Genomic DNA, 72,089 nt, shown 5'->3' with positions numbered 1-72,089 from the left:
CGTGCCGCACGGGCGACGAGCTCCCTTGCTCGTCGTCGCATGCCCGCATTATACAACACCCCTTAAGGGTAACACGAAGCGTCCATTGCTTCGTGCGTGCAAGTTATTTGAACGAATCGCATAAAATTTAAAATTTATATTTAAAATTAATGACAAATTAATAAATAATATTAATTTCATAATTTTAGGGCGAAAAAATCGAAAATTTATTATCCAATTGATTTCCGATTGATATGGATTCAAGTCTAGGTCATAAAAATTTAAAATTTATCGTAAATTTACAATTTTTATGGTGGTTTTTAATCATAGGTTTCTAATTAAATTACAATTAATTATGAAAATCAAATTAATTCTAAATTATTCTAATTTTCAACAAATTAATCATAATTACAAATTAGATTGCATAATTAACAAGACTAGGCATTCAAACTTGTTAAACATATGCAGTAGGTCAATCAAAAATTCAAGATTTATCAACAGGAATCGCAAATATTTAATTTAACATCTTAAATTTACGAAATTTTGCATTCGAAAAACTAAAACCTTCGAAAAGTCATAGTTAGGCTTCGAATTTGAGAATTCTGGGTTCGGCAGAAAAATACTATTTTTGTCAAAATTTTAGAATGCCTTTTACATGCGGAATTGACACAAAAATCACTCAATTCGGATGAGTAATGAAGAAACTGCCGAAAAACTGCGTACGTATAATTAAATAAACGCAATTTGCAACTAATTAACAATTACGAAAATTAATCACCCCTTTTAATTCTTGCAAATTTGTAATATTTAACCATGTTCATGCAATTTAGATTATGAAAATAATAAGGGGCTCGTGATACCACTGTTAGGTTATGATACATATGACATTTACATAGATCATGCGGAAACAACCATTAACCCAGGAAACATATTATTTACACATAATCATTTAGCATAGTTTAGATGCATACTCTTTGTTGCGTGCCTTCCCTAGCTGCGCCCGAACCGAACAAGAACAAGTCTTTTAGGACTCCAAGTGTCGTCCCTCCGTAGAAAGTCCACAGCACGTCCGGATCCGCCTTAAGATTGACCAACTAGAATCGCCCTTAAGGTACTCAGAAAATTCGGCACTTTTGGGGCAAGATGGGTGTTTGAATTTTCTCTCAAAAACCTCACTTTTGAATACTTTGAAACTTGTGTATAAATTATGACCCCTAGGCCTTTATTTATAGAGTTATGGAAAAGGAATCGTAATCCTAGTAGGATGCGAATTAATTGGAATTAGAATTCTACATGAATTCTACTTAATCAATTTATCCAATAGGAATAGACATTTAATCATACACTGACTCTTGCAGATTCAGGAATCTCGCATGAGCTCAAACTCACACACACACGGCAGCCACAAGGGCTGCCCACGCATGCGAGCAGCAGCCCACGCAGCGCGGCCCACGCATGCGTGGCCTTGTGCGCGCTGGGCTGTGGCGTGCGTGCTTGCTGGGCGACGGCCTGGCTTCGTGCTGGGCCTTCGTCCGGCAGGCCTCGTCCGATGCTAATTCGTACGATACGCTTCCGATTAAATTTCCATTTCCGGAATCTATTTCCGATACGAACAATATTTAATATTTCCGATTCCGGAATTAATTTCCGTTTCGAACAAATATTTAATATTTCCGTTTTCGGAATTATTTTCCGATTCCGGCAATATTTCCGATTCTGACAATATTTCCGTTTCCGGCAATATTTCCGATTCTGGTAATATTTCCATTTCCAATAATATTTTCCGATACGTACCATGTTTCCGTTTCCGGCAACATCTACGACTTGGATAATATTCATATTTCCGATACGATCCATATTTCCGTTTCCGGCAATATCATCGTTTCCGGAGTATTCATTTCTTGCCTGTGACGATCTTAGCTCCCACTGAAACCAAGATCCGTCGGTTCCGAATATTCATAGATGGAGTATTTAATGCCATTAAATACTTGATCCGTTTACGTACTATTTGTGTGACCCTACGGGTTCAGTCAAGAGTAAGCTGTGGATTAATATCATTAATTCCACTTGAACTGAAGCGGCCTCTAGCTAGGCATTCAGCTCACTTGATCTCACTGAATTATTAACTTGTTAATTAATACTGAACCGCATTTATTAGACTTAACATAGAATGCATACTTGGACCAAGGGCATTATTTCCTTCACTATGACATGTGCTTTATTGATATCACTCCATCACAATGGTGTTCAGCATTTTCTCCCGTAAAGAGCTTCGTATGGGGCTATGCCAATAGTGGCCTGGTAACTATTGTTGTATGAGAATTCCACCGGGGGTAAGAATTTTTCCCACGTTCCTTGAAAATCGAAAACACATGCTCTGAACACATCTTCAATAATTTGATTAGTGTGTTCCGCTTGTCCATCAGTCGTTGGATGAAATGTAGTACTGAAGTTAAGATTCGTTCAAAGATCTTTATGCAATTCTTTCCAATAGGTAGTTTGATACCTCGAATCACGATCAGAAATAATTGAGCTTAGTACTCCATGTAATCGCACACTGGTGTTCACATATAATTCAGCGAGTTGTCTGAACTCTAATTGTTCTTCATTACCAACAAATGTGATGAGTTTGTTAATCAATCCACAATGACCCAAATAGCATTCATTCCCTTGGTTGACCTTGGTAGGCCTATGATAAAATCCATAGACACTGAATCCCATTTCCATTCTAGTACATCATGAGGTTGCAACAAACCTATTGGTCTTTGATGCTCTATCTTGATTCGCTGACAAGTCAAACATTTAGCCACATATTTTGCCACCTCTTGCTTAATGTTGCTCCACCAATACATTTGTCTCAAATCTGTATACATCTTGTTTCCTCCAGGGTGAATCGAGCACTGTGAAGTATAAGCTTCCTCTAAGATTCTCCTTTTCATCATTTGGTGCACATAATCTTCCTTGAAATTTCAACATGCCATCTGTAGACACCTACTTTTGTCCCCATTCCCGCAAGGGAAAGGTTCGATGATGAAAGCATAAAAACTCCACTTGACAACGCATCTCCTATAAAATAAACGAATCTCGATTCCCCATTTTATTTCACCCGGAACCTGCTATTTATGGAAACCTGCTAAAAATAGTAACTGCCGTAAAAGGTAGCGTCTAAAAGTGGCAAATCATAAAAGATAGAAACCTGTCAGAATTAGGTGTTGCATTCCAACATAAATCCTAAATAAGATAGAAAACCGCGAGAATCCCATTCCTAATAGGATTCGGAAATAGGAGTTACGTATTAATTAAAATCCTAACGAACCTAGCGTTCGTAACGGGCCCAGACGCATTCCGTCATAAAATTGATACGCGCTAAAAGACTCGAATTAATCTCAAACTCTACGGATTTTAGGAATCCGAATCTGACTAAACGAAACTGCCCAGACCCTATTTTCAACGCCTGGCTCTGGGCGCACTACTACAAAAATGGGCAAAGAGACCCTTATGAAAAGACCCATTAGTCGACATAACGGGTCTCTTTAACATAAGAGATCTAATATTATAGATAAAGGGTCTCTTATAAGTCAAAGGGCCCACTTAAAATTAGACAGAGAAAAATAAGAGACCCGTTATCTTATTTAACAGGTCTCCAGTGTATGAATAGAGCTATTTTTTTCCCGTGGAAAATAAAATAGGAGAAACATGAGATCCTATATTTAACTACACGGGTCTCTTAGGTATCGTAGGACCCACCACTCCTTCGTACAAAATAAATTAAAATAAAGCAAGACCCGTCGTTTTACCTAACGGGTCTCTACTTTTCATCATTTGTCACCTTTGCGAAACCAGAATTTTCTTTGCCCTTTCTTCTTCCCTCGACTCAGATTCAAGGTTTCTTTGCCCTTTCTTCTTCCCTTGACTCACATTCAAGGTGAACCAGATTTTTTTTTCCGGGAAAGGCGAACTCATTGGCGAACTCACCACCACCGGAGAATTGCACCATCACCAAAGAACTACACTACCATCGGTGACTTCACTACCACCCGCAACCTCACCATCATCGCTAGCTAACTTCAAATCTAGGTTTTTTTTCCTAACAACACTCTTTTCATTCTTCTTCTCTTTAATTTTTGTTTCGAACATCTGAATTTCTTGTGGGTTTATTTGATTTTCGATTTCAATTTGTAATTTCTTCTACAAGTTAGGGTTTTTTTCCCCTAATCTTTCAACTTCAATTTCTAAGAAGTTAGTATTCCCACCATGAATTTCTGAAATTTCAATTTGCAATTTCGGGTTAGGTTTTCCAGTTTCATGTCATGTTTTGTTTCGAATGAGTTTCAATATCCATTAATTTTTGTTATGAATGAGTTTCAATTTCCTTGTCATGTTTGCAAACTTGCAATTTCTGAAATGACAAATTCCATCAATATGAAACAAAAGAACCCAAACATAGACAAATTCCATCATAACTTGGGAAGGTTTGGGTTCTTTGTTTCATATTGATGGAATTTTTCATTTTGGATGCTAAGTATGATTATACAAGTACGAGTTTGTGTTTATTACACTTTTTGTTTTGTTCTTTAAGTATGCGGATATAGAAGTTGGTCGGATATCCGGAAAGACCAGAACTTTGGGCTGAATGACACTCGAAAACTGAAGATACTTTTAGTTGATAATGTTGTAGTTTTATTTGTTTTAGCCTCTAGGCCTCTTAGTCTCTTATAGTAGGAGAAATTTTTGGTAGATCATAGACTTAGTAATGCTTGTGCAGGTGAAAGATGTTGATGCAACCACAGAGGATAACAAGAAATTACGGACATAAGCAAGGTAAAAAATGTTTGTTTTGAATTATATAATATATAGGCCTGTGTAGCATGATAAGAGAAGAAATGAAAATTGATTGTATGTGTGGTTGTATAAGGGAATCAGAATCTGAGATGAAAAGCAATAGACTCAAATTCGGAACAAATTTAGTTGAGCAGTTATAAATGTATGAATTCTTCTATCAAAAATTTTAAGCCTTGCTCATTCATTGATGTAAGTATGCACCAGCATTGTAATATAAAGGGAGGTCCTGAATTCCTGATATTAACTTACATTGCTTACAGTAATTATTGTTTGCACTCAAATCTTTATTTTTGTACAAGACATCCTGCAATATGTTGCAAACTCGAGCTATCTCTCCTTAATCCTTTTCCACACAGATTTCCTATAAAAAGCCCTTCATTGCAATCGTCGTTTGTAGTATCTTGATCCCTTGTTAACAATCTTATACACGAACAAGTCTTAGAAAATGTGCAAATCCCATAAGAAGAACAAGCCAGAGGAAGATCACAAGTAGTATTTAGGACTTGAAATGATGCCTTGAACTTATCCTTGTAGGGAGAGTAGTCGTACAGACCGAGGTTTCCTGTGTCATTATCTAGGGATAAAAAACGTACTGGTTCTTGGTATGGCGACAAAATTTGTGTGAAGTTTTCGTATTTGTCATAAAAAAACTCCAAACCCTTGGAAGCTAGCTCGATGTAGGTGATATTTCTGGTCTGGGAAGAATAGAATTCCCAGTATGAGTACTTGTAGTAGTTGTCATTGTTTCTACCTGAATTCAAGTAGAGAGCAACCTTGTCATGGTGAATCTCAAATGAAAAGAATGAGGTGGAGTAGTTGTTAGTAGGAAATGCGGTCAGGTGAGTAGCTACACTTAGTCTCTGCCCCATTAGTAAGATGTTTGTTGGGAAATTGAATGTTTGCCACTTTATTCATTCTTGTACATCAACCAGGACTAAATTTCCACTGTCAGTTGCAATTGATTGTATGTGTGGTTGTTTAAGGGAATCAGAATCTGAGATTCTGAGATGAAAAGCAATAGCTCTGTTGGTGTATCTGATTAACTGATCTAGTACACTAAGCTAAGCAATCTAGTGTATCTGATTAACTGATCTAGTATACTAAGATAAGCAATCTAGTGTTGGTGTATGAAAGAATACAACTTATGTTGAGTTCGCGCGTTCCTCTGTGGAATCTATCTCAGATTCTCACATACTTTAATTTCCATATAGTCCATATCGTTTTCCATCTTTAACTGTCAACAGGGTTTAAAGGTCGTAGGTTCGACTCTTAAGATGATGTTTTACTTCTTACTCTCAGGTTCCTTGGGTTATTGCATAGGTCATTTAAGAGATACTTATTTTATTTCAAAAACTAATTTTAATCTTGTAAAACAATTGGATTACTACTTATGTGAATAGGATTTGTGGTTCTAGCATAGATTTATGTATTACCAAGGTCTGAATTTGAGCTTTTATGTGTGTGTTCAATTGATTAATACAAACCACATCCTATGCACGACGACATTTCATAGTTTAAAGTAATTAAACATATAAGAGGGCCTAAGTAGAGAGAGGTTTGTGTTTGATGTTTTCTTATTGGTGTCTATATTTTATCACATTAATTTTTCAAAATGAATGACATATGATGGTTAGTAGTAGTATATTTTTTTTTACGGGAAACAATAGGCTTATGTCATTCAATTAAGGTGTTGTCCTTAAGAACATACGGAACAGTTTCAGAGGGAAATTCTTCCATCCATATCAAGACCTCATCCCAGCGTAGGGAAGACTTAGCTATAGAATGTGCTTCCTTAGTACAGGTTCGCTTGGCAAAATTAAAGGTACAAAAATCAAATAAACTAGTAAGAGCAATAATATCATTAACAAACAGCTACGAGTCTGAGTTCTCCTTCCTTCTCCCTGCCAACTGGTCCACCAAAGTACTGTAGTCACTCTCCAATTCTATCTTCCTGTAACCTGCGTCAAATGCATACCTCATTCTAAAGAGGATAGCTCGAGCTTCTACTTCTTGTGATGTGATTGATAGTAGTAGTATATTAACCTACTTTATTTTGTGCCAAAACCTTTTTTTTTTTTTTGCATGTGTATCTTCTCTGGTTTTTCTGCCGGAACTTGTTATTATTCAAATTAATGAGGCTCATTCAGTTTCCTCTCGAGGTGTGTATGTGTGTTTGTGTGTGTTGATGTTATCATATTTTTTGGTTTGGAATTTCTTTTCGATTCTACTTGGCAGATTATTTTGCTGCTTTCGATTAATGTTATCAAAATGCTTGTTAAATGGATTATTTATCTTTTTGGTTTGTGTTTTATATAACGGTCAAATGAAATATACTTGGATCAACAAGGCTTTAACATTGTTGGTTATGGTTGCAGTACACACCATGTATGGAAAACTCGGGTGATCTTGATGAATCTCTGTCTACAGCTCCTGGGTGCTCGTGCCCGTGTTGGTCTTACTGTATATTAGTCGTGACAGGTGTTGATCACTACCAGGATACCAAGGGAAAATGTGCTCCTTTCTACCATCAAAGTATGAGAAGGTGTTCGAACCCGCGTTGGTCACTATGAGTAGTCGTGAGTTCTGAGTCCTTCTGTGATACCGAAGGACAAGATGCTAGTATTAACAACGTTTTAAGACACATGCTTGTGCCTGCATTGTGAATAGTTGTTATTGTCAATTTGTTTAATATTGTAACAATTATGTATACTTTTGACCCTTATTTTATTTTGTTATTTTTAAATGTTTGGAGATAATTGATGTAAAGTGTAATATTTATTTTAGTAATTGTAAGAACTATTTTGGAATTACCAAATTGGTAAAATGCTGATTTTTAGGCCGATTATTGGTGTATGCTGATTTTTTTTTTTAATAAAAATTAATGAGAAGAGACCCGTTAGGTATAAAAAGGGGTTTCTCGAGTATAATATTAAAATATTTAAAGAGACCCCTTATCTAACATATGGGGTTTGAGTTTGTTAATTACAAAAATATTAAAAAACTCAAAGAGACCCCTTATCTTACCTAAGGGGTCTGAGTTTGTTGGAATAAATAATATTAAAAAATTCAAAGAGACCTTCTATGTTAAATATGAGGTCTGATTTTTTTTTAAAACAGACTAATGTAAGAGACCCCTTTTCTTAAATAAGGGGTCTCTTGTTTTTAACAAACAGACCCCTCTAGATGAGGGGGTCTCTTTTAAAAAGAGACCCCCCCATCTAGAGACCCCCTAACATGGGGTCTCTTAGGCTATTTTGGACGGGTCTCTTTGCCCATTTTTGTAGTAGTGGCGCCGAAATCTTCGGCGCCCAGGCCTGGGCGCTGAAAATACCTGGGTACGTCTCTTTTCCTAATTCTTTGTGGATTAGAACTCTGTAATTCTATCTTTCCACAAACTCTTCCCTATAAATAAACCCCTAGTTTCGACGTGAAACAACACAACAACACATAATATATTCTGAGTATTGACTCTAAACCCCTTAGCCTAAGCCTCTCGCTGCGAAACTGTTCACGCGTTCTGTCGCAATCGATCCATAAATCGAACAGAACGTATCATGTCCCATAATCGAGATTCGTTAAATAAAAAGGAGAAATAGCAAAGTCAAAGTGGTTAATTTTGTGAGAACCGTGACGCACCTCTCAAGGGTGCGTCGTAATGTGTCCCTTTTCGATAATTTAACCGCTTTCCTCGCCCTTTTTATGAACTGCTAAACTAACCTAATTTGAATGTTCTATCACGCCTAACAAATATAATATTTTTGGGAAATCGGATTATCATGCTCGGTCCCTTAATACTACTTAAATCAGATAATCACGATCGAATTAGTATTATATGTTGCATATTGCTAAAATCAATTCAGATTAGTTTAATAGTTAACGCATGTCCCTTCAATTATTTATGCTGAGCTAGTAAGGATATCCTGCCTCTGGAGTTATCGACGAGCGAATTACTCCTCTCGGTAGTTACAGTCCCCCGAACCCTCAATCTCTACCTTGTGGGTGTATATTGAGAGATCCCCACACCAGGGATCACAAGGGAACCTACGGCCGTCGTGGTCAAACATAATTGCACTCCCTTTATGTCACGATAACCGGGTTTTGTCAGTTTTTCTCATTGTCGTTAAAAACTGAATGGCGACTCCTATATTAATAGTCAATTGGGTGTATACTCACAGGAAATCCAATTACACTTGATTGAATAAAAAGAATCGTCACACACACGAGGGACAAGGTCACGCATTAGCCTCGCGCTTGGGAATATGGTAAGATTGAATTTAGGTGAGATTTTCTACTCAATGTATCTGCAACAACGTTAGCCTTTCCAGGATGGTATTGTATATCAAGATCGTAATGTTCAAGGAGTTTTAGCCACCTACGTTGTCTCATGTTAAGTTCTTTTAGGATAAAAATGTATTTAAGACTTTTATAGTCAGTGAAAATTTGACACGAACCACCATATAAATAATGTGTCCAGAATTTGAGGGCAGTGGTGAGACGCTTCTTAAGTTCTTCATTTGCATATTCACAATCATCATTCCACACAGATGGAAGGGTGAGAATAAGGGCAGTGGTGAGACGCTTCTTAAGTTCTTGATTTGCATATTCACAATGATCATTCCACACAAATTTGATATTCTTTCTAACTAATCGGGTTATAGGTAAGGAAACCCTAGAAAAGTCTTGAAAAAACCTTCGATTATATCCAGATAAACCCATAAAGCTTCGTACTTCAGGGACATTGGTTGGTCTAGGTCATTCCACAATTTCTTTTATTTTCTCAGAATCAACTAATACACCTTTCTCATAAATAATATGACCCAAAAATGATATTTCCTTAAGCCATAACTCACATTTTGAAAACTTGGCATATGATTGGTTTTCGATCAATGTTTCTAACACTTTTCTCAAATGAACCTTGTGTACCTCATTACTCTCGGAGTACACCAAAATATTATCAATAAAAACAACCACAAACCTATCAAGGTATGGTTTGAAAATGCGGTTCATTATGTCCATAAATACAGTTGGTGCATTGGGTAACCCAAAAGGCATTACAACAAACTCATAGTGACCATATCTGGTTCTAAAGGCTGTTTTTTGAATATCCTCAAGTTTAATTCGAAGTTGATCGATGGTATCCAGACCTTAAATAAATTTTTAAAAATACTTTTGTACCTCGAATTGAAGTTGGTCGAACAAATCATAAATACGGGGTAAAGGATATCTATTCTTGATAGTAATCTTGTTTAACTCTCTATAGTCTATGCATAACCTAAAAGTTCCATATTTTTTCTTCACAAATAAAATAGGGGCTCCCCAAGGTAAGACACTTGGTCGAATATACCCTTTTTCAAGTAACTCATCCAATTGTTTCTTTAATTCTTGTAACTCAACTGGTGCCATTCTATACGGTGCCTTAGAAATAGCGGTGGATCTTGGAGTTAATTCAATGCTAAAGTCTAGTTCCCTAGGTGGAGGCCTACCAGGTATTTCTTTTGGAAAAACATGTGGGTAGTCACAAATAATAGGTATGTCGGTGATGGATGACTTAGAATTATTTAGGTCAACAACAATACTACAAAGATAACCAGAAAAACTACTCTCAACCATTTTACGAGCTTTCAAAGTAGAGACAATTTGAATCATTGGTTTTCTCACTAACTTTTGGAATGAAATCCTATCCTCAATTGGCGTTTTAAAGGTCACACTCTGCTTTGAACAATTAAGGTTAGCTTCATACTTAGTCAACTAGTTCATTCCCAAAATAATATCAAATTCAGATAGGTCAAAACCTATTAGGTTAGCTAGAAACTCAATTTTCACTATTATAGTAGGGCAATTTCTATACATGGTTATACATTTCATAATTTCTCTACTAGGAATGGCAACACTCATAGGATGAAAGTCACAACATGATTTCAAATTTAAACGTTTCGCAAATAATTGAGAAATAAAAGAATGTGAAGCTCCAAAATCAATGAAAACATGGGTAGGTAAAGAATGGATAAAGAAGGTATCATTGATGATGTTATCATCCTGATTTGCCTCTTCTTGCCTCATTATGAAGACTCTTTCAGTCGTCGGTGGTCAAGGTGGGTTCCGGTTCATGCCTCCTTTGTTGTTATTGTTGTTGTTGTTCTGACCACGATCATTGTTAGTTGAAACTGGTCCTCTTGTGATTGGTGTTACTTGCTTTGGACAATCTCTGGTGTAGTGATCATGACTCCTGATGTGGGTAAAAATACCCAGCCAGCATGGCCCAATCACACCGTGCCACATGGCACATCCCAGTAAGTAGAACGCCTACTTGGCAGCCACTGTGGGTGGGTAAATGATGATGTATGGCTGAGATAAGTATACAAACACCTCTTTAAAGCCCATGGCCCAATGCAGAGAACATTATGATAAAGACACTTGTCATGTCATGGTGACCTAGCCAATCATGTGATTTCTTCCTAGGGTTTCCCCCAAAAGGGGGAGGTTATAAATACACTCAATTCCCAAGGAATTAACACAAGTTCCTAGATAGAGAAACACCCTTCAATTTCAGATAGTAAATACTTTCATATTACTAAGCACTTCTTTCTAAGACCCTAATCTTACTTGAGCATTGGAGGGAATATTCCTACGGGAATATTCTTCTTTTGCAGGAAAGCCGCCCGACGTGGACTGGACTCGACTCTACGTGGAACCGGATACCTCCTCGTCATCAACCATTGGAAAAACTCCCACAACATTTGGCGCCGTCTGTGGGGAGGTAAGGTAACATGGTAGACGTCCAGCACTTCGGAGTTGCGCCCATCAATCGCAACGAAATGAATTAGACCACAGCTATTGGTGATCGTCCTCCTCGAGGGAGGGACGAGAGAAGAAACCACTCTGCGGGGCAGGACGATCGTCCTGATCCACCTCCTGAACAACAATCTGAGCAAGTGCTAGTGGAAGATGAGACGGGTCAACCTTTTTTTCCCCCGGGGGGTCACTTGAGGACTGACGCTGATACCGTCATGGAGGAGAATCCAGATTTGCCAGTATCAGCGGGCCAACTTAAAGATATTCTGGCCGGATTTAAGGCGCAGATGGACACACTTCAAGATGAGATCAAGAACATCCGTTCTCAGTCTCATGGGACGTGGATGCCATTCTTTAATGGACTCACTCGGTCTAATGTCTGGCGGCAAGACCAAGCTCGAAATGACGAGAGTGAAAGACATTTTGACAGACCTAGAACCTCCTTTCAGCCTATGGCTCTGCATCGAATTTTAACAACTAATCAGCCCAAACCAGGACCGTCCAGGAGAGTACCAGTGATTCAGCTAGATAGGCCCCAAGAAACCGAGCTGTCTGACACTGGCTCCACTCCTGTTATGGAAGATTCACCCCTCTCTGATCCTTCGCGCCGTGCCACCAGAACCAATTTCAGTCGCGCTGTAGGGGTTTTTTTTGTGTGTCAAAACTTGTTTCCCTTTCTACAAGAGGGGCGGTTCTTTAGAAAACCGTAGAATTTTTGTACCTCGAAGGAGCCGCCACCAAACATTTTTTTAAAGTCTCGTTTGGAAAGACCGTAAGTGACTCTATGTTGGATAAGGCCTTGAATCCTTGAAACGGATGGGTGAGATCCGGGCACGGGAAAAAAATGCTTATTCGGCGAGCTTTAGAAATATTCAAGTACGTTGGCACAACATTGTTTTCGAAAATAAACCCTAGATTAGACTATGTGGGTTTGCATTAAGAGAAAATTGAATCTCTAATTGTATGGTGGTCACTTTGCTTTAAAGATTGATTTAAGAAACCTAATGCCGGTTTGTCCAAAAATATCTTTGTTAAGCGTGATGTAACCTTTGTATTTTGTTGTATTTAGCATGTTGGTGATGAAAGCGGCAAAGCAAATAAAGCAACATCACAATACTAAATAAAGTGCGGAATTAGTAAATACAAGACCCTCTAGAAAAGGACTAGGGAGTAGGTCCACATTTCTCAGAAATGGACTAGGCAAGTAAAGATGCGGAATTGAAAGTGCGGTATTGAAATTGCGGTATTGAAATTGCGGTATTGAATATGCGGTATTGAAATTGCGGTATTGAAAGTGCGATATTGAAATTGCGGTATTGAAAGGTGCGATATTGAAATTGCAATATTGAAAGGTGCATAATTGAATTTTGTACTTGGGCACATAAGATTTGAACGCCAAGCGGCTCCTTAAAAATAAGTGCGCCCGACACGAATTAAAAGCCAAAAATCTCAACTTGGGAGAGGTTGCTCAACCCAAATATCCTAGATTTTGCATGTTAAACATGAACTTGAAAGCTTGAATATTGAAGTTTTGAACTTGAATTAATTGAAGTTTGAACTTGAAATGATCCTAGTTTAGGGAAATAACTATGAATAACCCTAAACATGGTAAGATCTTTGAAAATTAAAAACTTGAACTTGTATATTGAAAATGGAGTTTTAAATCTCAAAAGAGTAAACCTTTAAATGTTAAAAGGTGTTATCTTTGATTACCCCATGTTTGATGGTGATCCTAGTCCAAGAGGTGATTGTAAACAACTTGGACATCCTTGAATCTTTGAAAATTGTATTTTGTATTTTGGAAAAGTTTGTATTTTTTGAAAACATGTGTGATTGTTGCAAGTGGTGTTTTTTTTATGATTAAAAACACCAACTTGCTAATCATTTAGAAATCAAAGAAACATAGTAGATTTATAATGGGATTCGGAATTACCTAGTTAGATTTAGGCAAGAGCTCCCAATTACTTTTTTGAATTTAGGAATTTTGTATGTGTTTTTGAGGAGTTTTTGAGTTGTATTTTGAGGCGTAATGTCGAAATTACGACGTTGTATTGTTGTTCTCTTCCTCATTATGCTGGAAATGAGGGGTATTTATAGAAGGAATTGGTGCAAGGCACCAGCACACGTCAGCGCAGGGCGCTGGTGACGTGGCTTGAATGCCGCAAAAGCAAGGACAAGGAATCCGTCCTTGTTTCGTCTTGTAGTGTTGTACCTGTTGTACGAATAGTACTGGGGTTGGCGTTTTGTATTTGCTTGGAGGTTAAGGCATCGTTTAGCGTCTAAAAATAAGCCTCTCCCGGGTTTTTGAATTTCGGTTTTACGGGACGGGGCCCGGCATGCTCGGTTTTGTGGGTCGGCGCCAGAATTTGACTTGCCTTATATGATTTTTAGTAGAAAAGGCCTAGTAAAACCAATGGGATGGTCTAATAGATGAGATTGTACTTGGATTTTGAAATTAATTTTGGAAGTTGTATTTTGTACCGAGTTACGGGAGGGGAACGGTCTCGGGGGTTGGATTTTGAATCTTGAATTTGGAAATATTCTTAGCAATTGGGATTTCCGCCTGGAGTTACTCCAATCACCTAACAAGGATAATGGTATCGTCATCATTCCAAAGGGGAGACAAAAATTAGGTGTCTACACGCGCGCCCAGCGAGCGGCCTATAACCTCCCACGGTAGGAGGCAAGACCTAATATGTTATATTCAACAAGGAGTAGCTGGCCTCATTCTTGACTACACCACTCCGTTTTGTGCTGATATTATTAATACGCCTAAGGAGCCTAAAGTTAAGCCGCCAGCCATGGAGGAGTTATGTGAAGGAGAAGAAGGGAAGAGGAAGAAACTGACTTTGGTTTCTTATGGCAATTTAGTAATTTTAGTTTGTTAAATAAATTTCAGAAATTAATTCCCTCCTTTGGGCTTTAAAAATCATAAACAATCAGAATTTAAATTCTAAAATACATTTCCCAATACTAAAAAATCTGAAAATAATTAAAATATTTAAGATTTCCAAGTTAAATAAAATTCATGTTAATCGAATTCAAATCTACAATTAGGATTAAAAACGATTTTAAGCTAATAAAAATAATTAAACTTAATTAATCAAGTTTTGAAATTATGGGGTATTACATCCTTACCCTCTAAAAAAAAGTTTCTTCCTCGAAACTGGAGCTCAGGTGAACCTTGGATTGATTCGCATTGAAAACATACAAGTCATAACAAATCATTTAATTCGACACATAAGCATGATTGAGACAACTATGTAATCATTCATATAAGACATACAGATTCATACATCGTTTAATTTTAAGCGAATAACTGGGGATATTTAGATTTCATCTGCGCTTCGACTTCCCACATGGCCTCAGATGTGAAGTGATTGGTCCACAAGACTTTAACCATTGAAATCACCTTGTTTCTAAGTCGTTTCTCTCTACGATCAAGGATTTCAATTGGTTTCTCCTCAAATGTAAGATCGCTTCGCAAAAATAAGGGTTCGTGCGTGATAACATGACTTGGATCAGGAACATATTTCCTTAACATTGACACGTGGAACACATTATGCACCTTTTCCAAGTCGTTCGGTAAAGCTAGTCGATAAGCTACAATTTCTAATATCTCGTATGTCCCGATGTATCTTGAGCTCAGTTTCCCAGATTAACCAAATCTCATTATTCCTTTTGTCTGTGAAATATTTAGGAACACGTGATCTCCAAATTCAAACTCTAATGGTCTTCTTCGTTGGTTTGCATAACCCTTTTGCCTACTTTGCGCTGCCTGCATTCTCGACCAGATTAGACGGTTTTTGTCAGTAGTTTCTTGAATCAATTCTGGTCCTATGACATGTGCTTTATTGATATCACTCCATCACAATGGTGTTCAGCATTTTCTCCCGTAAAGAGCTTCGTATGGGGCCATGCCAATAGTGGCCTGGTAACTATTGTTGTATGAGAATTCCACCGGGGGTAAGAATTTTTCCCACGTTCCTTGAAAATCGAAAACACATGCTCTGAACACATCTTCAATAATTTGATTAGTGTGTTCCGCTTGTCCATCAGTCGTTGGATGAAATGTAGTACTGAAGTTAAGATTCGTTCAAAGAGCTTTATGCAATTCTTTCCAATAGGTAGTTTGATACCTCGAATCACGATCAGAAATAATTGAGCTTAGTACTCCATGTAATCGCACACTGGTGTTCACATATAATTCAGCGAGTTGTCTAAACTCTAATTGTTCTTCATTACCAACAAATGTGCTGAGTTTGTTAATCGATCCACAATGACCCAAATAGCATTCATTCCCTTGGTTTACCTTGGTAGGCCTATGATAAAATCCATAGAAACTGAATCCCATTTCCATTCTAGTACATCATGAGGTTGCAACAAACCTATTGGTCTTTGATGCTCTATCTTGATTCGCTGACAAGTCAAACATTTAGCCACATATTTTGCCACCTCTTGCTTAATGTTGCTCCACCAATACATTTGTCTCAAATCTGTATACATCTTGTTTCCTCCAGGGTGAATCGAGCACTGTGAAGTATAAGCTTCCTCTAAGATTCTCCTTTTCATCATTTGGTACACATAATCTTCCTTGAAATCTCAACATGCCATCTTCCTAAATTATAATCCCAGGTGACCTCCCATTTCTCACTTCCCTTCTTAGTTGTTCTAATTACGAATCCTTACTTTGTGCTTCCTTAATCTCATCAATCAATGTTGGTGGTCTCATTACTAACATATTTAAACAACATTTCCTTCCTTGATGAACTCAATTCCCATCTTTTGCAACTCATCTTGGTTGGCTTAGGAAAATGGTAAGATTGAATTTAGGTGAGATTTTCTACTCAATGTATCTGCAACAACGTTAGCCTTTCCAGGATGGTATTGTATATCAAGATCGTAATGTTCAAGGAGTTCTAGCCACCTACATTGTCTCATGTTAAGTTCTTTTAGGATAAAAATGTATTTAAGACTTTTATAGTCAGTGAAAATTTGACACGAACCACCATATAAATAATGTGTCCAGAATTTGAGGGCAGTGGTGAGACGCTTCTTAAGTTCTTGATATGCATATTCACAATCATCATTCCACACAGATGGAAGGGTGAGAATAAGGGCAGTGGTGAGACGCTTCCTAAGTTCTTGATTTGCATATTCACAATGATCATTCCACACAAATTTGATATTCTTTCTAACTAATCGGGTTATAGGTAAGGAAACCCTAGAAAAGTCTTGAAAAAACCTTCGATAATATCCAGATAAACCCATAAAGCTTCGTACTTCAGGGACATTGGTTGGTCTAGGTCATTCCACAATTTCTTTTATTTTCTCAGAATCAACTAATACACCTTTCTCATAAATAATATGACCCAAAAATGATATTTCCTTAAGCCATAACTCACATTTTGAAAACTTGGCATATGATTGGTTTTCGATCAATGTTTCTAACACTTTTCTCAAATGAACCTTGTGTACCTCATTACTCTCGGAGTACACCAAAATATTATCAATAAAAACAACCACAAACCTATCAAGGTATGGTTTGAAAATGCGGTTCATTATGTCCATAAATACAGTTGGTGCATTGGGTAACCCAAAAGGCATTACAACAAACTCATAGTGACCATATCTGGTTCTAAAGGCTGTTTTTTGAATATCCTCAAGTTTAATTCGAAGTTGATCGATGGTATCCAGACCTTAAATAAATTTTTAAAAATACTTTTGTACCTCGAATTGAAGTTGGTCGAACAAATCATAAATACGGGGTAAAGGATATCTATTCTTGATAGTAATCTTGTTTAACTCTCTATAGTCTATGCATAACCTAAAAGTTCCATATTTTTTCTTCACAAATAAAATAGGGGCTCCCCAAGGTAAGACACTTGGTCGAATATACCCTTTTTCAAGTAACTCATCTAATTGTTTCTTTAATTCTTGTAACTCAACTGGTGCCATTCTATACGGTGCCTTAGAAATAGCGGTGGATCTTGGAGTTAATTCAATGCTAAAGTCTAGTTCCCTAGGTGGAGGCCTACCAGGTATTTCTTTTGGAAAAACATGTGGGTAGTCACAAATAATAGGTATGTCGGTGATGGATGACTTAGAATTATTTAGGTCAACAACAATACTACAAAGATAACCAGAAAAACTACTCTCAACCATTTTACGAGCTTTCAAAGTAGAGACAATTTGAATCATTGGTTTTCTCACTAACTTTTGGAATGAAATCCTATCCTCAATTGGCGTTTTAAAGGTCACACTCTGCTTTGAACAATTAAGGTTAGCTTCATACTTAGTCAACTAGTTCATTCCCAAAATAATATCAAATTCAGATAGGTCAAAACCTATTAGGTTAGCTAGAAACTCAATTTTCACTATTATAGTAGGGCAATTTCTATACATGGTTATACATTTCATAATTTCTCTACTAGGAATGGCAACACTCATAGGATGAAAGTCACAACATGATTTCAAATTTAAACGTTTCGCAAATAATTGAGAAATAAAAGAATGTGAAGCTCCAAAATCAATGAAAACATGGGCAGGTAAAGAATGGATAAAGAAGGTATCATTGATGATGTTATCATCCTCATTTGCCTCTTCTTGCCTCATTATGAAGACTCTTTCAGCCGTCGGTGGTCAAGGTGGGTTCCGGTTCATGCCTCCTTTGTTGTTATTGTTGTTGTTGTTCAGACCACGATCATTGTTAGTTGAAACTAGTCCTCTTGTGATTGGTGTTACTTGCTTTGGACAATCTCTGGTGTAGTGATCATGACTCCTGATGTGGGTAAAAATACCCAGCCAACATGGGCCAATCACACCGTGCCACGTGGCACATCCCAGTAAGTAGAACGCCTACTTGGCAGCCACTGTGGGTGGGTAAATGATGATGTATGGCTGAGATAAGTATACAAACACCACTTTAAAGCCCATGGCCCAATGCAGAGAACATTATGATAAAGACACTTGTCATGTCATGGTGACCTAGCCAATCATGTGATTTCTTCCTAGGGTTTCCCCCAAAAGGGGGAGGTTATAAATACACTCAATTCCCAAGGAATTAACACAAGTTCCTAGATAGAGAAACACCCTTCAATTTCAGATAGTAAATACTTTCATATTACTAAGCACTTCTTTCTAAGACCCTAATCTTACTTAAGCATTGGAGGGAATATTCCTACGGGAATATTCTTGTTTTGCAGGAAAGCCGCCCGACGTGGACTGGACTCGACTCTACGTGGAACCGGATACCTCCTCGTCATCAACCATTGGAAAAACTCCCACAACATTTGGCGCCGTCTGTGGGGAGGTAAGGTAACATGGTAGACGTCCAGCACTTCGGAGACGCGCCCATCAATCGCAACGAAATGAACTAGACCACAGCTATTGGTGATCGTCCTCCTCGATGGAAGGACGAGAGAAGAAACCACTCTGCGGGGCAGGACGGTCGTCCTGATCCACCTCCTGAACAACAATCTGAGAAAGTGCTAGTGGAAGATGAGACGGGTCAACCTTTATTTCCCCCGGGGGGTCACTTGAGGACTGACGCTGATACCGTCATGGAGGAGAATCCAGATTTGTCGGTATCAGCGGGCCAGCTTAAAGATATTCTGTCCGGATTTAAGGCGCAGATGGACACACTTCAAGATGAGATCAAGAACATCCGTTCTCAGTCTCATGGGACGTGGATACCATTCTTTAATGGACTCACTCGGTCTAATGTCTGGCGGCAAGACCAAGCTCGAAATGACGAGAGTGAAAGATATTTTAACAGACCTAGAACCTCCTTTCAGCCTATGGCTCCGCATCGAATTTTAACAACTACTCGGCCCGAACCAGGACCGTCCAGGAGAGTACCAGTGATTCAGCTAGATAGGCCCCAAGAAATCGAGCTGTCTGACACTGGCTCCACTCCTGTTATGGAAGATTCACCCCTCTCTGATCCTTCGCGCCGTCCCACCAAAACCAATTTGAGTCGCGTTGTAGGGGTTTTTTTTGTGTATCAAAACTTGTTTCCCGTTCTACAAGAGGGGCGGTTCTTTAGAAAACCGTAGAATTTTTGTACCTCGAGGGAGTCGCCACCAAACATTTTTTTAAAGTCTCGTTTGGAAAGACCGCAAGTGACTCTATGTTGGATAAGGCCTTGAATCCTTGAAACGGATGGGTGAGATCCGGGCACGGGAACAAAATGCTTATTCGGCGAGCTTTAGAAATATTCATGTACGTTGGCACAACATTGTTTTCGAAAATAAACCCTAGATTAGACTATGTGGGTTTGCATTAAGAGAAAATTGAATCTCTAATTGTATGGTGGTCACTTTGCTTTAAAGATTTATTTAAGGAACCTAATGCCGGTTTGTCCAAAAATATCTTTGTTAAGCGTGATGTAACATTTGTATTTTTTTGTATTTAGCATGTTGGTGATGAAAGCGATAAAGCAAATAATGCAACATCACAATACTAAATAAAGTGCGGAATTCGTAAATACAAGACCCCCTAGAAAAGGACTAGGGAGTAGGTCCACATTTCTTAGAAATGGACTAGGCAAGTAAAGATGCGGAATTGAAAGTGCGGTATTGAAATTGCGGTATTGAAATTGCGGTGTTGAAATTGTGGTATTGAAAGTGCGATATTGAAATTGCGGTATTGAAAGGTGCGATATTGAAATTGCAATATTGAAAGGTGCATAATTGAAATTTGTACTTGGGCACATGAGATTCGAACACCAAGCGGCTCCTTAAAAATAAGTGCGCCCGACACGAATTCAAAGCCAAAAATCTCAACTTGGGAGAGGTTGCTCAACCCAAATATCCTAGATTTTGCATGTTAAACATGAACTTGAAAGCTTGAATATTGAAGTTTTGAACTTGAATTAATTGAAGTTTGAACTTGAAATGATCCTAGTTTAGGGAAATAACTATGAATAACCCTATACATGGTTAGATCTTTGAAAATTGAAAACTTGAACTTGTATATTGAAAATGGAGTTTTGAATCTCAAAAGACTAAACCTTTAAATGTTAAAAGGTGTTATCTTTGATTACCCCATGTTTGATGGTGATTCTAGTCCAAGAGGTGATTGTAAACAACTTGGACATCCTTGAATCTTTGAAAATTGTGTTTTGTATTTTGGAAAAGTTTGTATTTTTGGAAAACATGTGTGATTGTTGCAAGTGGTGTTGTTTTATGATTAAAAACACCAACTTGCTAATCATTTAGAAATCAAAGCAACATAGTAGATTAGAATGGGATTCGGATTTACCTAGTTAGATTTAGGCAAGAGCTCCCAATTACTTTTTTGAATTTAGGAATTTTGTATGTGTTTTTGAGGAGTTTTTGAGTTGTATTTTGAGGCGTAATGTCGAAATTACGACGTTGTATTGTTGTTCTCTTCCTCATTATGCTGGAAATCAGGGGTATTTATAGAAGCAATTGGTGCAAGGCACCAGCACACGTCAGCACAGGGCGCTGGACCAGCGCTGGGCGCTGGTGACGTGGCTTGAATGCCGCAAAAGCAAGGACGAGGAATCCGTCCCTGTTTCGTCTTGTAGTGTTGTACCTGTTGTACGAATAGTATTGGGGTTGGCGTTTTGTATTTTCTTGGAGGTTAAGGCATCGTTTAGCGTATAAAAATAAGCCTTTCTCGGGTTTTTTAATTTCGGTTTTATGGGACGGGGCCCGGCATGCTCGGTTTTGTGGGTCGGCGCCAGAATTTGACTTGCCTTATATGATTTTTAGTGTAAAAGGCCTAGTAAAACCAATGGGATGGTCTAATAGATGAGATTGTACTTGGATTTTGAAATTAATTTTGGAAGTTGTATTTTGTACCGAGTTCCGGGAGGGGAACGGTCTCGGGGGTTGGATTTTTTGAATCTTGAATTTGGAAATGTTCTTAGCAATTGGGATTTCCGCCTGGAGTTACTCCAATCACCTAACAAGGATAATGGTATCGTCATCATTCCAAAGGGGAGACACAAATTAGGTGTCTACACGCGCGGACAGCGAGCGGCGTAGAACCTCCCACGGTAGGAGGCAAGACCCAATATGTTATATTCAACAAGGAGTAGCTGGCGTCATTCTTGACTACACCACTCCGTTTTGTGCTGATATTATGAATACGCCTAAGGAGCTTAAAGTTAAGCCGTCAGCCATTGATGCCTATGACGGCACCTCTGATCCTGATGTACATACACCTCTTGGCCTATCGTCACCACATGTATGTCCAGGGTACCACTGATGCAACATGGTGCAAATACTTCCCGGCTACTTTGAAAGGTGTCGCCTCAAAATGGTTTGAGAAATTTCCTGCTGGAACAATTAACACTTATGTAGAGCTAGATATGTTTTTTTCTGCAAGGTTTATAGCCTATAAAGAAGAAAAAAAGACGAGCATGCATTTGGGTCGTATACAGCAAGGAAAATACGAGTCCTTGCGAAGTTATGTGCGACGCTTCAAATTGAAATCAGGGCAAATTCCGAATCTGCCTGATGGGGTGGCCTTCGATAACTTTTTTAGAGGACTTAAGAAAGGTTCCTTTAAGTTTGACTTGGTGAAAAAGAGTGTGAGAACCATGGCTGACGCCCTGGATGAAGCCGGATCCTTTATCCATGCCACAAAAATCTATTCGGTCCCAAAAGAGTCAAAGGGAACTGAGACTGCAGACCACCCTCAGTGCAAGGATAGGGCAGATAAAAAGACCAACCGTCCAAATGGGACGTGGGCCATTGAGAAGAAGGGATATCATGCTAACTCCTCACAGGGGCAGAAGAGAGGACGACCCTATGACAATGAGAAATTTGAGTACAATACCGACTTGTACACTATATTACTGGACGTCAACGATAAATATGAGATTGATCGCCCGTTCCCTATGAAGTCGCCGATGGAAACCCGGGACAGCTCACTTTATTGCAAGTTCCATTGTGACGTAGGCCATGATACGAAGGATTGCAAGAGTTTGCGAAGTGCTCTTGATGGATTAGCCGCCAAAGGTTTTCTGAAATCATACCTCAGCATGAATACAGGGGGAAATGGTAAGAAGTTCTATAAGAAAAGTAAGTCACCGTCATACCGGCGTGATGACAATGACACTGACCCAGAATGTGTAGCAGCTATCTCAGGTGGCCTAGCCACTGGGGGCCCAACAATGAGAGGGAAAAAGGATTATGCAAGCCGGTTGGGTCAGGTGATTTTGTTAGGAAAGCCTCAATGGATCACTTCCCGAAGTGGAAATTTGTGACGCTGACAGAGGTAAGATAGCCACCCCCCATGACGATCCCTTGGTTATTGAGCTGAAAGTGGCAAACCTCAAAGTGAGACGTATCTTAGTAGACACGGGGATTTTGTCAGATATTATCAGTACAGCTTGTCTGAACCGTCTTGAGCACGACCCTAAGACGATTGAGAAGATTCATTACCCCATCATTGGTTTCGGAGGCGACATAATTCACCCCCAAGGAATCATTACTCTACCCCTTCGAGTGGGAGGGCGGCATCAGAGTAGGAACTTGAACGTCCATTTTTTGATAGTAAAGGACCTCACTGCCTTACAATATCATCTTGGGGTGTCCCACTCTAAATCAGACCAAGGTAGTAGTCGTCACTCATCTAATGCTTATGAAGTATGTCTGTGATAAAGGTCAAGTCGGCACTATTCATGGTGATCAGCAGCTAGCTAGAGATTGTTATCTTACCACGCTGAGTCCCGAGGCTTGGGGAGGCCGCAAGGCTGATGAGGCCAGAGCTGGTTCGAAAAGAAAACTGGACGAGACAGAGGATAAAGTTAAGAAATAAACCTTTACCATTTCCACGTCCCACATGGAGACTAGGCGGCCTGAGCAAATAGGCGGCCATTATGAGATCATCCTTGACGAAGCACGTCCCGATAGGACGGTGCCAGTAGGGGTCTCTCCTGACGATCAGCTTGGGGCATAGTTGGTCACCCTCTTGAGAGAGTTTCAGGACATCTTTGCTTTCAATGTGGAAGAGATGCCGGGCATTGATCCAAGTGTAGTCGTCCACAAACTCAATGTAGATGAATCTTTAAAACCTGTTCGTCAGAAGAAGAGAAGTCATGGGGAAGCTAGAAACAGAGCCGCAGCTGAAGAAGTACAGAAGTTTTTAGATGCCGGGTTCATACGGCCAAGTCAATATCCAGATTGGTTAGCAAATGTAGTGTTAGTGCCAAAGCCTAATGGATCTTGGAGAATGTGTGTGGACTACACGGATCTAAACAAGGCATAAACAAGGCATGCCCAAAAGGCAACTTTCCTCTGCCTAAAGTAGACCGATTGGTAGACTCAACGGCTGGTCATGCCATGATATCCTTTATGGACGCCTACTTTGGGTTTCACCAAACCCCCTTATGGCCGGATGATCAAGAGAAAACGTCATTTGTTACCGAGCAAGGCTTGTACTGTTATAAAGTAATATCGTTTGGCTTAAAAAATGCACCGGCCACCCTCCAGCGCCTGGTTAACACAGTTTTCTCCAACCAGTTATGTAATAACCCGTATTAATTACCTAATATCTTATTTTATCTATGGAAATATTTTATAAAAAAAAAAAAACGTATTTACCTTATTTCGAATTCACATAACCAACTCCTAAAGATCACACAAACTAACCGTCATTGACTAAGTCCTTCTGACTTTGTTCTCATCATTCAAATTACGAAGTTGTAATCTCCATCATTATCTTTTCTTGATTTTGAAAAGTCCAGCAAGTATTATCCAAAGAAAAAAAAAGAGATAGTTCTTCTCTTCATGTAAAACAAACTCCATACTTATCACCTCTCGTAACCTATTAGTCTAGGATTTGCTACTAACAAAAAGATAAACATCATCATCCCTAAATTTACGCTAGTAATCGTAACCGTATTCTGAACAGCCTTATCATCCTCCTTCCATATAAATAATAGTACAAAACCCTAATACAACATTTTTTTTCAAAACCCTCGCACACTCACAAAACACCACCAGGAGCCGTGCATAAGAAACCGCAGGAAAACCTCGAGCGCCGAATTGAAGTGGATTTCTACCTACTTTCGGTTACACCGAAACACCATTAAACATCACCGGATTCTACCGTAAGGACTACCGTCTTCAAGCCCTCGCCTTCCTCTTTACACCCGGTCTGTTAGCACTAGGAGCCGAGCTTGAACAAAGGTAATGTGTCGTCTCAAACAGAGTATAGTTTTCCTTATTATTCGACCTTGTCATTCCCGTATAATCGGATTTCAAAAATAAAAGGAACCTTACTTCATTTAGCCTTGATTATTTGATTGGAATATCACGTGGACTTCCAAGAGCTACTACATCATTGCCCTCAATTCCTTATTTCCTCCATTAATAATATAAAAGAGGAATGTGAAGTAAATGCACCATCTTTCTTGTTTTATTTGACCCATACACTTAAACGATAATATAAATGGTAACCATGCTAAGTTGACATACTAATAGAGCTTAGTTTTGGAGAATCCTTAAACCTCTATACTCGTATTATATATATATATATATATATATATATATATATATATATATATATATATATATATATATATATATATATATACATAGAGTTCTTATAGGTGTAGCTACACCCAGATTGTATATATATTGACGTTAATTATGTCATTCTTGTATGTAAAGTGCGTAGAGCGTGAGGATACGTACTAGTGTTTACGTGTGCTGTTGGTGATACTAAGCTTGTTAAGGTAAGTTACTATGTTCACTACCTTAACCCTATGAAAATATTATTTTAACGTGACTATGTGTAATATGTATATGTGGGTTATATGACTTTTGCAAATTCATTAAGATCAGTAATGTCATAATAGATTCTTTCTTCTTATGTAATTGATTTCCATGTTCAAAATGCTTTTGGGTATATATATACACTACCAGTAGCTATTTTATCAAGTTCATGTGCATGACCCGTGTGTTTGATCATTAAACTTAGTCACAAGGCAGGTCATGTAGTTTAGCGTAAGGTTATTACTTTGTCTTGGACAATTTATGGTGAGTTTATGGTTTTATCAACCTGACATGCATAATCAGAATAAAGTGGTACTCATGAATTTGGATTGTTGCAATTAGAAGTGTACGTAATAGTTAGTCAATTTCTGGAAATGTGCAAGAGTATGTGATTTTGATATCCATTAATTACTTTGTGTATGTGACCACGCCAGTGCTACGTATAGAACAACATTTACGTAAAGATAAACATATTCTTAGTTGGTAAGACATCTTAGGCAGGATCCCCTAAGGTGATGAACACATTGGTGGTATGACACATCGTGTCTCAATATTTTAGTCGGAGCTAACTAGCACGACCTAGGCTTATTCTACTCCTTTGAGTTAAAAACACTCACTGGGGGGTGTGCACACTTAAGGACTAAGACCTATTTTGGTGGTTACACCCATTAGGGTGGTAGTCTCGAACTACATTTATGGTGGAATTATCTTGTTCTCTTACCTCTAAGTAATTAATTAACTGTTAATTATGGACTGAGTGCGTGTGCTTGTTACGTGCTAGTTGTGCATGAAATGTTTTTAAGATAAAATGTTTTCCAAAGTAAGAAAAAGGTTTTCGAAAATTGTTTTACAGGGTGAAGTAGTACTTACTCAATTTCCACTGATTTGTGGTTTCTTTTCTGTATATGTTTTTTTTTCAATTTACAGGTATGCATGGCACATCATGAGCGACCGTTTCACCACATTAGTAGCAAGTTATTAGTAACGTAGATCAACTAAAGACAATCAGTTGGGTTTTATTTAATTCAGTTTGTAACGACATTTTTGGGTAGTTGGTTTAAGTTATCTAATTGTGACAATGTGGGTTTAATTATAAAGGTTGGATTATTGATAGATAACATAGCCTTACATTTGGGTTGTAGCCTAAATGTGGCGGTAATACCCTTAATTCATTATTTTATGCTTCCGCTATAAGTCTTAAACAGGTATGGAAATTGGGGGTGTTACAAGTTAGGGCGAAACATTGAGGCCTACATTGACGATATGATAGTAAAAAGAAAGCAGCGTGGAGAACACCTGGCTGATTTGAGAGAAACCTTTGAGACGCTCCGAAAATACCAGATGAGGCTGAATCTGAAGAAATGCGTCTTTGGTGTAACGCCGGAAAGTTCTTAGGATTCCTCATTGATGAAAGGGAAATTGAGGCCAATCCTGACAAAGTGCAAGCAGTGATAAACATGAGGTCTCCAAAATAAATAAAAGAGGTCCAACTCTTGACTGGATGTCTAGCGGCTCTGGGACGGTTCTTATCAAGAGCAGGTAACAAGTGTTATTATTTCTTTGGCACAATCAAGAAAAAGAGCAAGTTTGAATGGACCGAATCGCCAGAAATTGCCTTCGTCCGATTAAGGAACATCTCCACACCGTGCCACGACTTGTTAGTCCTCTTCAAGAAGAAATTTTGTACGTATATTTGGCCATCTCTAAGTGGTCCTTGAGAGTTGTGCTGTTGACGGAGAGGGGGGGAGTGCAACTCCCCGTCTACTTTGTAAGCCATGTCCTGCAAAATACAGAATCAAGATATCCTCCAATAGAGAAATTTGCACTTGCACTTTTCATGGCAAGTAAGAAGCTGCGTCCTTACTTCATGGCATACAAATTGGTGGTATACATAGACCAGCCTCTGAAACAGCCGCTCACTAAATTATACGCTGCAGGGCGCATGCTCCAATGGGCAATTGAGCTGAATGCATTTGATATCTCGTATGAACCTCGAAAAGCTATCAAGGGGCAAGAATTTGCTAATTACATTGCAGAAATGACGAGGCCGATCTTTGAAAAGAATGAGTTGACTCGTTGGACGGTGTATGTTGATGGGTCGTCCACTCAGAATGGGTGTGGAGGCGGAATAATATGTCAATCTCCTGAAGGAGACAAGTACGAATGCGCCATGCGATTCAACTTCCAAACATCCAACAACGTGACTGAATATGAATCCCTGCTAGCCGGCATTAAAATATGTAAGGCTGCCGAAGCCCAAAAAATACTGGCTTTGTCGAACTCACAGCTCATTGTAAGCCAAGTAAATGGAGACTATGAGGCAAGGGACCCCAATATGATTAAATACATGCAAGCTATGCGTCAAGAAATAGAACATTTGAAGAGTTTCGAGGCTAAGCAGATTCCCAGAACAGAGAACAATCAGGCCGACACCCTGTCAAAGCTAGCCGATTCAGCCTCTTGTGACACTCCACGTCATGTGTTTTGGGAAGTGAAAGAAAAAAGAAGCATTCAACAGGAGCTCTGCGCTCCCGTCCTAGCCATTCCCGATCGATCTTCGACTTGGATGGACGCTATCATTGCTTATAAGATAGACGGCACGCTTCCAAACGACTCCAGTCTAGCAGCCAAAATCAAGAAGAAAATCTCTTGGTTTGAATGGTGGAATGGAGTTCTGTATAAGAAATCGTTCTCCCGACCTCTTTTACGATGTGTCACTCCTGAGAAAGGGAAGGGAATTCTGGACGACCTGCATCAGGGGCTATGTAGCTCACATATAGGAGGACGAGCCCTAGCTGAGAAAGCCCTAAGAACTGGTTATTACTGGCCCACTCTGAGAGAAGACGCCCTGTCCATGGTTCAGAAATGCGACAAGTGCCAACGATTTGCTCACCTCATTCACAGGCCGGCTCACCCACTCACTCCCATTTTGAGCCCCGTTCCATTTGCTAAATGGGGGATGAACCTGTTAGGACCATACACTGCAGCCCCTGGAGGTCGGCGTTATGTGATCGTAGTTGTTGACTACTTCACCAAGTGGGTAGAGGCGGAAGCACTCAAGAATATAAGAACTTGTGATGTAAGGTTATTTATTTGGAAAAATATCATGACTCGCTTTGGAATACCACAAGCTATCGTCTTTGATAATGGGCCTCCGTTTGAGACACCTAAGCTGAAGGAATGGTTAGCAAATCACGGCATACACCGCTGTTTTGCTTCTGTAGGACGACCCCAAGCCAATGGCCAGGTCGAGGCGTTCAACAAAATAATCTCTGAGGGGAATAAGAAGAAACTGGACGAAGATAAGGGTCTATGGGCTGATGAACTGCCAAATGTCTTATGGTCAATCCGCACCACGGCTAAGAACTCCACCGGCGAAACCCCATTCTTGCTAGCCTATGGTGCCTAGGCCGTACTTCCTATAGAGATGTGTGAACCTACACTGAGTGTCATGCTATATGACGAGAATGCCAATTGGGAAATGATGAAGTTGGCCTTGGACTTTTTGCCTGAAGTTATAGGAAATGCGGCACTAAGGAAACAGCTGTACAAGATAAGGATGGCGAGGGAATACAAAAAGAAAGTCTCTAAAAGAATGCTCAAAGTGGGAGATTTAGTTCTCCGGAAAATGGAGTCTGTAGGACGAGCCAATGAGCAGGGTAAGCTGACGCCCACCTGGGAAGTACCCTATGAGATCTATGATGAAGTCAGGGAAGGAACCTACCGCATCCAAGACATGCAAGGCCGACCTATCCTACGCACCTGAAATGCAGACAATCTCAAGAAATATTTCTTCTAGAAGAATTTTGTCTTCGTCTTTAATAGAAGGATCTGTTGCTTAAAAACGACCTATGACGGTCCTGATAGGGTAGTAATCTCTCTTGTAACCGGCTAAATTCGCCTTACAAAGTTATAAATAATACTACTCTACTTGTTTCGTACTATTTATTACTTGTACGCCAAAGCCTAATCGAATAAAGGCCTAAGAAGTGGCCCAGATTAGCAAACATTTCCAAGCCTAATTGATTGAAGCCTAAGAAGTGGCCCAGATTAGCATAAGTATAGGCTGATCACCTATCAAAATTCTGAAAATCGTTCTCCAAAAACGAACGTTTCTTTCTAAGGCACCTAGGATTAATCCTATCTGTCGCGGCATAAATCACGCCGCTACCAATTTTAAGACGGGGGAAAACCCCCAAAATAATCATCGTTTTCTTAAAACGGACGTCATCATTATCTTAAAACAAATGTCTATTTTTCTAAGGCACCTAGGATTACTCCTATCTGCGGCGGCATAAATCATGGCGCTACTAACATAAGACGGGGGAAAACCCCGAAACCAACCATTGTTTTCTTGAAACGAACGTCATCGTTCTCTTCAAACGAATGTGTATTCTTCTAAGGCACCTAGGATTACTCCTATCTGCCGCGACATAAATTACGCCGCTACCAATTTTAAGACGGGGGAAAACCACCAAAACAACCATTGTTTTCTTGAAACGAACGTCATCTTTCTCTTTAAACGAGTTTCTATTCTTCTAAGGCACCTAGGATTACTCCTATCTGCCGCGGCATAACTCATGCCGCTACCAACTTAAGACGAGGGTAAACCCCCAAAACAATCATCGTTTTCTTAAAACGGAAGTCATCGTTCTCTTAAAATAAATGTCTATTTTTCTAAGGCACCTAGGATTACTCCTATCTGCCGCGGCATAAGTCATGCTGCTACCAACTTAAGACTGGGGCAAACCCCCAAGCCAACCATTGTTTTCTTGAAACGAACGTCATCGTTCTCTTCAAACGAATGTCTATTCTTCTAAGGTACCTAGGATTACTCCAATCTGCAGCGGCATAAATCACGCCGCCACCAATATTAAGAAGGGGGCAAACCCCCAAAACAATCATTGTTTTCTTGAAATGAACGTCATCGTCCTCTTCAAACAAATGTCTATTCTTCTCAGGCACCTAGGATTACTCCTATCTGCCGTGGCATAAATCACGCCCCTACCAATTTTAAGACGGGGGTAAACCCCCAAAACAATCATCGTTTTCTTAAAACGGAAGTCATCGTTCTCTTAAAACGAATGTCTTTTTTCTATGGCACCTAGGATTACTCCTATCTGTCGCGGCATAACTCATGCCGCTACCAACTTAAGACGGGGCAAACCCCAAAATAAACCATCGCTTTCTTAAAACGGACGTCATTGTTCTCTTAAAACGAATGTCTATTTTTCTAAGGCACCTAGGATTACTCCTATCTGCCGCGGCATAAATCATGCCGCTACCAACTTAAGACGGGGGCAAACCCCCAAACCAACCATTGTTTTCTTGAAACGAACGTCATCGTTCTCTTAAAACGAATGTCTATTTTTCTAAGGCACCTAGGATTACTCCTATCTGTCGCGGCATAACTCATGCCGCTACCAACTTAAGACGGGGGCAATCCCCCAAATCAACCATCGTTTTCTTAATACGGACGTCATTGTTCTTTTAAAACGAATGTCTATTTTTCTAAGGCACCTAGGATTACTCCTATCTGTCGCGGGATAAATCATGCCGCTACCAACTTAAGACGGGAGAAAAACCCTAAAACAACCATTGTTTTCTTGAAACGAAAGTCATCGTTCTCTTCAAAAGAATGTCTATTCTTCTAAGGCACCTAGGATTACTCCTATCTGTCGCGGCATAAATCACGCCGCTACCAATTTTAAGACGGGGGCAAACCCCAAAAACAATCATCGTTTTCTTGAAACGAACATCATCGTTTTCTTCAAACGAATGTCTATTCTTCTAAGGCACCTAGGATTACTCCTATTTTCCGCGAAATAAATCACGCCGCTCCCAATTTTAAGACGGGGGCAAACCCCCAAAACAATCATCATTTTCTTAAAACAGACGTCATCGTTTTCTTAAAACGAACGTCTATTTTTCCAAGTCACCTAGGATTACTCCTAACTGCCGCGGCATAAATCATGCCGCTTCCAATTTGAGACGGGGGCAAACTCCAAATGACCATCGTTTTCTTAAAACGACGGTTTCTTTTTCCAAGGCACATAGGATTACTCCTATCTGTCGCGGCATGAAAAATGCCGCTATCAAATTAAGACGGGGGAAAACTCCAAAAAACCATCGTTTTCTTAAAACGACTGTTTGTTTTTCAAGGCAAAAACCGCTCAACAATCCCCATACCCAAGTTCAGCGGCAATCATACTGATTGATTGACTTGCGTCAATTAATCAACTAAAATAACCTTGGGCGTGGGAGTCTTGTTCAGTGACTTAGAAACGCCTCCTCTGGGGCACAAGGGTAGACGTCCACCAACTTACAGAACATACAAAAATGTAGAGAAGGCATTTAAAAGTCTCAAATAAAAACATTAACATAAAAAGGTGACGAATCACCACTTGTCTGCGCTCAAAACGGCGCCAAATCCAACAAAAATTAAAAATTATCCAAACAAAGGCCCTAGGCGTTAAACAGAACTAAAATTATTCATTACAGACGCTCACTGCGCCATAAAAGAAGGGGAGTTAGGGTTGAGCAGCGGCGGAGTTGGCAGAAGTCGACGCGTCCACACCATTTGGACCGTCGGTAGCAGGCTTTGGGGCTGGCTGTAATACCTCGTATTTTTCTATTATTATAAATATATTTTATTATATTTATAAAGCATTTCGTTGTATTTTTATAAATTAATTTCATTTAATGAGAATTAAATTCGCTTTTTATTTTAATTAATTAAATATTAATTATTTCAAAAACCGTATTTTTTTTAAATAAATTCAATGAATTTATTTAATCGGGAATTGTTGGGTCGTATTTCAAAAACGAATTTAATTTAATTAAGGCCCAGTTGTTTGCCATAATCAAACCCAACAAAAGCTTGCAAGAATTAAATTCAACTAAGCCCAAAAAGCAAGCCCAACCTTAAACCCTAATACCTAACCCATGAAGGGATGAGAACCTATAAATACCCCTCCCCTTCATGAGATCCCCTAACTTAAAAATTCTGAATTTTGCTCTCCTCTCTCCTCTCTTACCTCTCCTCTTCGTCCGGCCCTTTCTTGAGCCACAAGGCACGAGCCGTGCCCTTGTGCTTGTGTCCAGCCGCGCCTCATGCGCACCCCTCTTTCTCCCTCTCGTCGCGTCGCATCCCCGTAGCGCCCAGCACTCGTGCACGAGGCCGCTGCTGCTGCTGCTTGTTGTGCGCACTCGCGTGCTCGCCCCTTGCTCGCCCTCGTCCCGCGTCCCGTTGCAGCACAACAACAGTGTTGTGTGTGCGCGCGTTGTGTCCCGCCTGTGCCCAGCACCCCTTGTCTGCCCTTCCGCGCACGCTGTGCCTCGTGTGTGTGCCTTGCTGTGCCCAGCGCCCTCGTCGCCCCTCGCCTGCCCTTGCGCGCGCACCACTGCTGCTTGCGGTGCGTGTTGCGTGTGTTGTTGTTGAATTGTTCGTGCGACGCACACGCACACAACACGAATAATTGGTGTGTGTGTGTGTGTTGCCAATTGGAAAGATCAAATTTTGTTTTCAAAATTATTAATTTTCAGTTTTAAATTGATTAAGTATTGTGCTTAAATTTAATTATTGGATTGTTTGACTAAAACGGTTATGAACACCGTATTGGGTTCGTATTTTGTTTTAATTAAAGAGATTGGTTTTGATGATTTAAATTATGATTTTCAGATTTAATAAGTTTATAAAGTGTTGATTTTTGAAGTCAAAACATGTTTTCGGATTTAACCATTGTTAGGGTTTCGATTTCAAATCGATTGACCGATTGATTCACATAATTTAATGACAATTTAAATTATGGGAATCAACCTAAATTTTCAGATTGACTATAAGCTTTAAAAATTTGGTTTTTAAGGGTTTTAAAGCGAAAAAGTCAATGTTTTTATGCTAGGACTTGAGTTGACTATTTGAGACTATTAAATTACCAATTAATGATTGAATTCTAACTAAATTAAGAGTTTTAGTTTCTTAAATAGTTGCTGGAAATTTAGTAAACATGGATAATAATTTAATTCTCTTATTTTGTTTTATAGGAGTTGATTTCTAGTGAGTCGTGATTCGCACAGTGGCCCCCGTACTTAGGTATTCCAGGTACGTACAAGACTAGGGTGACCACCCATCCCTTGAGGACTTTGTGAAATGTATTGAATGCGAATCATGTGAACTTATATGTTATGAATTCATGTTTGATGATTGGGAATGATTATGTTGTTATGAATTCATGTTTAATGTTGAGAACAAGCATGTTATTATTATTGTTGAATCTATATGAACGAGCATGTTATAAGTGAATTATGCTTTATAGATTCTATTGAACTATAATGTTATGGACTTTTATAATCGTTGAATTATGTCAAGCATGTTGTTCAAGTTGGTTTGCATGTATGAGTATTGCGCATGCAAGTTATTATTATTACGGAAATTTCATGAAATGCCCTCGAGTTTTGCCATAATTCACCAAACGCCCATCAAGTTTCAATAATTCATAAAATACCCCTCACAATTTGTACAAATACCCAACATACCCTTACTAATAACGGGTCGTTAGTCCGCCGTTAGCCAAGTTTCCAATTCACCCAAATGCCCCTAGTCTGAAACTTATTTCACCAAATGCCCCTATTATGAAACTTATTTCACCAAATGCCCCAAATTTAAATATAGCTATTATGATGTTCCGACGGCTAGTTTTTGTGTTTGAAAACTGGTTCTTGGTCATGGTTGGCTATAAAAACCCCTTTGCTGAATGGTTCTTGTATTTTAGATGTTATTTTACTTTACTTTGCTAATTTCATAAGATTTGTGTCATGAGTTTTCTTTCAAAATCATCTTCCACACCCAATGAGTCCACATATATTAGGGTACCTAACAAATTTTGTTATTGTAGTAGGAATGGAGGTTGAAGTGGTGTTCCACAAGCTCTTCTGGATAGCTGCTAATGCTTTTTGGGGTAGTTTTTTGCACATCTGTTTTGATCTTGCACATATTCATTGAGTAGAAAATAACATTAAATGTAGTTGGTGCAAAGATGTTTTGTAAGTGAAGCTAAAAACAGAAATGCTTCCCAGTTTGGTATTTTGTGCAGATTATGCAACATCAATTATTTATGAAATGTGAATTTGTTTCTCATTACTTGTGTTTACTTTATAATTACAAATAGTAAAATTACAAACATCAATATCCCCATTTGTATTACAACTTTGACTACTTTTGTTGTTGTTTTAGCTTCTTCTTCATTTGCTTCAATTCTTCTTGCATCTTACTGTTTCGCCTGTTTTCAATACTTTCTCCTTCGTCTAAGCTTCCCCCGCATTGTCCTTCGTGTTGTTTCCCCTTGTTTTCTTGCTCAACTACTCCCTTGCACCATCTCAGATCGTTTTAAGGATCACACTTGTAGTACAACCTTTGTGGATCGAGTGTTGTATCAGAGCTTCGAATGACAAATTTCCTACCACAATAACAAAATTTGGTAGGTACTCTAATATATGTGGACTCGACCATTGGGTGTGGATGATGATTTTGAAAGAAAACTCATGACAAAAATCTTATGAAATTAGCAAAGCAAATCAAAATAACATCTAACTTACAAGAACCATTCAGCAAAGGGGCTTTTATAGTCAACCGTGACCAACAACTACCCTTCAAACACAAAAACTAGTCGCTGAAACATCAAAATAGCTATATTTAAGTTTGGGGCATTTGGTGAAATAAGTTTCACAATAGGGGCATTTGGTGAAATAAGTTTCAGAATAGGGGCTTTTGGGTGAATTGGAAACTTGGCTAACGGCAGACTAACGGTCCGTTATTAGTAAGGGTATGTTTGGTATTTGTACGAATTGTGAAGGGTATTTTATGAATTATTGAAACTTGATGGGCGTTTGGTGAATTATGGCAAAACTCGGGGGCATTTCATGAAATATCCGTTATTATTATTATGCTTTAGTACGGGATGTCTAGCATAATTATTGAGACAGTCGAATATTGCCAGTGAGCAATATATATTCTACCAAAGGGGTAGAATATGCTAGAGAGTCTATGTGCATTGAATTAAGGACAATTCTTGCTAAGGGCACACCCCGCTTATTAATAGGTAATGTCGGGTTATCTCAAACAGTGTTTTTGAGAAGGAACAATGGGAGTAATTTCACTTGATTCTTGTTTTGATCACAAGTCCTAAAGAAGTAAAATATTAAAGAGTCATTGTTGAATTGTTTAATTGTTCAATTGTTTGTATGTTGTGTCTCGAGTCGCCTTGAACATAATATACTAATTAACGTAAAGTGTAACCCAAAGAGCTTCAAAACTCTTGGAACGTATATACCTTGAGTATGAACAATGGGGGGAGTCTTGCCGGAAAACTTTTACTCCTAGAATGATACAAGACGTTGTTTCATTCTCTTTTATGCCGTTGTGCATTGGAATTCCTGTCGGTATGGCCCGACTGTCGGTAGTAGCCCGACTTATTTTGGTGTATGGTTGGCTCCCATCACCCTCTCTTTCCTTTTGAGGATACATTACTTTACCCGTTCGAAGCTACTTTTTATTAATCTGTGAGTCAAGAGTCGTGCCTCGTGTCGAGTCTTGTCTCCATGTTTACTTGTTTATTTTATGGCTTTTCCATGTTGATTTTTTAATTGTCGAGTGAAGCATGTTAGGATAGAATGTTATTCTAGCTTGTTCGTACTCAGCTTTTGCTGACTTCGTGCTTCATGTCTTCTGGTCATGGCCTTTGCCTTAATGACCCTATGATGATCCATCAATTGCATTTGCGTTGTTGGGGAGTAGATTTTCAATGAAGCAGGTTTGTAGAGATAACTTGCGGGAGAAGTTATCATGGGATTCGAGTTGAGAGTTTTATGCTTCCGTATTTTATAAACTGTATTTATTTTTATTTACAGTCATGACTAGTACTACTATTTCCAGTTAATGGATTTCAAACGGTTTGTTTTAGTTCGGGCCTCAACGGTTCCAAATTGTTTTAATGACCATTAAGTATTTATTTGATATGTTTGAAAGTTAGTTAATTCCGCTGCGTAATTCTGGTAAATAGCCTTAGCCGTTATCACAGTGGCGGTAATATCTTGGTAATTCCTGTGTTTTATGTCGGAAAATGTTTTATAAAAAGCAAGGAATTATTAGGGGGTTACAAAGTGGTATTTGCAGAGCTCTAGTTTGAGAGCTGCTTCGCATTAATTAATAGTGCAAAGTGGTAACTCCTTAAACTACGATTGCGGAACTTTAGGATTTTCGAAAACTATTTTCCTAAAGTCAAAACGTTATTTATGAGTACTCAAAATTTTGATAAGCCAAATACCAATTATTTCTAGTTTTTGAAATTATTTTAAATTTCGAATTATTTTTGGAATTTCCGAAATATTTTCGGATATTTCATAAAATAAAAAATAAAAATTAATTTTATTTTCGGAATCTCCGAATTTTCGAAATAATAATAATAATAATAATAAGAATAATAATAATATATTCTTTCAAAATTTCTGAATTAATTATTTAATTAATTATTTAATTCTTTCAAATTATTGTGAAAATAATCGAATTAATTAAATTATTCGAGTAATTATTTTAAATTTTCGATTTTAATTTCTAATAAGTTCGCGTATATTAGAAGTTGTTTATTTAAATAAATTTCGAAATTTTTTAAAATTCTTTCTAAGTGAGGAATTGGTAGAATAAGAAGGATTAATTAGTCTAAGTATGTGTTGTCTAAGTATGCCTTTCTAATCAAGGGTTTATGTGATTATGCCTTGATGATGTGATCTTTTAATTAAAGTTTGATCATGTTTTGTTTTCTTTATGTGATTAATTGCATCACGAATCATGATTAAGCATGTACTTGTGCATTGAAAATTGTATGGCTCAACGAACTTACTTTGTTTTGGAACACTTTTAGTAAGACTTTGTAGTTGTTAACTTTCAGGATTAAGATGTTGATTTCAAAGTACGCAAATCTAGGAAACCTAGAGAATCTAGACTGTGAGACCCCACACATTTATGTCAAGAAGATTGAGTTTGCCTGCAATTACTTTGCTTCAGTGAAGAACCTACCTGAGTTGAGAAAGAAAGATGTTATGGCAGAAATGGTTATTCATTGCTTACCGTCCAAGAACCCATACATAGAGCTTAAGAATCGATTTCGGGATATGCATATGAAAAATGGTATTCTTAATTACTACAAGTATGGTACTCCAGATGGTAGATGGAGATATGATTTGGAGATTATGACTACGATTATAGAGCTCACAGAGGAATGTTTTGATGATGGTAAGACGGTAGAGAACATCAACCTTACAGGATTAGATCATGATACAGAGACTCAGATGGATGAGGACAGTGATGATGACGTTGTTGAGATTGAGAACCCTAACCCTATCATTCCTGAACCCACTATTGAGATCTCCAGTGACACAGAAATTGAGCCTGAAGTCAACAATGATGAGGTAAACAGTGTGTTACAGTAAAACAATGAGGATATGGAGGATGAGTCTGATCCAGAGGAAGACTTTGATGATTTTGAAGACCATGAGCCCTCTTCACCTGTTTGTAAGGGTGGCTGGATAGTTGAGTAGCATTTTAATCTTTGTAATAGCTAGTGCCTAGATTGAGTGAAGAAATAAAGTAGTACACTACTATTTATGGCTTTAGTAGTTTAGTTTTGTGGTTTCCGAATAAAGTACGATCCAAAGGATGTATTATTTTTCCATTGAAGTAATAAGAATCTAGAATTCCTTCTTATATCCTTAATTCTAAGTCTATACTATCTTTGAGCGATTATCGCAAAAGGAATTTTATGCATTTCTTCAATGAAATTATACTTGCAAGGTGGTTCAATCTTTCACCACTTGAACTTTGTAATGCGGACTAAGGGGAAAAGCGGTCCATAAACAGGCGCCTATCTGGCCTAGGGTCCGATTTTTTTTCTGTATGTGCACCAATTGAATGACTAGCTAGTGCAATGTGTTTGTAAGGCAGTGTCCAACCTCAGTTGTTAAAGTCAGTCTTTTGCTTTATTCAGGAGAAGGGAAATGACTACCCAAGGAATTGCCGACGTCACTAGTAGAAAAAACCCTATTTGCGACGCGGGTAAAACAGGCTATTTGCAGCATTTTTGAGCGCTGCAATTGTGATGGCTGCAAATAGGTATACTTTTTTTGCAGCGCTCACAAACGCTGCAAATAGTTGATTAATTACAACGCATATGGACCTGTATAAGCTGCAAATAGTTGATTAATTACAGCGCGTATGGACCTGTATAAGTTGTAAATAGTTGATTAATTGCAGCGCATATGGACCTGTATAAGTTGCAAATAGTTGATTAATTACTACGCATGTAGACCTGTATAAGCTGCAAATAAATGGTAATTACGACATTTTGTTTCAGCACACGCGTTGTAATTAGTTGTCATTTGCAGCGCATATTCATTATACGCGTTGAAAATATATATATATACATATATATATATATATATACATATATATATATATATACATACATATATATATATATGTATATATATATATATATATATATATATATATATATTATAATAAAAACATTTTAAATAGTTTAATATAAAGTTGCAGAAATTTCGCCATAGTTTCCCTATAATTTTGTGAATCCCGGTCAAAACGGGAATTTATATAAAAACCTGTATATAATACATAGCATACATATATTCTCCAACATCCATATATGTTACAACTAGCTAGCATCCAAAATCATAATACATTTCAATGCACATACATAACATCCATTAAATATATTCTAGAAAACAAAAACATACAATATATATTACGTCTAGATCGACCCCAAACTCATTCGGCGGCATCCATCAAATACTTGTCCTTAAAATGCTTTGCCCATTGTTCTTGAGTTTCTTCTAACTCCTCATTAGAGTACGGGATTGCTCTTTGTACATAACCCTTCAAAAATCTTAAACTTTATTAGTTACTAGGAAGTTAGTTTGAAAAACAAAAACTTGGTATTAGCTAGCTAGAAAATAAAATTGAATCTTATAACTAAAATTTATAAGTGTCTTCACATGCCTTAGACAAATTATCCTTGTATTCATTGTATACTGTTACAATATCATGCATGTACTTCATCACATAATAACCACTATCAACTGCGTCTTATGTGTTATAATAAGGTTATAATAAGGTTATAAATTTATAGTGCACATTAGCTAAAGGGAAATGTGTGGATGATGATAGTAGTTTGATGGCAGTCTTATGTGTTTAAACTGTTGGTTAATTGTACATTCTTCACCTCGGTTTGTTGGCACTACGATTAAGGATGAACTTTGCCTAGTTCTATTGTAATATTGGGCTGCATACCAAACCCTAGCCCAGGTACAATTTCACGCCTCAATAAATAAATGTATTCAAACTGTTAAAAGTGTACTACTAAAAGAATCCTCGTTGGATAAAGAAGAGGACTGCAAAACGTGTCTCAGAGAGTGCAGCATGGGGATCACATGTGAAATCTTTATTTAGCTTATTTGCCTGCTTTCAACTTGCAAAAGGCCTTAAGGCTATGGCTTTTTTTTATGTTATTAGTAGTCGAATTATCACACAAACACCCTTGCAGACCAGAACCAAGAGAGGGAACACACAGGAACTAGAACTAAATATTCTCTGTATTCCCACAGAAAAGATGAGCTCTCTCCGAATGCCTAAAACGGATCCTTTCAGGCATATTTCAGTCAGATTTCAGGCCCTTACTTTTCAAACTAATCCTTTTTAGGAATAAAAAAGACAGAGGGGTTCATATTAATTCCACAACCAGTCTCAAAGAACTCCTAAAACACCATAAGATAGATTATTAAAGCCTAAACAAATAACCCCGTTCTAATATTTTAGAGACTACTAATATTATTTCTAGAATGAATACCTGAAGAATCCGTGCCCTGGCCTCCTCAGTAGGGTGAGGGAATTCAATTTTACGGTCGAGCCGACCAGACCGCATGACTGGGTCCAGAATATCAGCCCTGTTGGTTGCGGCAATGACCTGAATTATATATTATATACATATGAGAACACACTAATACCGTATATATAAGCGTCACAAGAAAAAATAAAACTATATGTACATACCTTAATCCTTTCATCACTACTGAAACCATCAAGTTGATTTAGCAACTCTAACATAGTTCGTTGCACTTCCCTGTCACCACTCACTTCACTGCAGTCCAACAAGCTCAGAGTTAGCCTAAATCACCTTCTCGCATATGACATTATGACTTATTGTTGCTCTTAGTTTCTTCTATCAGTTTACACAGAAGTAGTCCACAGAATGATGAGAGAGTTGCTTACCTGTCAAACCGCTTAGTACTAGTGGCATCAATTTCATCAATAAATATGATCCAAGGAGCCTTCTCTTTTGCAAGTTCAAAAGCATCACGTACAAGCTTTGCTCCGTCTCCAATAAACATCTAAAATCATTGAAAACAAGAAACTCAGACAACATGTACATTACACCATTGCAAAGATGTTGATGATCTGCCAAAAATTTAAAAATGCATCATGCATAACAGGTTTAAAAAATAACTTCAGCCTTTTGCTACAAAACCACTGGTCCACAGTTATTATAATCAGGAGATCAGTTAGCTGGGAAATTCTTAAAGGTCAAAGTATCAAGCGATGGAAACACAGTAAACGTGTATCTCAACAGGAGCCACATAAATCAAACAATGTCAATTATTAAAGGGGTTGATATTAACCAATAAAATTCCAATTTAATCTATATCTAAATTAGCCAACGTAATCTTGAGTTTCAAACAATGAATCCCAGAGGCGAAAATCCCTAAAGAACCATTTTATTCCAATCCTTTTTCTCATTGCTGGAGATACAGAAAGATGACTTATGTCTCTTAAAGCATCAAACAGCCTCATCAAAAATGGCCAACGCTTATTAGGCTAGTAAGATGACGAGTTGATAATTTAAAGAAATTTCAAAGTAGGTTAAGCCAGTAAATTGGACCATAAATTGCAGGATATTAATTCATGCCATAGAAAGACCAAAACCCAAAGAACAAGGTGAAAGCAAAAGTCCCTGAATAAACTTTTGCCAATTATTAGCAATAGAACTTCTCCTGAATCAAATTTCATAGAATAGATTAAATGCAATCTTTAATATTTTTCCATCTTTCTTGTCCTATTCACACAACTATAGTCTTTCAAGAGTTCGATTCAAGCTATTATCAATTAAATTTAATTTAAATTTAGAAAATTAAATAGAATTCTGAACATAATTAAATTAGCCCAAATTAAATATAGAAATGGGAAATTTGAGTAAACAAACCTAGACAACTTCAAATGCTTCCTGCTTCAATTTCGAATCGATGTTGAACCTTGAGGGATTCACTGGGTATCGCAAATTCAAGGAGCAGAGAGGAAGAATACCGGCGGCGCGGTGTTGATAAGGAACCAGAGAGAAGGAACACTGGCGAATTCAAGGAGCAAAGAGGAAGAATACCGGCGAATTCAAGGAGTAGAGAGGAAGAATACCGGCGAAGTCAATTATCAACAAGGAGCGTCCAAGGAACGTTACAGGTGGCCGGAAAATGATGAATACAGGAGAGGGAGCGTTACAGTGGCAAGCAAAAGAGAAAATCAACGATGAAGAGGAAGATCAACGGTGGCCGGAAAAGATGAATACCAGCGGTGAATGCGAAGGACCGAGAAAATCAACGAAGGAGGAAGATGAATGCGAAGGACAGAGAAAATTTTGAGATTTAGATTTAGGGTTCCGTTTGTTTTCTAGAGAACGAAGCTTGGCTGGGTTGAGAAGAGAGATTGCGATTCTAATTGCAGCAAACTCGAGACATGGAGGTTGCGAATATTATGAGTTGCAGCATTCAGTACGGCCACAAGCTGCGATGAAGTAGTGCAGAACTTAGCACAGAATAGGAATAACCAGGGAGTTGATCTAGCTAGTGAGATGTTTAAGAAGGTGGCCCAAAGTAAGCTTCCTTTGTACCAAGGGCAGATAGACCCGACTGTGCTTGAGAACTGGCTGAGGGAGTTCGATAAGCTTATCGTAGCTGTCAATTGCCCAGAGAACCTTAGGGTTAATAGTGTTGTTTATTACCTTAGGGGAGAAGCCGATCTATGGTGGCAAAGATGTGAGAATGCTTTGAGAGCTACACCTGGATTTGGATGGGAATCATTCAAGGTAGCCTTAAGAAAAAAGTTTTACCCACCATACCCGAAGAAGCAGAAAGCTCAAGAGTTCATCGAGTTGAAAATGGATGGTATGTCTATAACAGAGTATTATTCGAAGTTCATTGAGTTGTCTAGGTTTGCACCGGAAGTGGTGGCAACTGAGGAGCTTAGAGCCCAGAGATTTGAGAGTGGATTGACTATGGACTTGCAACTAATGCTTGTTGGAGAGACCTTTACATCTCTTGACACCCTATATGGAAAAGCTGCCCATCTGTATGGCCTGCAGCAAAGAAAGAATGGGATTGGTGAAAAGAGGAAGGATGTTGGCAACCAAAACCAAGGTGGTGGTCAGCAGAATCAAGGGAATTTTAAGAAGAACAAGGGAAACAACCATTTCCAGTTCAAGGGAAACCAGGGTGGAAATTGGAACAACTTTCACAGTAACAATGGAGATAAGAATCAGTCTGCAGGAAATGGAACGAGAGTCTATGAGTGTAGACGTTGCCATACTAATCACCCAGGTCGAGACTGTAATGGAAACCAAGTTGTCTGTAGGTTTTGTGAGAAGCTAGGCCATAGAGAATTTGAGTGTTGGGCCAAGAATGGGAAACCCAACCAAAGTAACCAAGGCAACCGCCAGAACAACAACCGGAATAACCAAAACCAGAATGGAGGAAATAATGGTGGAAACCAAAGGGGTAACCAGAATGGTAACAATGGCAATAGTGGCCAGGGTAATGGAAATCCCGGAGGGAACTATCAGCAAAATGGGAACCGAAATGCCAATGGAAATGCCAATGGAAGTGGCTATAACAAGGGAGTTGCCCAAGGAAAGCTGAATGTGATCACTAGGCAGGAAGCCGAAAACTTGTCTGACGTTGTAGCTGGTACTTTTTCTATTAACTCCGTTTTAGTTAAAGTACTATTTGATTCTGGTGCGACTTACTCGTTTATATCAAAGGGTATCTTAGAGAAGTTAGAACTGAAAGAACCCAAAGAAATAGAAGTACCTATAGTGATACCAACCGGTGAGATCGTGAAATGCACTAAGATCCATAGGAATGTACCTTTAACCATAGCCAAGACCATATTCTTGTCTAGCCTAATTGAGTTTGAGTTCGGAGATTTAGATGTAATGGACTGGTTGGCCATGTTTAAAGCTAAGATTGACTGTGAGAAGCAGAAGATTCACTTGAAGTCTAGTCTAGGAAAGGTGGTATCGTATTGCCGTTTTGGGAAGCCTAGGAGTGTAGGAATCGTCACGGCAATGGAGCTCGTGAAGTTAGTACACAAAGGGAACCCTGTCTTCTTATGCAGTGTGAGAGACCTAGACCATGTAATGAAAGAGCAACCAGGGGATATTACAGTGGTGAGTGAATTCTTGGACGTGTTTCCGGAGGAGATCCCGGGAATGCCACCCAGTCGACCAATCGCTTTTACCATAGATTTAGCACCCGGAACTGCAACTATCTTGAAAGCCCCATATCGAATGGCTCCAGCAGAAATGAGTGAGTTGAAAGGTCAACTTGAGGAATTTCTAGAGAAAGGTTATATTAGACCAAGTGCATCGCCTTGGGGAGCACCAGTCTTGCTTGTGTAGAAGAAGGACGGTAGCATGAGACTCTGTATAGACTACAGGGAACTCGATAAGGTCACAATCAAGAATAAGTATCCTTTGCCTAGGATAGATGATCTATTTGACCAGTTGAAAGGAGCGGGAATGTTTTCGAAGATTGACTTGAGGTCAGGCTATCATCAGTTGAGAACCGCAAAATCACGATATACCAAAGACTGCAATTAGGACTAGATACGGTCATTATAAGTTCACTGTTATGCCTTTTGGGTTAACCAATGCATCTTCAATCTTTATGGACTTAATGAACCGAGTATTTCGTGCATTCTTGGACAAGTTTGTAGTGGTTTTCATAGATGATATTCTGGTCTACTCTAAGAATGAGGAGGATCATGCGGAACACTTAAGGTCAGTGTTGAGTACCCTTAGAGACAATCAGTTGTATGCCTAATTCTCGAAGTGTGAATTCTGGCTAGAAAGAGTTGCATTCTTAGGACATTTTGTGTCTAAAGAAGGAGTTGCAGTGGACCCTGCAAAGATAAAAGCTGTCAGTGAGTGGCCTACACCTAAGAGTGTCACCGATATTCGAAGTTTTCTTGGTTTAGCGGGTTATTATAGACGCTTTGTGCAAGACTTTTCAAGAATCGCCAAACCAATGACAACCTTGATGAAGAAAGAAGCGAAGTTTAAATGGAATGACCAGTGTGAGGAAGCGTTCCAAGCCTTAAAGACGCGATTGACAACCGCGCCAGTGTTAACTTTGCCAGATGAGAGCGGTACTTATGATGTGTATAGTGATTCCTCTAAGAATGGTTTAGGCTGTGTGTTGATGCAGAACGGGGAAGTAATTGCTTTGCATCAAGGAAGTTGAAGCCATATGAATCCAATTACCCTACCCATGATGTAGAGTTAGCCGCCATAGTGTTTGCATTGAAGATATGGAGACACTATCTGTATGGTGTGAAATGTAGGATATTTACGGATCATAAGAGCTTAAAGTACATTTTCACACAGAAAGACTTAAATATGCGCCAACGAAGGTGGCTAGAATTGATCAAGGACTATGATCTAGATATTCAATACCATGAGGGAAAAGCCAATGTAGTTGCAGATGCCTTGAGTAGGAAATCAAGTCATGGTGTGAATGCGTTAGTAGTTGCTAACGAGCTGTGTAAGGACATGCAACGACTGAATCTAGAAATAGTGAGTGGAGAATGCCTTGAGGGTATGATGAATGCCTTAACCATCCAGTCGTCAGTATTTGATTAAATCAGGGAGAATCAGGCTGGTGAAGTTAAGGTAGAGCGGACCAAGGAAAAGATTTCGCAAGGAAAGGAGGTTGATTTAACATCCACGAGGATGGAAGTTTAAGGTATAAAGGACGATGGTGCGTACCTCAAAAGTGTGATGAACTAAAGGAGAAGTTGATGAGACAAGGTCATAATACGCCATATTTTGTTCACCCGGGAGGTGACAAGCTGTATAAGGATCTGAAGAAGGTCTACTGGTGGCCAAGGTTGAAAACCGAAGTGGCTGAATTCGTTGCAAGGTGTTTGAGTTGCCAGAAGGTTAAAATTGAGCATAGGAGGCCTCAAGGAAAGGTCCTATAGGGGAATACAGTTAAACATAATAACATGTGCGGAACAATCCCCAAAGCCAGGAAACATGTATAAAGCACAGATTAAGCAAACTTACATTCGAAGCGTGTTTTCCACAATAATCTGTCAACGAACACGAACAAAGAACTCCACTTATCGTTCTTCTACTTGGTTCACCGACATGATCAGATCCGTCTTGATAATCGTAGCTTAGACAATTGATCAAGATACTTTGCTTTTTGGGAAGAACTCACTTTGGAGGCACAGAGAGAATTAGGGTTCTCTGTGTCTCTAGGGTTTGAGTAATATGAATTGTGTGTGTGTTGGAAACAAGGTTGTAAGGATATATCATTAACCTTACTAACCGACCAAGCAAGAAGCAAGACCGGCTAGCAAGCCGTGCGAGCCAAGCAACGGACACACGCCCGCGTACCCAGCGACACACTGCAGGCCGAAGCCCACAGCGCGCGCACCGAGCAGCTGGGCCGTGGGCCTTGCTCGCTCGTTGCTGCTGTTGGGCTATTGCTTGCTGCTGCGTGCTCGCGCCTAATGGGTTTGCCTCGCTTGCCTTGGCTCGCGAGCTTGCTGGCTCGTTGGGCCTTGCACGCTTACGTGCTTGGCTCGACGGGCCGGTAACTCCGATGCCCTTCGTATTCGCGATTTAATATATTTTCGATATATTATTTATCGTTTCGTATACGACGAATCACCGTCGTACGATACGATTTATTCGTGTTGCCCAGCTTACCAATATTCGCGATACGATATACGATTCCGACAAAGGTCGTATCGTATAATACGTTTCCAACTAATTCCCGAAAAGTTATTAAATGAATTTTCGATTCAGTTAATCCGGTGATCTGTTACGTGTCATTGGTGTGACCTTGTAGGTTCAGTCAAGAGTAAGTTGTGAGTTCAATATCCATTAGAACTCACTGATCGGAAGCATTGCTCCAGCTAGCTGTTCCGATCACTTGATCTCACTGAATTAATTGTTCGCAATTAATCTGAATCTTGGTATTAGACTTAATGCACCTTAGGTGAAGGACATATTTCCTTCAATCTCCCACTTGTCCTTCAGACATGTGTGCATCCACATTCCTTTGTCACTTAGTGTTACTTACTGAACATAAGGTAAGATCCAAGCCATCCTTATTAGGTCCAGAAGTGTTTCTCGGGTTACAAAGTTCAACTGTCAAACTTTTGCAGAAGGTTAAGCCTAACCATTCTGAGCACGACCATGCATTTTACCGTATCTAACTCTCCGAGAGGCCTTGTTACACAACAACACCAAATCCTATCAAAGATAGGAGGACAATCCATTCTTGCAATCTATGAACACTCACTTTGATTCATAGTACGCCCAATAACTGCTTTTATAGCCTCCTTTTATGGTGCAACGTTTAGCTAGTATCAAAGCGAACTAATTCTCAAACGAGCAGACATAATCGCTCATGTTCTGAGGAACGGTTTCTAATCACCATTAATGAGAACTACCTATGACATGAATTTAATCTCTTAAAGCGTTCTCATGGTCAATCCGATACAAGATCCAATAAATATCTATGCAAAAGATTATGACATCCAGTCACTCTAGTTCAAGAAACAGAACTAAGTAATCTACTTGCAATCTAATCTTCATTAGTCATTGGTCATCCACCTTTCAATGACCTGGATTAGGGATCCTTTGTGACTTCAATATTCAAGTTCACTTATGGGTTTTTCTTTGTCAAAGAATCCATCTTGACATCCCATTTGAATGATTTTAATCACATGGACTTATCATTTAATTCTAAACTACAATTAAATGAATATGAAATAAATAAATTTCATAAATATGAAATGGTTAAACCAATTGTTTTAAACATAGATCTAACAGATGTTCTAAAACAATACTTAGAAAATCAAAGCCATTCTCCAACATGCTTGATTCCCATGGTTGCTACATGTGCGTTGTGTTTCACTTGTGGCAACGAATTAGTCAATGGATCCACGACGTTGTCGTCAGTTCCAACCTTGCAAATCTCGATTTCCTTTCTTTTAACGATCTCTCGAAGTATGTGAAATCGCCGCAGTACGTGCTTGGACTTCTGGTGGCTCCTAGGCTCCTTTGCCTGGGCAATGGCTCCGCTATTGTCGCAATACAAAGCCACTGGTCCTTTAATGGAGGGGACAACACCAAGCTCTTCGATGAACTTCCGAATCCAAACAGCTTCCTTTGCTGCTTCTGAGGCAGCAATGTACTCGGCTTCAGTTGTAGAATCCGCAATAGTGCTTTGCTTAGCACTTTTCCAGCTTACTGCTCCGTCGTTGAGGCAGAACACAAACCCAGACTGTGAAAGCTTGCGTCCGTATAGCCCTTAACAATCAACTCATCCGTACCACCATAAACTAGAAACCGATCCTTAGTCCTTTTCAGGTACTTTAGGATGTTCTTGACAGCAGTCCAATGGGCCTCACCTGGTTCTGACTGGTACCTGCTCGTTGCACTGAGTGCGAACGAAACATCCGGCCTTGTACATATCATAGCATACATGATGGATCCAATAGCCGAAGCGTATGGAATTCCACTCATCTTTCTACGCTCATCAGATGTTTTGGGACACTTATTCTTGCTTAGATATACGCCATGTGACATGGGTAGATGGCCTCTCTTGGCTTCCATCATATTAAACCTAGCTAGCACTTTGTCAATGTAAGTGCTTTGGCTTAGTCCAATCATCCTCTTAGATCTATTCCTATAGATCTTGATGCCCAATATGTACTGTGCCTCTCCTAAGTCCTTCATTGAGAAACACTTCCCGAGCCAAGTCTTTACAGACTCCAACATAGGAATGTCATTTCCAATAAGCAGTATGTCGTCAACATACAAGACTAGGAATGCAATTTTACTCCCACTGACCTTCTTGTATACACAAGATTCATCCTGATTCTTGATGAAGCCAAACTTATTGACTGCTTCATCAAATCGTTTATTCCAACTCCTTGATGCCTGCTTTAGTCCGTAGATGGATTTCTTAAGCTTGCATACCTTTCCTTGGTTCTTTTGATCGACAAAACCCTCTGGCTGTGTCATGAACACAGTCTCTTCAAGAACACCGTTCAAGAAGGAAGTTTTGACATCCATTTGCCATATTTCATAGTCATGAAAAGCGGCAATCGCAAGGATTATCCGAATAGACTTAAGCATCGCGACTGGAGAAAAGGTTTCATCGTAGTCAACGCCGCGAACTTGCCTATAACCTTTTGCTACCAATCTAGCCTTGTATATGTATACAATTCCATCTTTTTCTTTCTTCAACTTGAAGACCCATTTGCATCCGATAGGTGTGAACCCATCCGACAAATCAACCAAATCCCAGACTTGATTTTTCAGACATGGAGTCTATTTCAGATTCCATGCCCTCTAACCATTTAATGGAGCTTGGGCTCGTCATAGCTTGCTTGTAAGTCAAAGGTTCATCACTATCCAATATGAGAACGTCTAAGTTTTCAGTCAAAAGGACGCCTGTCCATCAGTCTGGCTGTAAAATAGTTTTATTTGACCTACGAGGGGCAACAACGTTTTGAGGAACTACTCCCACTGGCTCTTCTAAAGACCTTGGAGGTTCATCAACTTGAACTGCTTCTAAAGAGTTCTGAGTTCGTTTTTCGTCTCGAATCTCTTCGAGGTCTATTATTCTCCCACTTGTCGATTTGGAAATATGATTTCTTTCCAAAAAGACACCGTCACGAGCAACGAATACCTTGTTGTCTGACTGGTTGTAGAAGTAATACCCCATAGTTTCTTTTGGATACCAAACGAAGAAACATTTGTCAGATTTAGGTTGTAGCTTGTCCGAAATTAATCGCTTGACATATGCTTCGCAACCCCAAATCTTCAGAAAAGACAACTTTGGAAGTTTCCCAGTCCATAATTCGTATGGAGTCTTTTCAACAGCTTTTGACGGAGCACGATTCAGTGTGAGTGCTGCAGCTTGCAACGCATGTCCCCAGAACTATAAAGGAAGTTCGGCCTGACCCATCATTGGCCTGACCATATCGAGTAAGGTCCTGTTTCTCCGTTCCGACATTCCATTCCATTGAGGTGTCCCCAAAGCAGTCAATTCAGAAAGAATACCGCATTCTTTTAGATGGTCATCAAACTCGTGGCTAAGATATTCACCTCCTCGATCCGATCTTAGAGCTTTGATTTTCTTGCCATGTTGATTCTCTACTTCATTTTGAAATTCTCGGAATTTCTCAAACGACTCTGACTTGTGCTTCATTAAGTAAATATAGCCATATCTACTGAAGTCGTCCGTAAACGTTATGAAATAGCTGAACTCACCTCTAGCTTTCGTACTCATAGGCCCATATACGTCCGTATGTATTAGCCCTAGTAGTTCGCTTGCTCTTTCTCCCACCTTTGAGAAAGGTTGCTTTGTCATTTTGCCAAGTAAACAAGATTCGCATTGATCAATCTTCTCTAAGTCGAATGATTCTAGAATTCCTTTCCATTGAAGTAATTCCATGCGCTTTATGTTTATATGGCCTAATCGACAATGCCACAGAAATGTGAGATCCGAATCACCAGTTTTAGCCTTTTTGGTATTTATGTTATAAATGTGTTTGCTCGTATCTAGCACATAAAGACCGTTTCTTGTTATGCTGAACCATAAAACATTCCATTCAAAGCAAAAGAACAACTATTGTCTTTAAATTGAAAACTAAAACCTTTAGAATCCGAACTTGAAACGGAAATGATGTTTCTGGTGATACTAGGAACGTAGTAACAGTTTTCTAGTTCCAAAACAAATCCACTAGGCAAAGAAATAAAAAAAGATCCTACGGCTAATGCAGCAATCCATGCTCCATTTCCCACGCGTAGTTCCATCTTGCCTTTATCAAGCTTTCTACTTCTCCTTAGTCCCTGTGAATTGGAACATAAGTGTGAGCCACAACCAGTATCTAATACCCAAGAAATAGAATTAGCAAGATTACAATGTATAACATACATACCTGAAGGAGAAGCTACGTTTCTGTCCTTCTTCTCTTCCTTTAGTTTGGGGCAATCTCGCTTGTAATAACCAATTTCATTACAATTGAAGCATTGCGATGTAGATGGAGAACGATCCTTCTTCATCTTCTTCTAGGATGGCGCCACTTGCCTTCCTGAAGTAGATGGAGATGCACCCTTGCTATGGATCTTCCCCGGAACCTTTTTCTTGATTTTCTTACTCTTTACTTTTAGCGATGCTTGCTTATCACTTACAAAGTCCAATTCGTACTGATGAAGCAAGTAAATTAGTTCACTAAGAGTATTCTCCCTTTTCTTGGAGAAATAGAGTAGTTTGAATTTCTTATAACCAGGGTGAAGAGAATTCAAAAGTATTCCCGCAGCTGCAGAATCTGGGAATGGATCACCAAGTAACTCAAGCCGGTTAAGAAGCCCAACCATTTTCGTTGTATGAGTTCTGATTGGGGTCCGTTCTGTCATTTCAAGATCAATGACCCTTTCCCTTGCTTTTTGTCTTTCGACGTCAAAGCAAAAACCCAATGGAGCGTTAAGCTTTAGATCCTCAAATGAATTTACCAATTCAAAAACATTTTGGTCGACATGTTGACCACCATGTTGGAATCTACCACGACATATATCCCTAAGATGTCTTAGGAGTGCCCATGGCTTGTATGCAACGAACCTTGCACTCCAATCATTGGGGATAGAGCCAAGGATAAGATCAATCACTAGCGACACGTGGCTTGCCCACGTATAGTGCTTTTCTGGAGTCATATCCTTTGAGTAATAGCTGGGGATGGGATGGTTAAATACATATTCAATGTTGTTCCACCTGAGGACTTGCCGAAGCTTCCTCTCCCAATCAAGAAAGTTTGGTAGGTTCAATTTTACATCCAGAATTTCAGTTACTTTGAGTTTTGATTTGATCGCGGCCATATTGATTACTACAATCAAATTGAATTTGCAATAAAATAACCATTCATACAATTCAATAAATTTGAAATAAAAGCAAAACATGCAATCATTAAAGCTATTAAAACATTTCATTCATGCAAAAAGTAAAAACATGGTCCAAAATGAATGAAACGATTCCAAGACCCCAAAAGTCCTAAATCCTTAAGCAGCTTTAGCATGTCTTAAGTAGTTTAAGATTTTAGGTAAGCAAAACCTATTGCTAGTAATCTCCAAATTACTCTTGGTTAAAAATTAATGCCATAATTTATCCCATTGCCACAACTTAATGCCATTGTTGTTTGAGTTGTAACCACAATCAACGTGCTCCTTTAGGACGCCTTACCACCTAAGTCAACTAAAATAGCACCTCGCTTTAGCGTAAACCTACTATCTTAGATCCCTAGATTTTTGTAAGTGTTGATTTAGAAGGCAATTTTTAAACTCAATATTACTTGGACCTAGTTGTTTCTATGTTGGTTCGAATATTTAGTGAACTTAAAACTAATCGATTCATAGGAAACAACATGTTCATGCAAAGCATACATACATTCATACATTCACGCACAATATATATATAGAAGTGCATAAATAAATGGTAAATCTAGTATGGCCCAAAACATCTTGTCTTGAAGCATCCAATCTTCATCACCTCCTTGTTAGCCTGGCATCGTCTTGAATCTTCGTTCAAATGCTAACTTAAAGTTCTAAACTAAGAAATACTTGAAAATAATAAAATTACATCAAAATTTCCATGGTACTCAGACCATATTTAAAACTTTACATTCGAAGATAGAACGGTATGCAGACCGTATTTAACTGTCCTAAATTGGCCATACTAGTCACTTGGAGTACCTGCATTGCATAAAATATATATTCTATGCATTCACCCATTCGTATGCTAAAACGAATGGCCCATGTAAATATGCAAGTATTTACGTGAATTAATTAAAATTCACGTTCACATAAACGCGTCCTAAAAGATTAATCAATTTCCAAATTATTAATCCTTAGACTTTATTCTAATTAAAATTGAATTTAATTAAAATAATGCGACCTACGAAATAATTAAAATAATTATTTCATTTTAATTTCATTTAGTGGCTCCCACTCAAACCAATAATTATTCCGGATAATTAATTATGAAATATTAAATTAAAACTCGCGGCCCGGCCCAAGCAAATAAAATATTAAATTAAATATCCCGTTAGCCCAAATTAATGCAAATATACGAAGCCCGACAAATTAAACGGTTTTAAAAAAAGTCCAATTGCTTGATTGGGCTAGGCTTGCGCCCAGCCCCGCCTCGCGTGAGGCCCAAGAGCACACGAGCAAGAGCTCGCGCACCCCGCCCCATCGCTCGAGCGCACGCGTCCCCGCAGCGATGCTGCACTGCGCTGCGTGTTGTGCATCGTGAGTGCTTGACGTCGCAAGGCTTGCGCCTCGCTTCGTCGCAGCCCCGCTAGCTACCTCGCCTGCCCTTCCTCGCCCAACGCGCACGAGGCACGCAGCATCGCTGCTGCTGCCCGTGTCGCTTGGCTCGGTCGAGTACAATGGGCTCGTATGGCTCGACGAGCCATACTTTCACCATGCTTATGTTCGTGTTTTTGGTTCGTAAAACGGACCAACTTAATTAAAATTAAATTTAATTCACGAACTTGCATTAATTTTATTTTTCAAATAAAAGTTACGATTTAATTTTCCAAAAACAACGATTTTTAACGATTTAATAAACTTTAACGACAATCCAATTTCGTAAAATTAATAAATCAAGGGCTAACAATATTCAAACTTTCAAGAATGATCGAATCAACTTTAAAGTTTGAACTTTTAATTAATAAAATCCGAAACTTTATATCGTTCATTAACAATTAAATTTCAGATTATTAATAATTTTGTTTAAGTGCGATTAAAATTAACGAAACCATTCAAAATTTTAATCCAATAATTTTTAAAAATAGCCACTGACCCATGAAAATATACCCCCTTCCCAATTAACCGAATTATTAAACCAAAATTAATTAAACTTCAATTAGGGTTGCAAATTTTACGAATTGGGGAAAGGCAAAATTAGGGTTTATACTTACCATAGATCAAGCATATACCCAGCAACTTTGTGTCAAAATTTTAAGCAATTCCGAGTAGTTTAGGTCGACCTTTTAATTGAATTATTGTCCGACACTTTTAATTTTTAATGAAAAATTAACAAAAACGCCCAAAAAACGATACTTCGAGGCCTGTTTTGGCAATTCTATTCCAATGAGTTGATCTGATTATACGCAATTCATCCAATAATTCGTAAAAAATTCTTAAAAATCAACAAAAAATCCAAAATTTCGACAGATGCAAAAACAATAATAATCATGCTAATTCATGCTTTGAATACATAAGGCTCATGATACCACTGTAGGGGAATACAGTTAAACATAATAACATGTGCGGGATAATCCCCAAAGCCACGAAACATATATAAAGCACATATTAAGCAAACTTACATTCGAAGCGTGTTTTCCACAATAATCTGTCAACGAACACGAACAAAGAACTCCACTTGTAGTTCCTCTACTTGGTTCACCGACACGATCAGATCCGTCTTGATAATCGTAGCTTAGACAATTGATCAAGATACATTGCTTTTTGGGAAGAACTCACTTTGGAGGCATAGAGAGAATTAGGGTTCTCTGTGTCTCTAAGGTTTGAGTAATATGAATTGTGTGCGTGTTGGAAACAAGGTTGTAAGGTTATATCATTAACCTTACTAACCGACCAAGCAAGAAGCAAGGCCGGCTAGAAAGCCGTGCGAGCCAAGCAACGGACACACGCCCGCGTGCCCAACGACACACTGCAGGCCGAAGCCCACAGCGCGCGCGCCGAGCAGATGGGCCGTGGGCCTTGCTCGCTCGTCGCTGCTGTTGCGCTTTGCTGCTGCATGCTCGCGCCCAATGGGCTTGCCTCGCTTGCCTTGGCTCACGAGCTTGCTGGATCGTTGGGCCTTGAACGCTTACGTGCTTGACTCGACGGGCCGGCAACTCCGATGCCCTTCGTATTCGCGATTTAATATATTTCCGATAATTATTTATCGTTTCGTGTACGACGAATCACCGTCGTACGATACGATTTATTCGTGTCGCCCAGCTTACGAATATTCGCGACACGATATACGATTCCGACAAAGGTCGTATCGTATAATACGTTTCCAACTAATTCCCGAAAAGCTATTAAATCAATTTCCGATTCATTTAATCCGGTGATCTGTTACGTGTCATTGGTGTGAACTTGTAGGTTCAGTCAAGAGTAAGTTGTGAGTTCAATATCCATTAGAACTCACTGATCGGAAGCATTGCTCCAGCTAGCTGTTCCGATCACTTGATCTCACTGAATTAATTGTTCGCAATTAATCTGAACCTTGGTATTAGACTTAATGCACCATGGGTGAAGGACATATTTCCTTCAGGTCCAACCTTTAGAAATCCTGAGTTGGAAGTGGGACTGTATCTCAATGGACTTTGTCACTTGTTTACCCAAGTCGAAAAGTGGAAATGACACCATTTGGGTAGTGGTCGATAGGTTTACTAAGTCAGCAGTGTTCATACCAATGAAAGAAACCTGGAAAATGTAACAACTTGCCAAAGCTTACATCAAACATGTAGTGAGATTACATGGAGTTCCTTAGGATATCGTATCAGATAGAGATTCTAGGCTCCTTTCGAATTTCTGGAAAAGTGTGAAGAAGAACTTTGGTATCACATTGAAAATGAGTACAGCATTCCACCTAGCCACGGATGGACAAACCGAAAGGACTATTCAAACCCTAGAAGATATGCTAATAGCTTGTGTGATTGATTTTCAAGGTGGATGGGAAGATAGCCTAGATCTAATTGAGTTGTCATACAACAATAGCTATCATGCCAGTATTGGAATGGCACCATTCGAAGCCTTGTAAGGACGAAAATGTAGAAGTCCACTATGTTGGAGTGACATTAGTGAAACCGTTGTACTAGGTCCCCAATTGATAGAGGACACTATGAATCAGGTTAGGACTATTCAATCCAAAATCCAAGCCGCGCAGGAACACCAAAAGAGCTACGCAGATTTAAAGCGTAGGGATGTAGAGTTCCAAGTAGTTGACAAAGTGTTGTTAAAGGTTTCACCAATGAAAGGAGTGATGAGATTTGGGAAGAAGGGAAAACTTAGCCCAAAATATATAGGCCCATATGAGATCTTAGAACGGATAGGGAAGGTAGCGTATAGACTAGCCTTGCCCATGGATTTGCATAGAGTGCATAATGTGTTTCATGTGTCCCAATTGAGGAAGTATGTCCCGGATAGTCTCATGTACTGCAACCGGAGACCATAGAGTTAGACCAAAGTTTGACTTTGAGGAAAGACCTGTCAAGATACTTGATAGCAAAGTGCGTAACACTCTAACTAAGGATGTTAAGATCGTAAAAGTAACTACTAGAAAAACGACATTTAACGACGAACAATTTCGTCGTTAAAAGCCTTAATTTTCGTCGTTAAAACCTTTAACGACGGCCATGATGTTCGTTGTAACAGGCTCCGTCGTTATTAGCTTTAACGACGATGTTCGTCGTTAATAATTAATGTTTCTTAACGACGAATTACTGCTTCGTCGTTACGTATTAACGACGGATTATCGGTTCGTCGTTAACAATTAACGACGGATTATTGTTTCGTCGTTAACTTTTAACGATGAAATCATAATTCGTCGTTAATAATTAACGACAAAGTTAAAACTTCACCGTTAAAAGTTAACGACGAAACAATAATCCGTCGTTATTTGTTAACGACGAACCGATAATCCGTCATTAAATGCTTATTCACTATGATCAATTAAGCAATAACAACCAACATATCCCTTGTAAAATGTCCTTTCCAACGGGCCAAAATTTTGAATTTTTGGCAATAACGACCAACTATTCTGTCGTTAATATTGCAATCATAATAATATTATTTGCGCTTTTCAAAGCACCTACATTTTCCCTGTCCAACAATTTAGATAACTATAAATCAATTAAAAAAATTAAAATTTCATTACTCAAAATATTTTTGACAATAGAATTTCATGTTATGTTAAATGAAAAATCACATCCCCTTGTCTTTAAATTCTAATAAAGATAAGTAATTCTTGTTCAATCTAAAAGAACAAAATAAAAATCTAACTAGTTGAAGTATTATGTCTTGGAGTGCCATCTTTTGAAAAGCGTTTCAAGAACACTTCTTTAAATGCATTAAGCTCTTCTTCAACTGAACTCATGCGACTCTTAAGTGCATTGCTTTCTTCCTGTACCGTATCCACGCGATTGGTAAGAACATGATTTTGTTTGTTTGCCTCATTCAACTTAGATTGAAGTTCTGACCTACTAGATTGTGGTCCTGGTAATTCTTTAAGTGTTATTCCTCCTCCAAAACCCAAAACCCGATCACGAGACTTCGACTTAAACACCTTTTGTGCTACCTATATAAAGAAGCAAAAAAGTTAAATATCATGGCATGGGAAAGTAAAAATAAAACCAAAAAACATATAAATGATGAAAAAGTACCTGTACATAGGAAAGTGTTGGTTCTTCTTCCATTATTTTCTGAATTTCCTCCTACAACATATGTAACCATCTCAATTAGTATCATACACGGGTGGCTCTAATTAAAGGCCAATTGTCAAAGTTCTAATCTACTAGTTAAATTTTAAGATCCAACAATATTCTTTTAATTTAGTTCATTACTTTTGATAAGTCTGAGTGACAAAATTTTAGGATCATTATTGACCAACCTGTTCTTATAAGTTGTCTCGTTGTATAACAAAACAAAAATTTACCGGGCTACACCACTGAATATATGATTCTGATCCGTCTATTTTTCTCGCTAAGTTTGTGCTTTGACATTTGTGGAATACACTCAGTGTCGTTCTCCTAAATCTTTTGTTTTTTATTCATCTCTGCAGTTTTGCTCTCTTAGGGTCCCGTGAAAGTCACAGGTCATTATCATTTGTAACAACGACAAAGTGCTGTTCATGGCATCAATTCAATCTTGGGAGATAGGATATCCAACATCAACAACAATGGGACACCTGAACCTACAACAGCTTTCCTAGAGCGTTTGTCTGCACAGACACAGAAGTTGGAAGAACACTTGAATGGGAATTCTCATTTTTTTCAAGATATTGATCTAGACTTTAACCTTGAAAATCTCGAGTCTGGTGAGCGGTTGTCTGCACAGCCTTGACGAAGAAGGAGGAGGATCTACAAGAAGAAGAAAGAATGGTGATTTGGAACATGCTGAATTGAATCAAGCAAAGGAGGAATTAGAGCGTCGAGAGAAGGAAATTGCAGCAGCTTCTTCCAAGCAGGAGAAATTGGAGGAGGAGTTAAGACAGGCTAATATGAAGTTGATTTCACAAGCAAGACATGTAGAAGATATAAAATTTCTATTGAAGGAAAGTGAACAGGAGATTGCTGCAACACAGTCCGTATTGCTGCCCAACTAGAAATAGAAAGTCAAAGAGGAAAGCTCAGAGTTGCAGAGGTTCTGAATAAGGATTTTGAGCTTGATCTATCATTGAAGAGGGGTCTATTGATGAATCTACTGGGGGAATTGGATGAGGAGAAGTGTTCTTTGCAAAAAGTAACCAGTGAAGTGTCTACTCTTTGAGATGAATTTGAAGAACAGTGAATTTGAAGAAAACAACAATCTTCTGGAAGTGAAGGAAAAAGAATTGGTAGAGGCTAAACTAGAAATTCAGCACTATATCTGAGCAGAAGTCTCTATTAGACCTATTAAGCAATAACTGATATGTTGTAGTTGGGATGATTAGATCTATTAAGGTTTCTTTATTGCAAAGTCGCATAACAGCAGCCAATACTGGGAAATAGATGAGCAGATAATAGGTGTAATCCTGCTTTTACTAACTTCTGCTCAATTGTTTTCGTTGTGTAAACACCTGTTGTAAGCTGACTGTAATTCCAGTATTTAGATAAGGGGATTAGTGGTAGTGAGCTATGTACATGGTCAAGAACAAGAACTGGATTTATTCTTTTAGGTCAATGCAACTCGTATACCGGTTTAGTATAACATAGGTAAAAAAATCGACTCGTATACCGGTTTAGTATAACATGAATGATGAGAAAGATAATAAACAACTAAATGAAACTTTGAATACCAACCAGAAAAAAAGAAGGCAACATTGTTAGATAACTACTCATTCCATTTAACAGTTTGCAAAGCTTGGAAATCAATAATCACATTATATCTAACTATTAGCAGTTTGCAAAGTTTATTCTAATGAAAACGTAGTTTATTTCACCATAAAGCTAACATAGGTGAGAAAAGACATACGTATTTTTGTGTCGTTTCTGCATTTGGGAGGTTAGTGCCTTTCTTGCGAGTTGCGTGGAATACATCTACAAAAGTTGGTTTTTTCCCCTTATTCGCTCCCTTCCATAAAACAACAAAGCACCAATAGTCAAATATACTTTATCCACATATATCTCAAAAAACACAAAATAATACTTTAATTATCTTTCTCACCAATTCATCCCAAATGATTTGTCTAGTAGGCTTACTCCCCGTTCGATGCATTAGCTCTTTTGCATAACTGCGCCTATTTTCAGAGTTCCTTGCACTCCTTTCCTGTAATTTATTTAAGTATTATCATCATTGCATATATAAGAAACAAAAGCATATCATGTAGTTAAGTGAATTTACCTTAAACTTTTCATCAGAATAAACCTCCTTTATAAGCCACTTCCAATCCTTATCGTCAAGTCCACTAGGTGGCTCACCTTTGTATGCAGCTTCTAAGGTGATTTCCTTTTTAGTGACATTATTTCTTAACAAGTCTAACCTCCAGTTTGTCCATAACTCTCTCATATGGCCAAGGACATGTTGCTTGTAAATGTCCATGCTTTCATTAGTGAAGACATCCTAATGTAAAAGAAATATCTATGTTACACAATAAACATCTAATAATTTAATAAAAAACAGTGATTTGTTTTCACCAAATAATAATTCTTTTCTTGCCAATGAAAATGCAATGCACCATACCAACACTCACGCTGAAAAGTGTATGCAAGAAGAAACAAGAAAAAGCAACCAACAGTAGAGGACAAAGGAGCAGCAGAGAGAACTACAACAGCCTTGGCAGAGGGGTGGAACGACCTCCCTTAGTGGATGCAGTCCTGATGTTCATTAATGGCTTATGTCCTAGTCATTTCAGTTTAATTACGTTTGTCTTATTATTACAAATAACTTCCTCTATTTCTTGCTGTTACTCTACTGTGACAATTCTGGTATGCTTGGAATTTCCGAGTTCAACACTTCAGCCGCGTTCAGCCTAAGAAGCTGAAATAATTTCAATGGAAGTCACTTCAGTTTATTCCTTTGTTTTTTTCCTACTTGATTCTTGCTATTCTCTCTTGTGCTCTTGTCTAACAGGTTCATTATCAGATTCTTAAGGCATCAGCTTATTAAAAAAAAATCCAGTTGACATCATTTTCCCTAGGAAATACGGTGTAGTTTTGCAGTGATATACAGGTTCTAAGCTATCCCTGTTGATTTTTCATTCTCAAGATTCATCTATTCAAACAATTGAACAATCAACACCCCGCCAAATCGTTATTGACATAAATTTGCAAGGCTTGTGAGTGATAAACGATGCCATTAGCATCCACTTTAGACTAACACACAGCAATGTTCAAACTTCATACTTCATGAGAAATGCATTTTATATTATTCAAATATTGATGATGGGATATTAATTAATTTCGACTACCAACATAATCAAAAAAAAAAAATTTTGGACCCACCTGTGTACAATCCCCAGCCACAGTTCATACGGAGTATTCAATTATAATTCTAATTAGCAGTTCAAAGAAACACACTTCTTGCAACTTAGCTATCTAAAAAACAGGTAACTATTTCCTCTTCCTGAATTTCTAATTAGCAGTTCAAATAACAAAATTGAGGAAGGGATGATCCAGAGGCACAGACAGACACAACACTCACAGTGCTCTATCATGCCTCACCTTCAGTCAGAACAACAACCACACCACCACACAGAAAAAACAAACATGTCAACAAAAACATAGTAGGCCCAAACTGAAAGTTACATGTCTAATTACATTCTTACCGTGACGGCACTCCACATGTGTTCCTTTTCTTTATCTCCAATATCATCCCATTTGCGCACTCTCACCGGGATTTGTATCTCGCACTATAATCCCCAAATGCCGTGCAAATACTTTATGATTCATTCCAACAGCTCTATTGTTGTAGAAAGTAATCTCCAACTTCTCATCGAGTTTAAGCTTGGCAATTTCCTTGCATTTGTTTCTTCCCCTCTTTTTCTGATTCACGTTCTTCACAGTGGAAGAAGAGCCAACACCTTCAACAAAAACAAATAATCAATAAAAGTATTAAGTATATAGGATAATCAAGGAGATTTTAAAAAGATAAACCATTACCGTTCACATCTTCTTGAATTGTTTGAGATATCTCTATCTCATTGACATGTTCCTTTTCAATTCTGTCTTCACAAGCCTCGTTATCATGGTTATCAAAGTTCTCGTTTCCATTTTGAATGTGCATATCCTCATCTTCTGATGAAAGCTCATCATCCATGTTTTCCTCATGAACTGGCTCAGGTGATAACTGCCAGTCTTCTATGTTATTACTTGTGGCAGAAGGGTAAGTAAATACTGGATCGAAGGAAGCTCCATCTACGTTAACATCAGAATCATCCCCGGTATGAAGCCCTTTGTAATTATTCTTTTGACCTTGAATGGGCTTTAATACCTGACTGCCTACTCCAGTGCACGATTTAGCCCCAACTCCAATTCCTACTAAAGAAGTGGCTGTAGCTTGTCTTTTGAAAGTATACATATCTGCTAACCTTTGTCCACGTCCCCTAGCTAACAATTGAGGTGGTACATAGCTCCTTTTAGATCCCGGCAAAGAAGCTTTATGTGTTGGCTGTATCGTTTTCTCATTTAGACGAACTACTTCCTCCTTTGAACGAACCATTTTCCCTGCAATAAGTGAATACAATTTCAAGTATTCATAAACAATATTTATTATCTCAATAGAATGATAAATAAACCTAGTACTGTATAAAGGAAATGACAAATCGAGTATCTTACTGCTAACATTATGCATTATGTGCACGATCAGGAAGAATATCACTCTGCATGAACAGGAAGAATATCAGAAAGTGCAAGTCTGTACGAACAGCATTCACAACACACATTAAGAAAAAGAAAAGCACATGGAGAAATGATCTAAAGGTATATCAATGTGAGCATGCATTACAGTTGTGTGAGCATGAATTGTTGTCCCTTCTTAACTATACTTTGCTGAAAACAACTATGTAACCAAACTAGAAAACCTCAGTTATGATATTATACAAACCTCTAACATTTGAAATATCATATCAAAGGTGCAAATGGAGCAAGGTACCAAAGAAAATCATAATACAGTAAGTACCACCAAGCAAAAAACATGACTATTTAGAAATGAGCATCAAAGTAACAATAAATATAGCAATAAGAGCCATAATAACAACAACCAGTTGAACAAAGTAGTAGCCAATCTTAAATGTCAAAAAAAATCGGAAACTATGAAATCAAAAAAATAAGAATTAAAGAAAAAGTTTAAAATAAATCCTATAAGAAAATCCTAAAAGAAAAAATTAATAATTGCACTATTCTAAAAGAAAATCCTAAAAGAAAATCTTTAAAGAAAAAATAAGTAATTGCACTATTCTGTTCTTAGCCTCTTCATGGGTCCTTGCTCTCCACTTATTATATCATCGGTCACAAAAATTGGATCCACGCCATCCCTACTTCTACAAACTTCAGCACTAGCGCTTGTCAAAGAGGATGCTACGTACGTAGGTTTGAATAATTCACCGTGCTGATACGCATCACCTTCCTCATTATCATCAATTTCATCATAGTTGCGCGGTTGAGTCTTTGAAACGAGCTTCCAACCCTTATTTAGGTTGTCAACGGCATAAAAAGCTTGTCTGGCTTGACTAGCCAAAATAAATGGTTCATTAGTTTTTAATTGCTTATTGCAATTAACACTAACAACTCCATATTCATCAACTTTTACTCCCTTTACCTTATCATAAACATCCCACCATTTGCAAAGGAATAACACAGCTCGGTTTCGCCCAAGGTACTGGATCTCTATTATATCTGTTACTACTCCATAATAATCAATGTTCTCATCTCCATCCCCTGTGTTTCCTATAACAACCACCCCACTGTTTTGTGTACTCAAAGACATTTCACGACTTTCTATGTGAAACCTATATCCATTAACAATATAACCGGTAAAAGAAGTAACATATCGTGTTGGCCCACGTGATAATGCAAGCAAATTTTCCATTTCCATGCTTTTATTATTCTCATATAACCACGCAACCTACCAAAAAGAAATATTTAAGAATTAATTTATTAATTTATAAAGACAGTTCAGTTTTGTTCGTTCAGAACTGATCAATTATGTTCTAATCAGATCACAACTAATCAGAACTGTTCTGTTCTGTTCTGAACAGTTCTGATCAGATCAGAACAATTCAGTTCTTGATTAGTTCAGTTTTGTTCGTTCATAACTTATCAGTTCTGTTCTGATCAGATCAGAACTAATCAGAACTGTTCTGTTCTGATCAGATTAGAACAGTTCAGTTCTTGTACAGTTTTGTTCTGTTCGTTCAGAACTTATCAGTTCTGTTCTGATCAGATCAGGACTAATCAGAACTATTCTGTTCTGTTCTGAACAGTTCTGATCAGATCAAAACAGTTCAGTTCTTGTACAGTTCACTACTTACTTCCATCTTGAACCTACTTTTAAAGTTTTTGCACCATTCCTCTTCAAAGATTCCAGGATTCGTCAATGCTTGTATTTCAGAATACTCTCTGTGAATATATTAATAAAAATTCATTATAAAAAAAGAAAAGGAAGTTATTAAGAAAAGTGAAATTAACTTAATAAAACTCGTTCTCTTACCTAACAAAAGGCTGAACCTCATCACAATTCTTCAAAATATAAATGTGAGCGTCATCCAATTTCCCCTTCTCAAGATCTCTAACACTTGCAGCCCCTAGGCTTCGACCAGAATGACTAAAAATAGGCAGGGTATCATCATGACCTTGGCTATTTTCATAATTTCGATCAAGTCGATTAAATCGGGTCTCTATACTCTGCATATACCTAGAGCAACGATTCATGCACTCTTCTGCTACATAGCCCTCCGCAATCGAAGCCTCCGGATGAGCCCTATTCCTTATGTAAGACTTCAGCTTATACATGTATTGTTCTATTGGATACATCCATCTGAACTGAACTGGCCCTCCCATTATAGCTTCGTTAGCTAAGTGGATAGGTAAATGCATCATCACATCAAAGAAGGAAGGAGGAAAAAACTTCTCCAATTTGCAGAGAGTTATAGGATTTTGGGACTCTAGTTGCTTCAAATCATCCACATTAAGTACTTTCACACATAATAAAGTAAAGAACAATGACAACTCAATTAATACTTCACGTACAAGTGGAGTGAGAAGACCACGTATTGCTAAAGGAAGAAGATGCTCAAGTATTACATGACAATCGTGGCTCTTCAAACCCGAAATCTTAGCTTCCTTCGAGTTTACACAATAAGATATATTTGATGAAAAACCATCAGGGACTTTTAGCTCTTTCAAAAAGTTACAGAATGTTTGTTTTTCGGAGGAGGAAAAAGTATATGGAGCTGGAGGCATCTTCCATTTGTCCCCTACTTTGATAGGGTGCAATGTAGGCCGCAACCCCAAATCTTTCAAGTCATGACGTGATTTTAAAGTGTCTTTTGTCTTCCCTTGAATATTCATTATTGTCCCAAGAACACTATCACATATGTTCTTCTCAATGTGCATCACGTCTAAATTGTGTCGTAAGAGATTAGTCTTCCAGTATGGAAGTTCAAAGAAAATACTTTTCTTATTCCAATTGTCCCCCCTAACTTCATGAGATATTTTTGTCTTCACACTTGGATCCTTAGACAATATAATGTTCTCGAGATCCTTAAGTTCATTAAGAATATCATCTATTGAAGAAGGTTGTGGAGGTCCTTCACGCTCGACTGTTCCATCAAATGATTTCTTATCCTTTCTCTATCTATGATTCATTGGCAAATAGCAGCGATGACGCATATAGCATTCCTTACCTCCGTGAGGTAGCCTCATTGACCGAGTATCCCTAAGACAACAAGGGCATGCTAGATACCCCTTAGTGCTCCAACCAGATAACATCGCATAGGCTGGAAAATCATTAATGGTCCACATTAAAGCTGCACGTAGCTGAAAATGACGTTGCGTTGCTGCATCAAAGGTCTCCACACCAACTTCCCACAGATCTTTCAATTCCTCAATTAGAGGTTGCAAATATACGTCAATTGCATCACCAGGACCTTTAGGACCCGGAATAAGCATTGACAAAATCATATTAGACTGCTTCATACAAAGTTCGGGAGGCACATTATACGAAATAAGGATAACAGGCAATATACTATATGATGTTTTTGAATTTGCAAAGGGTTGAAAACCATCACTAGCAAGCCCGAGCCTGACATTTCGAGGGTCTGATGCAAAATTAGGATGCTCTGTGTCAAATGACTCCCAAGCCATTCCGTCAACTGGATGTCTCATTGTACCATCTTTCTTCTTTTTCCCATGATGCCATGTCATCAAAGAAGCAGTCTTGGAGCACATAAATAGTCTTTGCAACCTAGGTTTTAATGGAAAGTATCGTAGTGTCTTCTGAGGTATTCTCTTACCATTCGATTTACACTTCTCTTCCCCATTGTGTTTGTTACTCTTCCATCTTGATGCACCACATATGTCACAGGCATTCAAATTCTCATTCTCCTTCCAATAAAGCATGCAATCATTCACACATGCATCAATTTTTTGATATGACAAACCAAGGTCTTTCCTTACCTTCTTAGACTTATTATAAGACTTTGGCAAATTTGATCCCTTGGGAAGAAGATCCTCCTTTAAGAAATCTAAGAGCATGGTAAATGATTCGTTGGTCCAACGACCCAAAGTCTTAATATGAAGAAGTTTTAAGAGGGCAGACATTCTAGAACTCTTGCAACCTTCATAAACCGGATCTTGAGAATCCGTCAACAAGTTATAAAACCTTTTGGCATCTGCATTTGGTTCCTCAAGATTACTATCATTCGAGGAAGAACTAACACTATTGCACTCGGGATATAAATCCCGAATAATACCAAGCATTTCATCTAACTCGTTTTCATTTTCTTCCGCGATATTATCATCCCCATCATCATCCCCATCATCATCCCCATCACACACAAGTTGAGGCTCTTGCTCCAACCTTTCCCCGTGATGAAACCAAAAGGTGTACCTTTTGACTACTCCATAAACTAGAAGATGTTGTCTCACTTTTTCTCGGTCCCCAAACTTACCATTCACACATACGCAACAAGGACAACGAATATTATCGGTTCCCAACTTTTGAAATGCATAGTCTAAAAAACTATTAACTCCCACTTCAAATGATGGGTCATTAACGTAATCTTCGATCGCCATCCAATCCTTACTAGGAGTCATTTTCCCAAAGTGAAAACAAAAAAGAAGGAAAACAGATAAAGGACCTAACTTAGCTGCAAAGAAGAAAAAAGAACCCAAATACTAATTAAGTAAACCTTAAGTGGGGATAAACCATAAGTATATCTATATAAAACACCTATATCAAATGCCATAAAAAATATTAGTGACACCAGAATACAAACTATAGAACACACAAGTCTCTACTACCCATTATTCACACACAGAAGAAACAACTTAGAAACTTTTAACTTAAAACCGATCAAAGAACACTGAATATAAATACTGAGAGAAACTAGAATTAGGACACGACAATGAATTAAACATTGATTTTTAAGGAGATAATAAGTTCTTAAGGAGATAAAAGAAAAGAGCTCTATGCTCTTTTATACACAAAGGTCTAATCACATAAACCCCAACAATCATATCTCGAGAAATAGGCGTAGATCCTGCCTAGTTCTCCAGTGTTAATTCAAGCACCATTAGTCTAGACATATATTTTTATTTTTATTATTCTTTTTATTATTCAAAGTTTCTAAAGTTCAGGGATAGATATTTGTTGTTAATTCAATTAGTTAGTGGCAAGTTATTAGGAAGTCAGTTTATTTGTTTAGTTGTGTTAGTGGGCTGTTAGTGGAATATCAAACATGTAGGTTCTTAAGTTTTAGTTAGTCAATAATGCACTTAGCCTAAATAAAGCTTTCTAATTCAGATTCCGTCTTATAGGACATACATATTGGTTCTAGCTTTCTAATTATAGGGTAATATGCTATTTTTTGACTTAATAAGTTTAGAAAATAACAACATAATGGAAAGGTTTGGGGAAATGATAGTGGGCATTAGGAAATGAATAATAGATTTTCGGCATAAGCTAGTTGTGTATAGTATTCTCAATTAGTATCTGATTAACTCATGGTAAAGCAATATACAAGTATTTGCTTGTAATTATCCATAATATGGTAAAGCAATACTTAATTTTGTTTTAAATATAAGCTCCAGGTTCACTAGCTTTTCAATATTTAAAATAGAGCCGCGAACGGTACTTTTATTCAACACTTTATATAGAAATTATGTACATGAAAAATTAACTTAGTTTGTCATTTGTACTATGTATCTAACAAATATATTTAGCATCAAGATTCAAGAGTAGTCTTTATTGGGAGTTACGGCTAATAGTTCAACTTAAGTCACCCTTGCTTACACCCTTTGGTTTTCTTAGTCGGTATATATAAGTGAATGGCGTGTGAACAGAACCTTGCAAACCAACTGATGTATGGTTTTGGACTACAATGTTGAGCATATTTATCTGACATTACAGGTGCAATTTCATTTACTTTGTGAAATATGGTGATCTGAAATACTGTAAGTCACTGGTAAGCTGAGAATTAAGGAGACAAAAATGCAATTAATTCATTATTACTAGAATCTACATAGATGAACACATTGCAAAGACATCTCCATTTAGAAAGAAGTAGAGAAACACATGAATGATCCAACAGTATCCTTAAAATGAATTGAATAAGGCACTTACAAAAAAAACCAGCTTAGAATGAATTGAATAAGGCACTTACAAGTAATGCCTTTTCTATTCCAAGAATTAGAGATCCAATTTGGTCAGCTAAGCTTTCTAATAGAATAACGACGAGTTCTTTTTAACACAGAAAAGACATCAACCTACCAAGATCAGGAACAAGATCAAGAAACCTTAATATAGAAAAAATTTAAAATATAGTCAGAGGGATAGTAAAAGGCCAAGAATTAAAAAAAATCATTATCCAGATCTCATAATCACTGTCAAAACCATGTATCCCATTTTCATCATTCAAGAATGTTATGAATGTTTTACTGCACAACAATCAACAAAAAAAATAAGGTTTCATTTGAGAATGTTATGAATGTTTTATGCTAAATTGTGCATTTGAGAATGTTATGAATATTATGAACAAGACCCGGCCCCAAGTACGCAACACTTGAGCCAGTTTCGAGATTTTAAAACTTGTATGAAACAAATAGTATAATCATCTTAAAATCAAATATACTCAGGTCTTGTTCTTTTCACTTAATTTAGCTTAACTTCAAAAACTCTTACTGCTTTTTACTAATTCAAACTAATTGAGCTTAATTTTTACAGATTAATTAATTTATTGATTCAATGTTGTATTGGTCCTGTCCATTAGCTAATTTGTTTCTACTGACTAAAACTCAATTTTACTTGTTAAGGGTGTGTTTTACGAAGTATTCAACTAATTTTTGCTTATCTGAACTTAAATAAACTTATTTTAGTTGTAAATTGAACATGAGAGCACTTATTTTAGTTGAATTCAAGAACATGGCAAAGAAATAACATAGGTCTTATCATGCTTACACAGAAAATTACCCTAATCAATGACATAACTACAAACCCATAATCATAGTAGGAGTATTATTTACAGAATTACAGTAGTCATTTATAAAGTCAATAATCAAAGACTGACCTTTGTCAATAATCAAAGACTGACCTTTGCCAAGTCAATAATCATAACTACAAGCCTCTTTTCCAACCTCCCACACTGAGTTTAAGACATGAAACTAGACAACTAAGCAGCCAAGGGAACTATATATCTATATTTACACAAATGGAAATCACATCATGTTAAGCACACAAGGGACTATATGGACACGAGAATGGGGCATGCGATGTGAAACAAGAACATTACTTTAACCTTGTTGAGGAGTTGGCGAGCATATTTTAGCAAGGGTTTTTCCATTCCCCAATATCCAGAGGCAATGCCTACACTCGTGCAAAAATGGGGGATTGATATTTCGCTTAATTAAAGAACCTCCAACACAAAATAATAATATCCAGAGGCAATAAGTTTATGGCTGTAACACTGCCATTCTGTGTAAAAAGGCAAAAACTTGAGGTAGTATGAAAAATACCATATAGAATAATAGAAAACAGGGAATAAAATGTCCCCCTCCCCTCACAACACCTCCTGAACAAATTGAATTTGATAAAACTCTAGTCTAAACATCTATGTACAGAGTTCTGATTGGGCAGATTAATGAGCCATATAACGAATTCAAGCAAATAAATACTGAGATTTGAAAACTATTCAATGTACAAAAACTATTCAGCATGAAAACAGAGAAGCAGCAACAACAACAACTGGCTCAAGTGTTGCGTACTTGGGGCCTGGTCAGCTGTTACTTGGTTAATTGAGCGTAGGAGGGCAGAGGGCTAGGAGTCTTAGACTAAGGCAGGCAGAATTCAATACAAAATTTAAGATACCCTTTACACAAAAATTACCAATTCACAGTTTTTTTTTTTTTAACTGGTCACTCAAATAACACAATTGGCCTAATGATCGAGTAGGAAACCAGTTTTGACTGTATTTAGAGTGCAAAGACAACGACATGGCAAACACGATTTCCAAAGACTTCACCAACAAAGCTAAATAAACATAGGCACACACACACAACAGACTCACACCAACTCGCCTATAATCATACGGGTAAAGACTAAAGACAGATAAATTAGTTCATAGTTAGACAGATAAAATTACTTTTGGGATAGTAAAAGGCCAAGAATTTTGACCTGAAGCAAAGCAGAAGGCACGCGGGCAGAAGGCACACAAGAGCAGCAAAATTCCAAACGAGTAACCTGGAGAGTTGAATTTACATTATCATCATCCTCAAACAAACTGATAATGAAAATTACAGTATACGATTCAAAAAAAAAATCACGTTATTTGAATTGAATTGTCATCAACCATAACAAAACCAAAAATCAAGAAACCGTAAATTTAGAAATAGGGGATTTCATGGCCAAAAAATTCACCCAAAATTGAAAATCAGAATTTTTGAAAAGGAAAAGGAGACATACTCAAGAAACAATAGAGAAAAGGAAAACATACCAATCGAATTCAAGAAAATTCTTCAACCTTCGAATCCAATAATCGTCAAATCTGGTTAAGGATTGAAGATTCAGTTTTACCAATTCAATTTCTAGGAGGAATTGAGATTGAGAAGGAGAAATACTCCGACTTTGCTGAGTTTTGGTATTGACGCTTGCGAATAGGGTTCTGAGTTTTGGTATCTTTCTGAGGTTTTTTGAGTTTTGGTATCTTCCAAGTTTTTTTGAGTTTTTGGTGAAAATCACCCGCTATCAAATCCCGCTTCCCATTTTGTAGGAATAACGACGACAAGTTATATTTTTATTAATTTTTATTTTTTGCTGCACGCATTAACGACGACGTTGGAATTAAAAAACAATATGTTTATAGTTTTAGGCTTATTCATTAACGACCTACAGTATGCTTCTTGTTAATAAGCAGAAAATAATAGTTTTTACGACAGATATTTTAGTTCGTCGTTATTAATTTGTTGTTAAAGATGCTAATTCTAGTAGTGATTGTTGTGGTCTAACCAAGAGTCTGAGGAAGCTACATGGGAAGCGGAGGGAGGAGATGAGAAAGAAATATCCCGAGCTTTTTCCCGAGGTCAGTTGAGTTACGGGGCCGTAACTCGTTTTCTTTAAGGGGGTAGAGTGCGGTAGAATTTCGCGCTTTTTACCTTATTTACCCATTTTACCCTTAAGGATATGCTTGAATCGTTGTTTCCAGTGAAGTTTCACTGTTTATTGTCATGTTGAATTATTTAAAGAGTACAACAACTAAAACTTTTTGCAAAGAAAACGCACTAAAGTCTCAAAATAGTCTCAAATTTAGTTTTAAAATTGTGATTTCCGTGCCCAAGTTTCGGGACGAAACTTCTTTTAAGGAGGGTAGACTGTAATACCTCGTATTTTTCTATTATTATAAATATATTTTATTATATTTATAAAGCATTTCGTTGTATTTTTATAAATTAATTTCATTTAATGAGAATTAAATGCGCTTTTTATTTAAATTAATTAAATATTAATTATTTCAAAAACCGTATTTTTATTAAATAAATTCAATGAATTTATTTAATCGGGAATTGTTGGGTCGTATTTTTATTAAATAAACCCAACAAAAGCTTGCAAGAATTAAATTGAACTAAGCCCAAAAAGCAAGCCCAACCTTAAACCCTAATACCTAACCCATGAAGGGATGAGAACCTATAAATACCCCTCCCCTTCATGAGATCCCCTAACTTAAAACTTCTGAATTTTGCTCTCCTCTCTCCTCTCTTACCTCTCCTCTTCGTCCGGCCCTTTCTTGAGCCACAAGGCACGAGCCGTGCCCTTGTGCTCGTGCCCGGCCGCGCCTCACGCGCACCCCTCTCTCTCCCTCTCGTCGCGTCGCAGCCCCGAAGCGCCCAACACTCGTGCACGAGGCCGTTGTTGCTGCTGCTTGCTGTGCACACTCGCGCTCTCGCCCCTTGCTCGCCCTCGTCCCGCTTCGCGTCGTAGCACAACAGTAGTTCTGTGTGTGTGCGCGCTATGTCCGCCTGTGCCCAGCACCCCTCGCCTGCCCTTGCACACACGCTGTGCCGCGTTTTTGTGCCTTGCTATGCCCAGCGCCCTCGTCGCCCCTCGCATGCCCTTGCGCGCGCACCACTGCTGCTTGCGGTGCGTGTTGCGTGTGTTGTTGTTGCATTGTTCGTGCGACGCACACGCACACAACACGAATAATTGTTGTGTGTGTGTGTTGCCAATTGGAAAGATCAAATTTTGTTTTCAAAATTATTAATTTTCAGTTTTAAATTGATTAAGTATTGTGATTAAATTTAATTATTGGATTGTTTGATTAAAACGGTTATGAACACCGTATTGGGTTAGTATTGTGTTTTAATTAAAGAGACTGGTTTTGATG

General features: G+C 38.2%; 3 protein-coding genes across 3 annotated transcripts; 1 reads left to right on the top strand and 2 right to left on the bottom strand.

Annotated features, from left to right (window-relative positions):
• Positions 1–5,105: 5,105 nt before the first annotated feature.
• LOC130467359 (uncharacterized) lies at positions 5,106–5,690 on the bottom strand. Its single transcript, XM_056835856.1, has one exon. The coding sequence runs from the start codon at positions 5,688–5,690 to the stop codon at positions 5,106–5,108; it is 585 nt and encodes a 194-aa protein (XP_056691834.1).
• Positions 5,691–26,961: 21,271 nt separating this feature from the next.
• On the top strand, positions 26,962–37,853 carry LOC110799748 (uncharacterized). Its single transcript, XM_056835855.1, has 2 exons — positions 26,962–28,454; positions 37,796–37,853. Exons 1-2 carry the CDS (start codon positions 26,962–26,964, stop codon positions 37,851–37,853), a joined length of 1,551 nt encoding a protein of 516 aa, XP_056691833.1.
• Positions 37,854–39,074: 1,221 nt separating this feature from the next.
• LOC110799749 (26S proteasome regulatory subunit 6A homolog) lies at positions 39,075–41,286 on the bottom strand. Its single transcript, XM_022005021.2, has 5 exons — positions 41,155–41,286; positions 40,708–40,826; positions 40,489–40,576; positions 40,286–40,402; positions 39,075–39,315 (listed from the first exon to the last, which is right to left on the bottom strand). Exons 1-5 carry the CDS (start codon positions 41,284–41,286, stop codon positions 39,208–39,210), a joined length of 564 nt encoding a protein of 187 aa, XP_021860713.2. The 3' UTR covers positions 39,075–39,207.
• Positions 41,287–72,089: the final 30,803 nt, after the last annotated feature.

The sequence above is a fragment of the Spinacia oleracea genome, chromosome 2, assembly GCF_020520425.1.
Source record: "Spinacia oleracea cultivar Varoflay chromosome 2, BTI_SOV_V1, whole genome shotgun sequence".
NCBI lineage: Eukaryota > Viridiplantae > Streptophyta > Magnoliopsida > Caryophyllales > Amaranthaceae > Spinacia > Spinacia oleracea.
Note: the sequence above shows the minus strand (reverse complement) of the source record. Positions and strands in the feature narration are given on the sequence as shown.

Bases quoted from the DNA above. Each gene is read 5' to 3' on its own strand.
- LOC130467359 (XM_056835856.1), bottom strand. From the start codon at position 5,690: ATGGGGCAGAGACTAAGTGTAGCTACTCACCTGACCGCATTTCCTACT.
- LOC110799748 (XM_056835855.1), top strand. From the start codon at position 26,962: ATGGACCGAATCGCCAGAAATTGCCTTCGTCCGATTAAGGAACATCTC. The intron at 28,455-37,795 runs GTTATTTATTTG...TGAGATCTCCAG, and splicing joins ATAAGAACTTGTGATGTAAG to TGACACAGAAATTGAGCCTG.
- LOC110799749 (XM_022005021.2), bottom strand. From the start codon at position 41,286: ATGAGGCTGTTTGATGCTTTAAGAGACATAAGTCATCTTTCTGTATCT. The intron at 40,577-40,707 runs GTAAGCAACTCT...GTTGGACTGCAG, and splicing joins AGTACTAAGCGGTTTGACAG to TGAAGTGAGTGGTGACAGGG. The intron at 39,316-40,285 runs GTATTCATTCTA...AGATTTTTGAAG, and splicing joins CCAGGGCACGGATTCTTCAG to GGTTATGTACAAAGAGCAAT.